This window comes from Punica granatum, chromosome 6 (assembly GCF_007655135.1).
Source record: "Punica granatum isolate Tunisia-2019 chromosome 6, ASM765513v2, whole genome shotgun sequence".
Classification (NCBI taxonomy): Eukaryota; Viridiplantae; Streptophyta; class Magnoliopsida; order Myrtales; family Lythraceae; genus Punica; species Punica granatum.
Window position 1 is genome coordinate 26,683,971 of NC_045132.1, and position 67,219 is coordinate 26,751,189.

The 67,219-nt window shown below is 39.9% G+C and overlaps 6 protein-coding genes, 1 long non-coding RNA gene and 1 pseudogene across 10 annotated transcripts; 4 read left to right on the forward strand and 4 right to left on the reverse strand.

The window, feature by feature from the left end:
• Positions 1-3,008: 3,008 nt before the first annotated feature.
• LOC116212313 lies at positions 3,009-4,304 on the reverse strand. The gene is made up of 2 exons (XM_031546866.1): positions 4,284-4,304; positions 3,009-4,181 (listed from the first exon to the last, which is right to left on the reverse strand). The coding sequence occupies exons 1-2, from the start codon at positions 4,302-4,304 to the stop codon at positions 3,453-3,455; spliced, it is 750 nt and encodes a 249-aa protein (XP_031402726.1). The 3' UTR covers positions 3,009-3,452.
• A 12-nt stretch (positions 4,305-4,316) lies between these two features.
• Positions 4,317-11,703, forward strand: LOC116212314 (annotated as a pseudogene).
• Positions 11,704-19,057: 7,354 nt separating this feature from the next.
• LOC116210121 lies at positions 19,058-20,916 on the forward strand. 2 transcript variants are annotated; one of them, XM_031543933.1, is made up of 5 exons: positions 19,058-19,252; positions 19,715-19,786; positions 19,903-20,031; positions 20,219-20,399; positions 20,541-20,916. In XM_031543933.1, exons 1-5 carry the CDS (start codon positions 19,124-19,126, stop codon positions 20,759-20,761), a joined length of 732 nt encoding a protein of 243 aa, XP_031399793.1. In that variant the 5' UTR covers positions 19,058-19,123; the 3' UTR covers positions 20,762-20,916. The 2 variants fall into 2 exon arrangements, with proteins under 2 accessions (XP_031399793.1, XP_031399794.1); XM_031543934.1 differs by having other exon boundaries at positions 20,219-20,387.
• A 1,587-nt stretch (positions 20,917-22,503) lies between these two features.
• Positions 22,504-24,132, reverse strand: LOC116212315. Its single transcript, XM_031546867.1, has 5 exons — positions 24,013-24,132; positions 23,349-23,417; positions 23,104-23,232; positions 22,741-22,921; positions 22,504-22,598 (listed from the first exon to the last, which is right to left on the reverse strand). Exons 1-5 carry the CDS (start codon positions 24,130-24,132, stop codon positions 22,504-22,506), a joined length of 594 nt encoding a protein of 197 aa, XP_031402727.1.
• A 5,850-nt stretch (positions 24,133-29,982) lies between these two features.
• LOC116211840 lies at positions 29,983-30,442 on the forward strand. Its single transcript, XR_004157758.1, has 3 exons — positions 29,983-29,992; positions 30,124-30,240; positions 30,375-30,442. It is a non-coding gene; the product is annotated as an uncharacterized LOC116211840 (long non-coding RNA).
• A 3,833-nt stretch (positions 30,443-34,275) lies between these two features.
• Positions 34,276-40,215, forward strand: LOC116210773 (DNA ligase 1-like). 3 transcript variants are annotated; one of them, XR_004157560.1, is made up of 18 exons: positions 34,280-35,549; positions 35,727-35,843; positions 36,172-36,273; positions 36,346-36,462; positions 36,572-36,802; positions 36,916-37,010; positions 37,194-37,281; positions 37,515-37,646; positions 37,911-38,023; positions 38,152-38,253; positions 38,332-38,393; positions 38,561-38,632; positions 38,707-38,780; positions 38,863-38,919; positions 39,108-39,185; positions 39,334-39,411; positions 39,581-39,841; positions 39,926-40,055. XR_004157560.1 is itself a non-coding variant. In XM_031544816.1 (17 exons), exons 1-17 carry the CDS (start codon positions 34,755-34,757, stop codon positions 40,103-40,105), a joined length of 2,493 nt encoding a protein of 830 aa, XP_031400676.1. In that variant the 5' UTR covers positions 34,276-34,754; the 3' UTR covers positions 40,106-40,215. The 3 variants fall into 3 exon arrangements, 2 of the variants coding, with proteins under 2 accessions (XP_031400676.1, XP_031400677.1); XM_031544816.1 differs by lacking the exon at positions 39,581-39,841 and having other exon boundaries at positions 34,276-35,549; positions 39,926-40,215; XM_031544817.1 differs by having other exon boundaries at positions 39,581-40,174.
• Positions 40,216-40,435: 220 nt separating this feature from the next.
• LOC116210774 (formin-F-like) lies at positions 40,436-42,168 on the reverse strand. The gene is made up of 2 exons (XM_031544819.1): positions 41,929-42,168; positions 40,436-41,836 (listed from the first exon to the last, which is right to left on the reverse strand). Exons 1-2 carry the CDS (start codon positions 41,980-41,982, stop codon positions 41,081-41,083), a joined length of 810 nt encoding a protein of 269 aa, XP_031400679.1. The 5' UTR covers positions 41,983-42,168; the 3' UTR covers positions 40,436-41,080.
• A 21,906-nt stretch (positions 42,169-64,074) lies between these two features.
• Positions 64,075-66,309, reverse strand: LOC116210153 (shugoshin-1). The gene is made up of 9 exons (XM_031543976.1): positions 65,952-66,309; positions 65,816-65,853; positions 65,553-65,661; positions 65,417-65,440; positions 65,263-65,331; positions 65,090-65,131; positions 64,890-65,001; positions 64,750-64,810; positions 64,075-64,650 (listed from the first exon to the last, which is right to left on the reverse strand). The coding sequence occupies exons 1-9, from the start codon at positions 66,123-66,125 to the stop codon at positions 64,365-64,367; spliced, it is 915 nt and encodes a 304-aa protein (XP_031399836.1). The 5' UTR covers positions 66,126-66,309; the 3' UTR covers positions 64,075-64,364.
• Between the last annotated feature and the right edge of the window lie 910 nt (positions 66,310-67,219).

Sequence of the window (67,219 nt, forward strand, 5' to 3'; positions counted from 1 at the left end):
GTGTTTACAAGAAGGTTAGTGAGAGCGTAGTGATCTTCCTAGTGTTGTATGTAGACGACATACTTCTGATCGGGAATGACATTCCTTCCTTACAGTCTGTGAAGACTTGGTTGGGAAGGTGTTTCTCTATGAAGGACTTAGGCGAAACTACCTACGTGTTAGGTATTAGGATCTATAGAGATAGATCCAGGAGACTGCTTGGTCTAAGTCAGAGTGCATACATAGATAAAGTGCTTCGGCGTTTTAGCATGCAGGATTCTAAGAAAGGGTCGCTGCCCATGTTACATGGCATAAGCCTTTCGAAGGCTCAGAGTCCTTCTACTCGAGAGGAGAGGGACCGCATGAATAGGATTCCATATGCGTCGGCTATTGGATCCATCATGTATGTTATGCTATGCACTCGATCCGATGTCTCGTATGCTTTGAGTATGACGAGTCGATACCAATCAGATCCAGGTGAGAGACACTGGATTGCAGTAAAGAACATCCTTAAGTACTTACGAAGGACTAAGGAGATGTTTTTGGTATATGGAGGCGAAGAAGAGCTCGTTGTAAGAGGTTACACCGATGCTAGCTTCCAGACCGATAAGGACGACAGTAGATCGCAGTCAGGGTATGTGTTCTGCCTGAATGGAGGTGCTGTGAGTTGGAAGAGTTCCAAACAGGAGACAGTAGCCGACTCTACCACAGAGGCCGAGTATATTGCTGCCTCTAACGCTGCAAAAGAGGCTGTTTGGATCAAGAAGTTCGTGACAGAACTTGTTGTGGTTCCTAGCATCGTAGACCCAGTGGATCTCTATTGTGACAACAATGGAGCCATTGCGCAAGCTAAGGAACCCAGGTCTCACCAGCGATCCAAACATATACTCAGGCGCTTCCATCTCATTCGCGAGATTATCGACAGAGGAGATGTGAAGATATGCAGAATACCAACAGATGAGAATCTCGCAGATCCACTTACAAAGCCTCTTGTGCAGCGCAAGCACGAGGCTCACACTAGATCTATTGGCATTAGACAAATGCCAGATTGGCTCTAGTGCAAGTGGGAGATTGTTGGGAATTGGTGTATGCCCTAGAGACAATCTATCATCAGTTCTGTAATATGATATCTATTTCATTATAATACGAGGCATTTCTGTTATTGTGTAGATTGCGCTAAATATGATTTTACACAATAATGTCCTTGGAATAGTATGTTCAATAGGCATCAGGTGTGACTTGATTGTGAGATCCTATAATTACTGAACATTATTCCTAAATGTCCATAGTCAAAGTATTATCGTTAATTAGGACAACGATAATACGGTTAGACTAGTGTGGGTGTTGATTGATGACCAAGTCTCACAGGTCATGGATATAGAGATATCAAATCACACCACATGTATACATTAAGAGTAATGTGTATTGGACTGACCCGCCATGAGATTGCTACATGGTTTGTTACGTGATTGTCATTAGCATATCTCAAAGTGACTATAGTGTAATGGTCCTTTGACTTGAGGTCACCATGGATTCCTACATGTAACGTCATATACTTTGATACTGTCAAACGCTACCGTAACAGGCTGGTTATAAAGACAGTTATTGGGTATATCACAGAGCATGGAGAGGAATGTGAGTAACCAAGATAAGATTTGTCCCTCCTACGAAACGGGAGCGATATCTCACGGCCACTTGGTGGTTAAGTCTAAAAGTGTATGCATACCCAAATGAGTCGATATAGCGATATCGAGCTCATTTGTTCTGATAGACTTACTCAGTAAACCAAGAAAGAGAGATATTGAGCCATACAAGGATGTCATCGACCATGCCTTGGGCTCAATGGAGATATAGAGGACAATGGATTATATTACACGGTAATGTAGGTCACGAGGTTCGTCGAGAAATTGACTTTCCGATTACTTGAGTAACAGTGATGCATTGCTAGATGCCGCTCACTGTTTGTAATATTAAAATAGAGATTTTGATATTACTATCAACGTAATTGGGAACCTACAGAGTCACACACTACGACTAAATTGACGAGATATTTTGAAACAAATAAAATCGTCTAATAGAGATTAGATGATTTAAGGTGCGACCGATTAATCGGATATTTAATGAGATTAAATATGCCGATTAATTAGACTCGATTTATTAACTTCAATAGCCAAATAATAATAATAATAATAATATACATAAATATATATATGCTTGTATGTGTCTGTGCACGCATGCAAATATATATATATATATATATGTGCACATGTATATTGCTATATGTGTGTATATATATAAGATGCTATTTGGGACATTTAATTGATTTGTCCCATATCGGTCAGGGAGTTGAAATTCTCCCCTCCAAGCCATTATATATATGGCTGTGCATTGAGATGCAAAAGTATAAGATGATATGCACGTATATATATGATATACATGTATGTATGTAAATGGGATTATTGAGTTGAATTGTTCAACTCATTAGGACCAATTAAGTTCAGTAATTTTGGGTGTCGCATCAGTATTTCTTTCGAGTGTTGGTCGCTAGCACCGCCGATCTCGAAAACTCGTCGACAAAGTCGGTGTGGATACCGATAGAGGCGTCACGCGTGGGACGCTTGGTCGACAGTTTTAAAATTCCAGGTACGCTTTTATTTACTCTTATTCTTCTAGTAGGTCTTGGAATTAGTTTTACGGGTAGGAAATTTTGAATTTCTGTTCCTTTTACGCTTCCGTAAATCTTGCGAAACTAGCACTCTGTTAGCTTGATTCCCTCATGGGGAGCTCTTCCTTCCACGAGCAAATATATGATATAAATAAATCAAATAAATAAATCAATTATTATATGGTAAGCTTCTTCATCATCATCTATTAATTAATTTAATTAAGTTCAGGCACACCACAGGGTTTCCCGTTGAATTCAGGCTCCTGAAGAACATAAGACAATTCGCAATTATTGTTCGTGATCCTTAACATACAGGACTAATGAACTGCATAGTATTTCCCAACTTGTGGGGGTGATTCAAAGCACCAAATCAAGACTTTAGGCTACCAATTTAATGTCAGTGTGAAAGAGGCGACATTTTATGGCAATTCAGCAGACAAAAGCCTCCAATCTCTTGAAAGGTGAAAGAATATGAGACGTGTCATACCAAAACATAAGTAATATTTAGTATTGACTCCGCTTTTCAGAAGACTTTGCTTCACCTCATGAGGTATGTCACATCGGACAAGGCGAAAAATCAATGGGGCGGAGATCATGAACTTAACATAATAAATCATCCAAGCAGGGAAAGCACTTGATTTATATTACAAAATTGAAAACTTCTACCCTGCACGGCTGAACAGCAGCCTTGTCAAAATGCATGAAAGCAATATTAAGAAATTTGCTCTTTTGTCCTTGTCTTGTGTAGAATGAAATGCATCTAACGTTTAAGTCATACAAAAAATTAAATTGAGAGGATTAATTATGATCATTCTGATAAACAAACATTATTTGTCAGGCCAAAACTGTTGTCTTTCACTGATATTGACCCACATGAGATTAATTGCATCAGCATATTAGTAGCTTTGAGCCTGGCATCGGCCGGCATTCTGACATCTCCCCCTTTGAGAATTCTAAAACTGTTCATCTTGCTAGCATCAGCTCTGATCAATGATTCCAGAGTTTCATTCTTTCCACCAGAAGACGAAGCACTTGAGGATGTTGGTTGTGGTGAAACAGACTCACTCCGAACCTCTGAGTTCTCCTTCACTGCCGAGGCCTTACTTTGACTGGCTTCGCCACCCTCATTGTCTAATGAACCATCATCTGTTGAGACTCCCCTAGTACAAGTTTCTCGAGTTTTACTGCTTCTTACATTATCTTTGGTTTGCGTAGAAGCATCGGCTAATCCGTCATTCTTGTACACTTTGTATTCGGTCAAGCTCAAAGAACCATTCCAGGAAGAATTCCTTCCAGTTCCAGAATCCGGCGACACACCCGAGGAACAGTGGGGATAGAGAGGAGAAGACTGTTCGTCCTCTTGCGAATGCTTAGCTTCCTTTCCATTCATGCTAGAAGATGATGACGAATCATCTTGGCTTCTAGAAGATGTTGGTGCAGGCAATTGTTTCAAGGCCTGTATTTTGATGTTCGATACCGGACCGAAATGATCTGCAAAATCGGTTAAATGCGGATGATAGATGTTAATATGACAACACTAAATGAAAGATTATTATGGCCGGCCCTGATTATTGTCGATGGACGAATAAGATCGTAGATGATTCGACCCAATGAACTGATCTGCGTGCCAACAGATCACATCTGATTCATTAGTGCGCATTTGAATTTGAATATGAACTTCCCAGATTTACCATCGGTATAATGATCCATCATATTAAAATAAGTAAAATTTTATTTTCATATAAATGATCGATGTTATTAGAAATGAATACATGGCATGCTAAGTATTTATTCACTGATGTAGCTAGCACTGATGGGAATGGTCTTGCAAGAATCTAACTAGACCAAATCCATGATAGGCAGGCCAACAAATATGATACTGAGACATCCATGTGCTGCATTATATATCGTCGAGACATGAATATGTGATCCAACTTACAATATCGATTCGTGCTGTCAAGATATACGTGCGCATGGCCCATGAAAACCGCTAGCTTGCTTTTATATATCTGCAAAGCTTTTCACAATTTAGCTGGACCAAAATATGAACTTTGGTCCGTCGGCAGACATTTATCTCTATGTCCAATATACATATTCAATGAATGTGTATACATGTAGTATACATTTTTTGTATGAACTTTTATTATATGTAACGAAGATTGGGGACAGAATTAGAGATCCATACACATACCAACCGGAACTATAATTAGAGATGAAATAGAAAATCGAAATCCTTCCACCCGGGAAAGGAACGCACACGTCATTAGCTAGCCGTTGCTTAATTACATTGAACAGGATATAAGTAATATGTCTATTTAAAGTCGATGGACTTCCGTTTCCACTACATCTTTTCTCATCTCGGGACCAAGCTAACCCCGGAACAGCTACCTTCCTAACTATTAGTTGTCCAGTCAAAGCTCAGCTTCTCCACGTTTAGCATAACTTCCAATTTCCTCCTCCTATGGTTCTACGAGCAAATCATTTCATCGCGGTTATAATCCACAATCCGGGGGCGACAAGGGGCCGAGACACCACGAGGCATCGGAGGGATCTTCTTTGAACCTACAGAGAATTGGAGAAGAAACAAAATTAATGTGTTTGTGCCGGGGGGGGGGGGGGGGGCGGCGGCGGCGGCTGGGGACAACTAGTTTAATCAAGTTAAAACTAAAAGTCAGTGGGGAACTCAATCGACTGAACGTAAAACCTTTGACCCTGCAAAAGTGGCAGAATGAGTCTCTGAATCGAGAACTGAACACACGAGCCTCATACTCTTTAACAGTACCGGTAGCACGATCCAGTGCCTCGAATGTCATATAGTGAAAATAACCAACGCCACAACATTCGCAATTCGACTTCAGAAGTCGGGGCTTGCATATCACCGTGTCCTGAGAGGCAAGAAAGGTCATCAGCTATTATTATTCTCAAGATTGGAGATCCCCGCCTAGGCCCGACTAGAATTAAACAAGCAATCAATACAAAAGAACGGAGTGAACAGATGCCAACGTAGAGTGTATGCAGGGAATAAATATAAATAAAATAAAATAAGATCAGCCAACAAGCCCGAGATAACCTGGTTGGCAGTGTAATTAGCAACAGCAAGCTGAAGAAGATGGTCGTAGAGGGCAGGGTCGAATAGTCCAGGTCCAGCCGGGCGAACTAGGTGGCCGTCAGCATGAGGGAAGTCATCAACATCGAAGCCCTAGGTTTTAAGCCAATCAGAACAATAGGAGGATGAGAAAATCCCTGTAGGAGAAGAGCGAGCCATGAGAAAGAAGTGCCTGCATTCATTCACAGATTAGTTATATATTTATTTACCTGGCTTTTCATCAACTTAGCTTTGTAGGACTGCATCTCTTTAGGCGTCAACCAGCGAAAATTGGGCGGTGGCTGTTGCTTCATTAGAAAGTAATGAATAGATCAGTGCACATCCAACCAAAATTTGACCCTGGCTTACTAATGCGATCGACATGGCAGCTAGCAGAGCGGAATTCTTCTCTAATTTTACAGATCTAGAAAGCTCGAGGAAGGCAGGCAGTGCTAGGTATACACTGATTCGATATTTTGAGGTTATAACCGATGCAAGAGCTGAATTTCGTTTTTCGCTGCAGAAGGAGATATACCTCCTAAGCTACATGAAAAACAGGTCACCGTACCCTACTTTGCCATCGAAAAAGTTTTTTTTTTTTTTTTTTATATTCCACCAGCAAACTACATATTACATATACTTCTAATCGGTAATGGAAGTGAATGAAAATTTGCGGCAGGAAAAGAATGAATCTCAGATTTGAACAGGCACAGGCAGGCAGGCATCCAGGCAGTCAGTCATTCAGTCGAATTAAAACAGAAGCAGCCATAATCAGCCAAACAGATCATTGAATTATTGCTTGTAGAAACACAAAGCACAACTTTTGACCCTATATATATATATATATATATCGTGAATCCCGGAATAGCAAAGGCGGCCCTAACCTCTAAAACGAGAGAAAGTTTATTACTTTATCAGCGAGACAACTGAAGAGATGAAATCCATCAGAATGTAATCAGGTGCCACTACTCTACCTTGAGGTGGCGCTCAGGGATCCAGCGGCGCGCCCAATTCTCGATTCGCATCAAATTCCAAGCAAACCCCTCCATCGCTGATCCTGCATGACGTAAAGGTACTGCCATCTTCATCCCCATCTTCTACCTCAGCATCAGCAGCTCCCTGCAAACCCTAATCTGTTCTTCGAGATGGTCAAACTGTCGGCGGACGAGTTTACTATTTTATTATAGGATGGGATAGGATGGGAAGGATGGGGATGCGTCGATGTCCGTTAGATGCGTCGATCATGGGCTTCAATTGAGTCGATGCATTAGGCCCATTGAATTTGGGCCCGACACCCAACGTGATTCGGCGGGGAATAGGATTACGGAAGTCCGTTAATTTGATTAATAATAACATGTCTAGTCTTCTGTTCATATCGTTCTTTCTGAATTCGTTCGCGGGTTGGACGATTGGTCGACGTGTTCTAATGGGACTTCAACATTAGGTTTTTTACCTGCCATTTTTTTTTGTATGCTCGATTTCCTGACTTGATTAGCTAGGGCCCATTAGATTTCTAGAAATCAAGATACACACTAAATAAATAAATAAATAAATAAATAAATAATTGTATCATCTATTATATCATATGCTATTATTTATGCTAGAATTCGAATCTGTAACCATCATTTTAATATCAATGTCAATGACATATTGACTGTTGCCAAGGTTTTTGATACCTTCCGGCTCATAGCTAAGGTGTGTCAGATAATTAAATTTGCTCTATAGCTCCTATTAAGTTGAATGTACACCTCTTGCTGCGAATCCTCCCTCCAGTTATTGTGATTAACCTCTAGTTCTTCTTTGCCTATTTATAGAGTACCATGGTCATCTATTTCTCTCCCTCTTACGCCCCATCGCAGAAGTCCCACCCCCAGTTGGGCTGTTTGGTCCATGTGGTTTGGAAAATGGTTCTTGATATGAGTTTTTTTGCCCTGCATGCATCCCCTCCTGATGGTATAAGTATTTGTGCTGGATTTGATCAGATTAAGAACGTCTCTTAATCTGTGTGATTGCTCACTGAGTTTTGAATCTCTACAGGAGTCTGGGCAGAATAGCCAGGAAAAGAAAAAGAACCGTATCAAGGGACTTGTTGTTGCAGCTACTGACTGTGAACCTCAATATTTAATCCGGCTACTTCAGGTTATGGTTTGGAAGCTTACGAGTTAATGAGATTGCTGCTCATTCAATGCGCTGAACTTTAGTACGTTGCAGACAAAGCTGAGGATTGGATTGGCTGAACAGACTCTTTTAGCTGCCCTGGGACAGGCGGCTGTGTATGCTGAAAAACATTCTAAGCCACCTTCAGATATTCAGTCTCCTTTGGAAGAGGTAAATTTGACGATATGCCTTCTTCAAAATGATCTTCTCTTTTATCTTTGCACTGGAAATTGGACTGGACGTCTCGTTGAACTCACAGTGATGACTTGATTTGCAACAGGCAGCAAAGATTGCGAAGCAAGTTTACTCTGTTCTTCCTGTTTACGATAAAATAGTTCCTGCTCTTCTGAGTGATGGTGTATGGAATCTTCGAAAAACATTAACTTCACGTTGGGTGTTCCAGTTGGCCCTATGCTGGTGAAGCCAACAAAGAGTGTCTCAGAAATTCTTAGCAAGTTCCAAAATACGGTGTACACTTGTGAATACAAGTATGACGGGGAGAGGGCACAGGTGATGCCTTTGTGTTGAGATATTTTATATTTTTTACTATTATAGCTTTATAGATGTACTGTGATAAGTACAATACCTATTAAAAGAATATAAAATTGCTGATTGACCAGATTCAATACATGGAGAATGGTGCGGTTGAGATCTATAGTAGAAATGCTGAACGGAATACTGCTAAATTCCCGGATGTTGTGGCTGCAATACCGAGGTAGGTCTTTTTAGGTCATGGTATCTGACATAATTTTTAGATGTTATATCTTCGCTTTTGAATATTGAGATAGTAGTGCCTAGTTCGATATCAGTTCATGCGAAAGCTTTGTAGTTATCTCAGGCACTTGAGGGTGACCGGTTCTTTAACCTCTTTATTGGTATATACATATGATCACTGTAGGTTAAATAGATTAGTCTACTAACGTCAACAATCTTTTTCTTCATATACGATATGGGACTGTGTTAAATCATTTGTTCTAGATTGTGAGCTCGTTGCTTATGACCATGATAAAAAGAAGATCGAGCCCTTCCAGGTGATTAGTTTAGATTGTCTAAACATTTCTTCTGGTGAAAGCATCAGTTCTATATTAATCAGGATATAACACGATTTCATACTCAGGCCTAAGTTCTATTATATATAGTAAGATCATTGAGGATAATTTGTGTTCTGTGCTGTAACTGAAAAGATTATCCGGGCCTTAGAAAAATTAGGAACTTGCAATCTGTGCTAAATAGGCATGGTTTTGAACGGTACCTTGTTTTGGCAGACACTTATTACGAGTGCACGAAAAAATGTGGTTATGAGTGAAACCAAGGTGGATGTTTGCATATATGCCTTTGATTATATGCTCTATTTCAATGGAAAGCCACTTATTATGGAAGAACTCAAAGTGCGCAGGGATAGGGGTGGCAATTCATGTCGTGTCGTGTTTATACGTGTCGTGTCTAAACGGGTTCGTGTCATCAAAGTTATAACCCGTACACGACACGATTATTAAACGGGTCAGGTTTCGCATACACGAACATGACACGATTATATCCATGTCAACCCGTACACGACACGTTTATACCCGTTTATTAAATCGTGTCATAACAGGTACACGTATACACGACATGATTATAACCGGTACCTGGACACGTTAACACGACCCGTTTATCCGTTTAATCCGGTTACCCGGACACGTTAACACGACCCGTTTATCCATTTAACCCGGTTACCCGGACACGGGACACGTTAACCCGAGAAGAAAAGGAATGAGAACAATAACCCGTTTATCCATTTATAACCCGTTTATTGAAACAACGATACACCTAAAAAATTGGAAAGTGACTAGAACAAAATCATTTCCATACTAATCTAATCATACAAAATTGAAGCTCCACAAAATAATGAAAAAGGCACATAGCATTTCACTTCTTGTGTCAGATTCCAAGAGTGATAGTCTAGCTTCGCCTTGCCACTTCCAGTTCCAGTAGCCTTTGTCTGAGAGTTGTCCTCATGGTTGTAACCATAACCAGTTGATGAACCTAGGTTCAGTTTACCCATTGTACTATGGAACTAACTTTAAAGTTCAGCAGGAGTCTCCGTCGAGCTTCCAGATCCTGGACCGACCACATTCTGATTCCGTCATTACTGGCACACCAGTCAGAACCTTTACGATGGAGCCTGCTGATATTCGTATCTTGCACAACCCTTTTGCCTCTCAGACGAATGCTGAAAGCATTTCAACCGCTATTGCTTTTGCTGGATCAGATTTCAGGAGAACTAAACCCAAGTCTATTGGGAAGGAGTGTGATTTGACTTTACGATTGGGCATACCATCAGGATCAAGTACAATCATGGAAAGCAATTTAGCTCAGGAAAGAAGAGACCCCAGGTTAGATGGCGCGAGAGAGAGAGAGAAGTGGAAAAGAGTACCTTGAGCTTGAAGTAGAGCTGCAGAGGGGGTCACTGGAGCCGGAATCTCCAGACGGAGGAAAAGCAGAGCAGGGCAGAGCAGTGGAGAAGGAAGATGAAAACCACGGGAGGAACGGTGAAAGGAAGGGAAGAGGCCAGAGGGTCGGGGTCGGGATCGGGGTCAAAGTCGCGCAAAAGGGAAGAGGCCAGAGGGTCGAGGTCGCGCGGACGGCCGAAGGGAAGAGGCCAGAGGGTCGGGGTTGGGACCGTCGGGGTCGAGGTCGAATGAAATTAGGGTCTGGACTCTGGAGGATCTGGAAGTAACGAAGGTCTGAACTCTGAAGGAAATGAAAATAGGTTTGCGAATTGGAAATCGAATGTTAGGGTTAGGGTTACATAAATGATATTTTGGTCAATTCATATACATAAACGTGTCTAAACGGGTTACACGATTATAGTAACACGATTAAACACGTTTATTTAAATGTATTTAATCGGGTTACACGGGGTTCAACCCGGTAAGACACGCTTATTAATCGTGTCTAAACAGGTTGGACCCGTTTAACCCGAATATCAAAAATACCCAACCCGAACCCGTTTAACTCCGTATCGTGTCTGTGTCGTGTAATCGTGTCGTATAAAATATTGCCAGCCCTACGCAGGGAGGTACGACTGTTTTCTTTATGCTTAACTTAATGGCTTCGAGCTTTCTTCCCTCTGATGAATTGAAAGATGAAAATATTATTAAGGAAGGGCCAAGGGGTTACAAACTCAGATACTTGTACAAGAACGAAATCTACTGAAAATTATTGAGTTTGACATCCATTTCACTGCACAATGATTAACAGATCTTTGAACTTGATATATTTAGCAACATTTCATTTCATTATTTATTTATTTATTTATTTTTCAATTGCTTTATGCAGCATCTTTACGAATCATTTGAGGAAGAACCTGGATATTTTCAGTTTGCGACTGCAATTACGTCTAATGACATAGAGTAAATCCAAACATTTCTCGAAGCTGCAGTGAATGCTAGGTAGGAACTACGTTCATCAGTGATTATTCAGTGGACCATGCTGAGCAGATTTCTTTTTAATATATGTGTTCCAAGTTTTATGATGAACCTGTTCTGTTTCCAATGTGGTGTCTCTACTGTAGTGCAGTTGTGAAGGCTTGATCGTCAAAACATTGGACAGAGATGCTACATATGAGCCTTCCAAGCAATCACTAAACTGGCTAAAGTTGAAGAAGGATTACATGGACACGTAATGTTTATTTTCCAGTTGCAAGGTTTCACCCAATGGAGTTTGTATGTTAAAATTATATGCATTATCATTTTGCAGTATTGGTGATTCTGTGGATTTGGTACCGATTGCTGCTTTTCATGGCCGGGGGAACGTACTGGTAAGTACGATCTGAATTACATCTGGAATTGCCTTTCTTTCACCCAAATATCATCAGTTGTTTAAGTTATAGCAGCTCATTAATTCCCTGAGCTGGCATTTTTCCTTCTTTAATCTCTGATGCAAGCTCAAATCAAGCTCTTGATTGGCACTTACACATCTGCAAATTTGTTGAGTGAAAATAGTTTTGCAATCAACGACTATGAAATTGAAACTCAACTTGATAGCTTCTCAATCATTGGCAGGCACTGGTTTCTCTGAAGCAATGCTTGAAGAAAGATCTGCCAGTCTTCGCTCCAAAGTTATCCCAAAGCCAAAGGTGTGACTATTTACAACTCCCCTCTCCCTTCTCTCTATGAGTACATTCACTTCCTAACATGCTAGCTCTTTGTGAATTGCGGCCACACTCAGCCCAGATGTGTGGTTCGACCCCACTGAGGTATAATTGCGATTGTGCTTTTTCTTCCTTTGCCCTTTGTTTTGACCCTCCGACCGGTTAATTATTGTAGTTAGAAAGCAATGGTCAGTGCAGAAAGTTTCCCGTTTTCAAAAAAGTTTATAGTGAAATTATTGTTTCGGATTTTTTTGGTTGAGCCTCATTTGATTTCTCAATTCTCTCACAGCAACGTTTATGCATTTTCTTTACAGGTTTGGGAGGTGAAAGCCGCAGATTTAACTGTCAGCCCTGTTGATCGTGCTGCAGTAGGCATTGGCGATCAATGTTCTTCTTCTTCTTTTTTCTTTTTTCTTTTTCTTTTTCTTTTTCCTTTTTCTCTCTCTTTCGGACGGAATCGTGCTTGATCGAAGATATGCAATATTTTCAGTCAATATTGATCTATTTTGACGTTTGAATTGCTACAAAATTAACCTAATGGTGCGTAATTAATCTTTGCTAATATGTGCCTCTGTTGATTCTAGTCAACTTTTGCCGGTTCTCTCAGCATTCTAAGGGCATAAAATTGTATAAATCTAAATAATCAGATCGATCGTGGGTGCCTAATATTAGATTTACGACAAAGTGTTTGTATAGACTTTTGATTTTAACTGTGACTTCAAAAGAAGTCAATGTATTAATTAGTTCTCAAGTGGGTGATAATTAATTAATTTATCTACGAGAGAATTTAAGAAGTTGTTACGAGCTTACGAAAAATAAAATAAAAAGAATCGATGTGGATTGCAGTGCCTTTGGTCTCAAAGTTCTATATGACTAATTAATTAGAGAATCGGCACTCTGAGAAGATCTATGATTTAGTACGCCGTAGAGTTAAGTCACTCTTTATCTCGACTCGGCCTTGTTTATTGATGGATATTCATTGATTCCCAAGAAAAAAATGAAAAAAAAAAATTATGTTGGGGAAATATGGGTGCCCCAGGCCCCTATGGCAAATATTGGTAATGAGAGAAATTCTAAGAGGAATTCAAGTCACCATGATCCTGCCCCTTCCAGCCGTTGGATGGTGAGTGAGATGCAGGTCTCACATATCATACACGTATGGAATACGGTTATTACGATGACCCCATGGTCATTGAAGAAGTGCCCTGGTAACGGAAGAAGTGATTAAAGGGCACGGAGCCTTGCCATCCGATCCTCACTTAATCAAATACAATAGAACTGCAGCGATAAGTTCCAGTTGCAATCCTATTAATTTTACTAAATAATAGTTTGTACACTACTTATAGCATTTTAAGGACTTCAAATTGTATAAACCTAAATTATCAGAGCAATCACCGGTGCATAATATGGGATTTACTGCAAGGTCATTACAGACTTTTGATTCAACTGTGATCACAAAAGAAGCCAAGGGTACCGAGGGTGAACCACGGTAATAAGTAACAAAAGAATTTGAATCCGACTACAAACCTCATATGAGCGTTAATTAATTTATTTATTTACGAGAGAATATAAGAAGTTGTTACAAGCCTACGAAAATAAAAAAGAATCAATGTGGATTGCAGTGCCTTTGGGATCGAAGTTCTATTTGACTAATTAATTAGAGAATCGGCACTCTGAGAAGATCTATGATCCAGTACGCCGTAGAGTTAAGTCACTCTTTTTCTCGAACCGCCCTTGTTTATTGATGGATATTCATTGATTCCCGAGAAAAAAGAAAAAAAAAGAAAAAAATTATGTTCCGGTAATATGGGTGCCCTAGTACCCTATGGCAAATATTGGTAACGAGAGAAATTCTAAGAGGATTTCAAGTCACCATGATCCTGTCCCTTCCAGCCGTTGGATGGTAAGCGAGATGCAGGTCCCACATGCCATATGCGTATGGAATGCGGTTATTACGATGACCCCATGGTCACTAAAGAAGCACCCTGGTAACGGAGGAAATGATTAAAGGGCACGGAGTCTTGCCATCCGAACCTTACTTAATCAAATACAATAGATCTGCGGCGATAAGTTCCGGTTGCAATCCTAGTAATTTTACTAAAATATAGTTTGTTTCGGTTATATTATATAACCGGTGTTGACCAGATTTATTTTGTACACTGCTTTCAACATTTTAAGGACTTAAAATTATATAAACCTAAATTATCATATCAATCACCGGTGCATAATAGGAGATTTACGGCAAGGTCATTACAGACTTTTGATTCAACTGTGATCACAAAAGAAGCCAAGGGTACCGAGGGTGAACCACGGTAATATGTAACAAAAGAATTTAAATCCAACTACAAACCTCGAGTCCTTTACACGATCAAAACCTATTGAAGATGGGCATAATATGTAACTGGGAATTTCGTCGGTGACCAATTTAGCAAAAACAAAGGGCGCATAAGCTATTTAAACTTCATGACATAACATGAGTCCGATTTTTAATTTGCTCATCAACGCTAATTATTCATTAATAGCATTAATATTATTGTCATAGTTCTTCCCGATGCTACATACTTTTTTGAAAAAAAGAAACAAAATCAGAAATTAAATTTATAGCATACAACTAAAAAAGTTACAGTTATATACGAAAAGACATTTATTTATTTATTTAATGTGTCAAGTAAAAAAAATTAATGTGAATATTTTATTTTTATATGTGTATATATAGTTTGATAAAGAGCATGAAAATATTGTAAGTTATATTATCTTATTGTGGGGCGTAATTGGGCAGGGGCCTAAGGGGATGAGAGAAGATAATGCGTGTGTACTGGGATTACGCTAAATTGCCAACTCCCCAATTCCCCCTTTGCCTGCTTCCTTTGCTTTTCTCCTTATAAATCCACAGGCTATATATGCCTATAAACCCCCATTTGCCATTTAATTAGGGTAGAGCTATTTCCACTTCTCTTGGACTAATCCACACCTTTTATTAATTACAGGACCACATTGTCCCTAACAGCATGTTAATGATTCTAATTAATTTGGGTAAATCGAGCTCCAAATCCATTTTGTATATCGTTTTAGCCGAGAGAAAATAATATAATAGTTTTAGGAGGTTTGGTTTTTGTTTAGGGTTTCTTTCAATCAGCTATATATGTATACGTAGCTAGCATTAATTGAGCAAGGCATCTCTGTTATGATTACTTCTTTTCTTTCTTTTCTTTTTTTTTTCTTTTCTTTTTCTGTGCAGCTGGAGGGAAGGAATGAAGATGCAAATCGATCGTTAATGGTTGTGTGTGACCTCTCACGTGCCTCTTCCATTATGGACATTTGGATATTCTACGTGCATAGTACATATATCGTATATTAATTCTATTCTAAAGTTCATGATAAAAACAAAATATAAAATTTGTTAAACTATTTTGAGTCTGAAATTATCTTGAGTTCTGCCCATGGATGAGGAGATTATCATTATCATACCAGATCTGCAAAAAGAAGTTGTTGCTCTGATTCATACTTTATATGGAGGAGGAAAAAGAAAAGCTTTTATGATGCATTGCTACATGGTTTGTTGATTGTGTCTTTTCGTAATTTCTGGAAATAATACAATTCTCCATCATCCGATTGATACTAATTAAACGGAAAAAGGAAGTTTGAAAAAAAAATAAGTTTTGAAAAATTACCGCACAACATACCACACCGACTTATCTAAGTTGAAAAGATTAGATTTTTTGAGGAATTGATCATTCCAATCGAGAGTGGTGGGATTTCATGTTTTGAAATTTAAAAACCTCCCTGGTAACTGGTTGGATGAGTAATCTCGTTAATTGTCTTCTATTTTTGGATGATAGTTACTGGTAGCAAGTCTTGAGACAGTTACCAGCATGACAACATATATGATATTCTTATTAGAATGGATAAAAGTATCGGTCCAATTTATTTATAGATGTTTTAAATGAATGACATGCATGTGTTGAAACCCTATACTGTATAATTCCAATTGCTACATGACAAAATTTCGATTTAAAGGGGGAGTGAAAAACCAATATTGTTGAGGGATGACGGGGGCAAATATTGTTGGCACGTAATTTTGAGTCCAATTAGTCCCCCATCTGAAAGCAAAAAAAAAAAAAAATATATATATATATATATATAGGCATTCTCGGGTTTCAACTTTAACTAATGCAGGACATACTTCCGACAAAGTCCGACCTTGGATCAGATGTAATCACCATATTTGAGATTTGAGAATACATACAAATTAATTATGTTTTTCTCCTTTTATTTTAAGGGGAGAAAAAGACGAAAACTTCCTAAGACATCTTGCTCGATCAATCGATCAAATACAGTTAGTAAGTATTTGACATCTTAAGTATAAGGTTAAAATATTGGCCGTTTGGACATTCGAAGTTGATGATTTACCAACGATGTCCTTTATAGTGCCCGTATAGAGGTATTCTTGATTTGTTTAATTTTTGTTCGTGTCTAGTTCGTCTTAAATGATATCAGTTCCGATTTGAACCGTTCGGAGGTTTGATATCCAGTCTCTGCGTGACGTTACCGGTTTATTGTTTTGTTAATTTGTATGATGATAAGAAGTGATATTTCTTTTAATTAGCACCCATGCCCGTGTGGTCGAATCTTCCTCAGTCGTCGGCAATCATGTGGCTAAACCCCTTAATGAAATCGGCAGTACATATAGTGATTATGTGGGTCGACGATCTTGTGGATCCTCCTTTATTGTATATATTTTCATTAATGTATAATGTTTGCCTATTAATAAAAATTTTGCACATGCTCAAAAAGAACGAGAAGAAAAAAACACCACCACCCTTTTTATATAATATAATATGATATGATATGATATAACTTTGTATTTGGTGGAAAGGCGATGAACTGGTAATAAAAAAAAAAAAGGCGGGGCATATCAATCTATGCAGAGAGAGAAAGACAATCATTCATTCCTTGGGATTGGAAGGATTAATCATCTCCGTAGGTCAACTCAATTAAAAACTGGAGTTTCACTCTGGCTTTCATCTATAAATTCTATCCCAAGCTCTTACTGCAACCATGGGTTGAATACGGTATGCAATGCAAGTCCCTCTCAGCTTCAACTTCTATTCTCGATGCTTTTTTTTTTCCAAATGTATTTCCGTCCCGGAAATTGATGGATACGAAGCTGCTAATAATTCTGAAACATGCCAACGGCAAACGGCTTCCGCCCCGCCCTGCCCCGTTGAAATGCACCTCCATCAGATCAGAGCAACGGTCTCTGATTCAAGAACTGAAAGACAAAGTCTAATTCGACAGCACCAAAAGACAAGGATATATATATATATATAGGATGGATGGAAGACTATCTATTATATTCTATTCTATGGATGGAAATCTTGAAGAGCTTCCCCAAACTAAAAATATCCCAGCATAAAAAAGGCCATGGGGGACCGGACCAGAGCTCCTCTGTTAGCTCGATTCCCTCATGGGGAGCTCTTCCTTCCACGAGCAAATATATGATATAAATAAATCAAATAAATAAATCAATTATTATATGGTAAGCTTCTTCATCATCATCTATTAATTAATTTAATTAAGTTCAGGCACACCACAGGGTTTCCCGTTGAGTTCAGGCTCCTGAAGAACATAAGACAATTCGCAATTATTGTTCGTGATCCTTAACATACAGGACTAATGAACTGCATAGGATTTCCCAACTTGTGGGGGTGATTCAAAGCACCAAATCAAGACTTTAGGCAACCAAATTATTGTCAGTGTGAAAGAGGCAACATTTTATGGCAATTCAGCCGACAAAAGCCTCCAATCTCTTGACAGGTGAAAGAACATGAGACGTGTCAGACCAAAACATAAGTAATGTTTAGTATTGACTCCGCTTTTCAGAAGACTTTGCTTCACCTCACGAGGTATGTCACACTGGACAAGGCGAAAAATCAATGGGGCGGAGATCATGAACTTAACATAACAAATCATCCAAGCACGAAAGTACGTGGATTAATATTACTAAACATAAGTAATGTATGGTAATGACTCCTCTTTTCATAAGAATTTGCTTCACCTCATGAGGTATATCACATCGGACAAGGCAAAAAATTGATGGGACAGAGATCACGAACTTAACATAACAAATCATCCAGGCAGGGAAAGCACTTGATTTATATTACAAAATTGAAATTATTGATTTGTTAAGTTAAGTTCATGATCTCCGCCCCATCGATTTTTTGCCTTGTCCGCTGTGATATACCTCATGAGGTGAAGCAACCAATAGGCTCTTTCACACTGACATTAAATTGGTTGCCTAATGTCTTGATTTGGTGCTTTGAGTCACCCCCACAAGTTGGGAAATCCTACGTAGTCCATTAGTCCTGCATGTCATGGATCATGAACAATAATTGCGAGTTTGTCTTATGTTATTGTTCTCTCTCTTCTTTGTGACGTAGCAACTTATGCTTCTTTGCCAGTCTTTGAATTTCTTGTACTAAAATACATATGCAAACTGTCAGGACTTGTAAGACATCAAACTCGGCAGATAACGGCGAGTCAATCTCCGGAAGATCGAAGTGCATCCCACTCTCAATCAAGGGTTCGCTAGTCAAACAACCCCGAAGTTCTCTGATAAACCACGAAAGTCCTCAGACAGAGGTGATAGCTTCAGAACAACAACAACAACACCGACCAGCACATCCAACACCAGCAGTAGAAGAATCACTGAACCCTTATCAGGGGACAAGCAATCAAAGAGATTGGGCTCGTTCAGGGATGAAGAGAGAGTGATCAAAATCCAAGAAAGTTAGGTAAAAAGATAAAGGTACCGACGGCCAACATAGCCAACAGCGCCACTCAAACCCGACCCGACCCGACCCAACATTAGCTGTTACTGTTCAAAACAATAAAAAGGCGTAAATTCAATGGGCCTAATACAACGACTCAATGAAAGCCCATCATCTACCCTCAGCCGAGACCTTCTTTTACCACTTGACAAGGACACATCCCTATCCTGTCCTATCCTATCCTATAAATTAATAAACTCGTCCGCCGACAGATTGACCATCTCGAAGAACAGATTAGGGTTTGCAGGGAGCTGCTGATGCTGAGGTAGAAGATGGGGATGAAGATGGCAGTACCTTTACGTCATGCAGGATCAGCGATGGAGGGGTTTGCTTGGAATTGGGCGCACCGTATGCCGATCGAGAATTGGGCGCGCAGCTGGATCCATGGGCCCTACCCCAAGGTAGAGTAGCTGCTTTCGTTTAAATTCGACTGCCCGCATGCCTGCCTGCCTGTGCCTGTGCCTGCTCGAATCTGAGATTCATTCTTTTCTTGCCGCGAATTTTCATTCACTTCCATTACCGATTAGAAGTATATATAATACGTAGTTTGCTGGTGGAATATTAAAAAAAAAAAAAAACTTTTCGATGGCTAACTTTTTCGATGCTCTAAACTTCTAATATGTAGCTTAGTAGGTATATCTCCTTCTGCCGCGAAAAACGAAATTCGGCTCTTGCATCGGTTGGGACCTCAAAATATCGAATCAGTGTATACGTAGCACAGCCTTCCTTCCTCGAGCTTTCTAGATCTGTAAAATTAGAGAAGAATTCCGCTCTGCTAGCTGCCATGTTGATCACATTAGTAAGCCAGGGTCAAATTTTGGTTGGATTTGCACTGATCATCTATTCATTACTTTCTCATCAAGCAACTACCACCGCCCAATTGGTTGACGCCCAAAGAGATGCAGTCCTACAAAGATAAGTTGGTGAAAAGCCAGGTAAATAAATATATAACTAATCCGTGAATGAATGCACGCACTTCTTTCTCGTGGCTCGCTCTTCTTCTACAGGGATTTTCTCATCCTCCCGTTGTTCTGATTGGCTTAAAATCTAGGGCTTCGATGTTGATCACTTCCCTCATGCCAAAGGCCACCTAATTCGACCGGCTCCACCTGGACTATTCGACCCTGCTCACTACGACCATCTTCTTCAGCTTGCTGTTGCTAATTACACTGCCTCCGAGGTTATCTCGGGCTTGTTGGCTGATCTTATTTTATTTTATTTATAATTTTTTTCCCCGCATACGCTCTACGTTGGCATCTGTTCACTCCGTTCTTTTGTATTGATTGCTTGTTTAATTATACTCGGGCCTAGGCGGGGGTCTCCAATCTTGAGAATAATAATAACTGATGATCTTCCTTGCCTCTCAGTGCACGTTGATATGCAATCCCCGACTTGTGAAGTCGAATTACGAGGCGTGCGGCATTGGTGATATTCACTATATTACATTCGAGGCACTGGACTGTGCTGCCGGTTTTGCTAAAGAGTATGAGGCTCGTGTGTTCGATTCTGAATTCGGAGAATCATTCTGCCACTTTTGTAGGGTCAAAGGTTTTATATTCAATCGATTGGATTACCCATTGACTTTTAGTTTTAACTTGATTAAGCTAGTCGCTCTCCCATCCTCCCCCCCCCCCCAAAAAAAAAAAAAGAGACACATATTAATTTTGTTTCTTCTCCAATTATCTGTAGGTTCAAAGAAGATTCCTCCGATGCCTCGTGGTGTCTCTGCCCCTTCTCGCCCCAAGATTGTGGATTATAACCCGACGGACTGGTTTTCCTATAGAACCATAGGAGGAGGATTATATTTATATTTCCGGTTTGCTTACTGGTTCTGTGCATGGGAAGGTAGGAAATTGGAAGTCATGCTAAACGTGAAGAAGCTGAGCTTTGACTGGACAACTAATAGTTAGGAAGGTAGCTGTTCCGGGGTTAGCTTGGTCCCGAGATGAGGAATGATGTAGTAGAAACGGAAGTCCATCGACTTTAAATGGACATATTACTTATATCCTGTTCAATGTAATTAAGCAACAGTTAGCTAATGACGTGTGCGTTCCTTGGGCGGCCATTGCATTCTTTCATAGAGTAGAAATATATATATATATATATATATTTATAGCTGATAGAACGAAACCCTAAACAAAAACCAAACCTCCTAAAATTATTATATTATTTTCTCTTCTCTCGACTAAAAATATATATAGAAAGAATTATGAGCTCGAATTTAGCCAAATTAATTAGAGTCATTAACAAAGTTCATTTTTTACATAATATAAATATAAATATTTATATTTATAATATACAAAGTTCACTTTTTACTCTATATATTAAATTTATTTTATATAAAATAAGAAATTAAATTAAATGATAATTGTTAATTTGAATTTTATAGTTCAATTTCTATATAAATATATATATATATATATATACATGTTAATACCAAGTTTTTCTTTCATTCTTGAAACTTAAGACAACAAATACTATTTGAGCTGCCATTGACCCACGCCTATGTAATGCATATATATATATATATATTAGATTAATTTGTTTAAGTATTTTAATTTCCAAAAAACTTACTTCAGAGATCGAAGGGTTCATTCAGCCCTTTGATCATATCTAATAAAAGTAAAGTATACTATCACATTAAATGTAGTATTTAGTAGGAAATAAAATTGATTTATAAACATATATATTTAGGTTTCCATGCTATTCAAATAAATTAACATTTCAAAGTGAATTAATATCTTTTTAGGAAAGAAAAGTAACATTTCAATCATGATATTAAGAAAAATAGCATTTCAATCATCTTAGTCTAGAAAGCATTTGCTAAATGAAATGATTGATCCGACTCACACTGGCAACCTCAATCGAGAAGCGGGCGGCCAAAGGGGTGCCCCAGCCCCCTTCTCTCCAATCACACCTTGGATTTTATTTTTCTTTTTTCTAAAACTACGTTTTATTTTGTATTTTATTTAATCTGTTTGGACTCGTGGTAGGCATTGGCATTGTAATTAGCAACCGCAATGTGAAGAAAATGAGGATGCGTATCACATTAGATTCCTTCCTCATTCCCAATTTATCTATCATGTGACCGAAACCTGAAGCCAATCATTTCATTTTTCTCTCATGGCTAAAGTTGCAAACCAATAGTTTTTAAGAAAGCAATTTTTCTGGATTTGTTCTTCAATAATTCAAAATCCCCGTCTTGCTTGGTTGAAATTTGTCTGTTTATTTAACAAGTTACGTAAATGATCCGTCATTCTCTCTTTTTGGAACACTTACGCCAAAAAAAATATATATCTGCAGGACTCACTTTCAAGCCGTCTATATATACCAGCGAAACTATAATTAGAGATGAAATAGAAAATCGAAATCCTTCCACCCGGGAGAAGAACGCAATTAGCTAGCCGTTGCTTAATTACACTGAACAGGATATAAGTAATATGTCCATTTAAAGTCGATGGACTTCCGTTTCTACTACATCATTCCTCATCTCGGGACCAAGCTAATCCCGCAACAGCTACCTTCCTAACTATTAGTTGTCCAGTCAAAGCTCAGCTTCTTCACGTTTAGCATAACTTCCAATTTCCTACCTTCCCATGCACAGAACCAGTAAGCAAACCGGAAATATAAATATAATCCCCCTCCTATGGTTCTATATGCAAATATCTTCATCGCGGTTATAATCCACAATCTGGGGGCGAGAAGGGGCTGTGGCACCATGAGGCATCGGAGGGATCTTCTTTGAACCTACAGAGAATTGGAGAAGAAACAAAATTAATGTGTTTTTTTTGGTTTTGGGGGGAGGGGGGGCGGAGTGTTTTGGGGACAACTAGTTTAATCAAGTTAAAACTAAAAGTCAATGGGGAACTCAATCGACTGAATATAAAACCTTTGACCCTGCAAAAGTGGCAGAATGAGTCGCTGAATGGAGAACTGAACACACGAGCCTCATACTCTTTAACAGTGCCGGCAGCACAATCCAGTGCCTCGAATGTCATATAGTGAGCATAACCAGCGCCGCACCATTCGGAATTCGACTTCAGAAGTCGGGGCTTGCATATCAACGAGTGCTGAGAGGCAAGAAAGGTCATCCGTTATTATTCTCAAGATTGGAGATCCCCGCCTAGGCCCCAGCAGAAATAAATAAGCGATCAATACAAAAGAACGGAGTGAACAGATGCCAACGTAGTGTGTATGCGGGGAAAAAATATAAATAAAAGAAAATAAGATCAGCCAACAAGCCCTATATAACCTGGTAGGCAGTGTAATTAGCAACAGCAAGCTGAAGAAGATGGTCGTAGTGGCCAGGGTCGAATTCTCCAGGTTCAGCCGGTCGAACTAGATGGCCTCCGGCATGAGGAAAGTCATCAACATCGAAGCCCTAGATTTTAAGCCAATCAGAACAACGGGAGGATGAGAAAATCCTTGTAGGAGAAGAGCGAGCCACGAGAAAGAAGTGCATGCATTCATTCACAGATTAGTCATATATTTATTTACCTGGCTTTTCATCAACTTAGCTTTGTAGGACTGCATCTCTTTGGGCGTCAACCAATCCGGCGGTGGCCGCTGCTTCATGAGAAAGTAATGAATAGATCAGTGCGCATCCAACAAAAATTTGACCCTGGCTTACTAATGCGATCGACATGGCAGCTAGTAGACCGGAATTCTTCTCTAATTTTAAAGATCTAGAAAGCTCAAGGAAGGCAGGCAGTGGTAGGTATACACTGATTCGATATTTTGAGGTTATAACCGATGCAAGAGCCGAATTTCGTTTCTCGCTGCAGAAGGAGATATACCTCCTAAGCTACATGAAAAACAGGTGACCGTACCCTACTTTGCGGCAGGAAAAGAATGGAAGTGAATGAAAATTTGCGGCAGGAAAAGAATGAATCTCAGATTCGAACAGGCACGGGCAGGCAGGCAGTCAGTCATTCAGTCGAATTAAAACAGAATCAGCCAAACAGATCATTGAATTATTGCTTGTAGAAACACAAAGCACAACTTTTGACCCTATATATATATATATATATATATATATCGTGAATCCCGGAATAGCAAAGGCGGCCCTAAACTCTAAAACGCGAGAAAGTTTATTATTTTATCAGCGAGACAACTGAAGAGATGAAATCCATCAGAATGTAATCAGGTGCCACTACTCTACCTTGGGGGGGCGCTCAGGGATCCAGCGGCGCGCCCAATTCTCGATTCGCATCAAATTCCAAGCAAGCCCCTCCATCGCTGATCCTGCATGACGTAAAGGTACTGCCATCTTCATCCCCATCTTCTACCTCAGCATCAGCACCTCCCTGCAAACCCTAATCTGTTCTTCGAGATGGTCAATCTGTCGGCGGCCGAGTTTACTATTTTATTATAGGAAAGGATAGGATGGGATGGATGGGGATGCGTCGGTGTTAGTCAGGTGGTAAAAAAATGGGCTCGGCTGATGGTCGATCATGGGCTTCAATTGAGTCGATGTATTAGGCCCATTGAATTTGGGCCCGGCACCCAACGTGATTCGGCGGGGAATAGGATTACGGAAGTCCGTTAATTTGATTAATAATAACATGTTTAGTCTTCTGTTCATATCGTTCTTTCTTAATTCCTTTGCGGGTTGGACGATTGGTCGACGTGTTTCAACGTTAGGTTTTTGACCTACCATTTTTTTTTGTATGCTCGATTTCCTTACTTAATTAGTTAGGGCCCATTAGGTTTCTAAAAATCAAGATACACACTACAAAAAATAAATAAATAATTGTATCATTTTTTATATCATATGCTATTATTTATGCTAGAATTCTATTCTGTAACCGTCATTTTATTTGTTAGGTTGTGCTTTAATATTTCCCTTATTTTTAATTTAAACATGATACGATTAAAAATAAAAGTTGGAGTTGAAAGAAAATATTGTCCACGGAACATTATTCTATTCCCTCCTTTTTAACCTTCTTAATCCCATGTTCTATCACAGGAATTTCACTTAATTTTTTCTTCCAAATTTTATCTCACCTACTAAACAATGATGATATATTGTATACTTTAGGTAAATATTATTTGTTTACTGCTAAATGTATACTAAAATCTGCATCTATTGCTCCCTGGGACCCTATCGAAGGACTCCATACCATTAAAAGGAGCACTCGTATTGTAGCTCGGACGTTGCGCGTGCATTTGGCTCTTTTTTTTATGGTTAATATTTTGTAAAATGAGTTTGTGAATACCTAGCTATTGGATGCAAAATTTAACAGCTACAATCGAGTACGGAGATGACTTTTTGGGCGTCGTTTCCACATTACTCTGAGGATCATAGAAACTCAACTTAATCATATAAAAATTTTGATTTACTGCTATTATATTGATAAATTTCGTAATTCATTTTGAGATTTGGAGTCAACTTAACTCGACCTAGAGTCGATCTCTCCTGCATTGCTTATCATGAATTCATAAGAAATTGCAAATTTAATGCTCAAATAAGTGAGCACTGAGATAGCAAGAAGAAAAATAAGTTCTCTCTTTCGGTCAACATTTTGAGGTAATCTTATTTTGAGTCATATGTTGTGTTTGAGAAGTGTTAAAATTTAGAGAGGAACAACAATTCATCATTTTTCAACCCAAAAAATAAAAATGTCATTTATTACGTTAAAGCATATGAAAAAGAGAGAGAGAGAGACGATACACTACGAGCTGAAAAAAAAAGAGGTTGAAAATCCTACTAGAAGGCTATATATTGTTGTACGAACGAAGTTTGTTCACTGTATAAACTCAGAAAGTCTATTTTAATGATCAATATATATATATATATATACACACACAAACACATTATTGCGACTCCCCCGAGGTGTTATTCAACTTAAAACATTCATCGCTGGGCAAAAATGGTCAAATTTGGAGTGCTAGAAGAGAGATTCCCTATTATTGCAAGCAAAAAAATACAACCTCAATAAATACACTTGCGGATGCAAGTATGATTGGGAGGGGGAACATGTGATCCTTTTATGTCGATATATTTCTCTCTTCCTTTTTTTTATATTGTAGATGTTTTATTATTGTAGATGCACTGTGATAAACACCTATATTTAGTTCATACTTGGCATGCATGAATGGAATAAAGTGGGATGAAATCACCCATATAAAATGTTCCATTCCATTCATGCATATCGAATATGCAATTAAACCCATCATTCTCTAATGTGAATATAGGTTCCACGTACCTTATTATATTTGATGACCGATGGATTGTCATTGGTTATCTTTAACTTCGCCAAGCTAAGCAGTAGCTCGTGATGTGAGTGAATGAAGCACAGGGAATGTGGTCACTGGGGGTGGTAAGTTGAGGGAGTGAAGAGGGAACATGACTAGTATTAGATGAGAAGCAGTTGGTACAATAATGTTGACGAGCACGTATAATGGAAAACGAAAGAGAGGGATTTGAACCCTTGGTTCGAAAAAGCTCATACAACGGATTAGCAATCCAATGCTTTCGTCTACTCAGCCATATCAGCCGAGTTTTTTTTTTATTAGGTAAATTAGATATATCATAACTAAATATGAAGCAGTACATCAAGATTCGAATACTCATCGAGCATACAAAATGAATGAAAATTCGACTTTAGGCCATGTTAGCCCAAGTTGCGTGCCCTTCGGTTATCCGAGTGTGGCATCCAGGGATATTTCCATATTGAAAACATCGAAAGAATACTAGTAATATCCGAGACTAAAACTCCTAATGTCCCGAGGTGAGTGGTGGGAGTTGTGAATAGCATCGACGAGCAACAGAGCATCTGATTTAATCCATATATTTCTCCATCCCTGTTCGAGAGCTAAAGAGATTGCAAGTTGGACAACCATTGCTTCCGCCTGGAGGGGGACCTAGTCTCGGTGTGTAAGAACCATGAATGGGTGGTTTGCTAATCTGCAGTGCCTTTTGATCCCTGCGAGACAAGCTCTCTCGGTTGTCCAGGTGGCGTCGGTGTGAAATTGAATGCATCTCCAATCATGCCATTTCTCCAGGTTGGAAAGGGATAATTAGGATATAACATAGAGCCATTGCACATAATGGAACATAAGGGTTGAAAAAAATTCCTTTTTTTAAATCTATTTTATAGATGTATTATTTTACTGTTAAGATAGTATTTTACTATATTGATATATACAACTTTAATATATACAACTTTGACATGTCATGTACTCGATGATCTCGTAAGAAATAATTATGGTATCTACTATCTATGCACGATCGACATTCGATAATTAATTTGATATTCGGTGAGAGATTGGAGGACGTAATAATGAGATAATGAGGAAGTCAGTGATACCTTTTCAAATCATCAGTTGATTTGTACAAACACCAATGATTACGCACAACATCCTCCACTGCAAGAAGAAGTTCTAACTACTTCTTACCTTAGGCCATGGTTGACCGTCGGGTATGAATTGGGATTAGATTTGGGATTCATCGGGACAAAAACAATTAAGGGGACAACCAACGTCTATATCTTGCTTGTGAGCCGCCAAGTACCAGTCCCGCTGCAGTACTGGCGCAAAAGGATCGGTCCTTCACTTGCTAATCGTTCGCGGGGTGGAGTAAGGATGGATTGATATAGTGTTTATCTTGAAAAGATGAAAATGCCCCTGTCCATATTTCAAATTTTAAAAAACTTCCACTTTTTTTCTTTTAACAGTTGAATATGGGAAGGGCAGTGGAGGCCTTGACTACTAGCCACTGCCGCGATCGCCAGGACCCAAAAGTCATCAGCGACCTCGCTTGGGGCGGTGGTGGTCGATGTCGGGTTCCCACCGCCCTTATTTTATCTCTTTCTCTCTCTTTAAAGAGATATAAAGAAGGTAAATCTGAGCTGTGGTGGCCCAAAATCGATGGTGACCTCTGTGATCACTTGCAATCTCAATTGGGACTGTAGTGGTCGGAATTGAGCCACTGTAACCTGGATCTATCTTTTCATTCTCTCTCTTCACGTGAAGAGGGAAAGAGAGGACTTAGGCGGTGGAGGCCAACCTTGGGCCCCACTGCCCATATTCCTTCTTCGACGTTTTGTTTTCATTTTGATTTTTTTGTTAAAATTTTAATTTTAATATTTCGAACTTATTTTGAGGGATATGTTAGTCTTTTTGTTATAAATAAGGGATATTTTAGTCATTTAAATAGAATATTCCAATGTTAAAGCTAAACACATTCCCAACATTTGATTATAATATTGTAATCTAATGAAAATTTAAATCCTAGCTCATCCATCCCTAATTTTCTCCCTAACCCGACAACAAAAGTGGCCTTATTGTATTCAACCATGCCTTTTTCTATTACAAAAAGAAAAAAAATTAAAATGAAAAGGCTCAGAGAAAGCTCATGAATTAGGTGGCCTGCTATTGAATTTATCATTCTCAACTTATTAAACATAACCCGATTATCTTTTTTTTTCCCTTCTTTTTTCCATTACAAGAAAGGTAGGCCCATGGAATAGATGTGTAATGACTTCCTCAATCCCAATAACCGACCATGTGTAAATTGTTAAGTCGGGTTAGTTATCCCGTTTACAGAGAGGTTCGGTTCTATTTTCGGTTCTATTCTATCACATCCAAAAGTTTTGTGCAACTTCGATGGAGAGCAAAGGGAAAGTGCATTGGCTTTGAAAGCCTATGCCTAGTTTGGTCTTGTAGATAAAGCTCACCATTAAATTTATTCATGTTGATAGAAGAGTTTCATAGAACTGACCTCACGGTGGAGCTCTGGTTGGGTCACCCAGCCCATGATCGAAGTTCTTGTGTGAGTTGGGATGTTCGAGCAACCTCAAGATTTCAGCCATAACATGCCTCGTAAGTTGGGATCCTTGAACTTGGAATACCCTCTCTCATTCCCAGGTTAAATGAGAACGGCCAAATACGCAGTCGATAACCTCATAGAGCCAATATTAGGGGTATACATGTGATATCTTCACATTAAAGGACCACACTGTAATTATGTATAGCTGTATCCCTCTCTCTCTATATATATATATAACACGAGTCTGCCCATATTTAGGCAATGCCTCTTTTTCTTTTTCTTTTGCTTAACCAGGTCCTCCTAGCATAGCATTAGGTAATTGGAGGATTTGGGATATATTGTGGCCGATCGAAATCATCTGCTGCATAATGTCGAAGAGTGTGGGAGCTTGCAACCGTAGAGGTTTCCATCATACCGACCGAGGTGAATCTGAGCTTGAGTACCCGATAATGGAAATTGGAAATCTGAGCTTGAGTTCAAGCTCGAGAAATCGACCTTAAGAGTCCAGCATTAGCACTAGAATTTTCTCATTACCGGCATTAGACCGATTCTCCAACAAAATTTAAAGCATGGTAAAACCAGTTCAAATCAGTTGCGACGTGAAAAATGATTGACCCGACCCGACCATACCATACCATATCATCTACTCTATGCCTCTGATGGGCGTGGAGGATGGCCCAAAGTATTCCGGGCTGCAGTCGGACCCGGGAATGACGATAGCTCCGGCAACTTTCGCCTGAGACATTCTCGCCATTTCTTTCCCCCCCGGGAAAGCTGTCCCTCGCACTCTGACACTAAAAACTTGACGTTTGTCCCCCGTCCGATCTCTCTCTCTCTCTCTCTCCCTCTCTTCCATTTTTGATTCATGGTGTTGTTGCAGCTCCGCTCATGCTACGCCCAGTACCACACCATAGTCTTCTCTCCTCGCTTCAAGTCCCTCTCTCGCACCTCTAAGCCCTTCTCCCTCTCCCTCGTCCATCTCTCCCCCTAGCGGATTCCCAACATGTCCTCTAAGCCCTCCGCCTTCGACCGCCTCATGCTGAGCTGAAGTGCAAGATACCGCTGCTGAAGAAGAAGGCGGCGGAGTTCGACTCCAAGAAGGTGGCCAGTTGGGGCGAGGGCGAGAGGGTCCCGTTCATTTTCTTGTGCTTAGCTTTTGACCAGATATCGAATGACACTGGGCGGATCGTGATCACTGATATTGTGTGCAATGCGCTGAGGACCGTGATGACCTTCTTGCAATTGTGTACTCGTTGGCCAATAGGATTGCACCGGCTCACGAGGGACTGGAGCTGGGAATTGGGGATGCCTCGATCATCAAGGCGCTCGCTAAGGCTTGTGGGAGGACCGAGGTGCAAATTAAGAAGCGGTACAAAATCAAAAATTGACGTTTTTGTTCGTTAATTAATTGTCGCTTGGATTCCATCTTCTGGGTTGGCTGCATTTATTTGCTATGGCAAAGAAAAGTTATTTTCTCATCGTGTGTTGTTAGTTTTGTAGGAATTGGGAGATCTTGGTCTTGTTGCAAAAGCGAGTCGATCATCACAATCCACGATGCGCAAGCCTGATCTATTGACTGTTGCCAAGGTTTTTGATACCTTCCGGCTCATAGCTAAGGTGTGTCAGATAATTAAATTTGCTCTATAGCTCCTATTAAGTTGAATGTACACCTCTTGCTGCGAATTCCCAATATTTTCTGCTTGTAAACAGATATTGTGATTAACATCTAGTTCTTCTTTGCCTATTTATAGAGTACCATGGTCATCTATTTCTCTCCCTATTACGCCCCATCGCAGAAGTCCCACCCCCAGTTGGGCTGGTTGGTCCATGTGATTTGGAAAATGGTTCTTGATATGAGTTTTTTTGCCCTGCATGCATCCCCTCCTAATGGTATAAGTATTTGTGCTGGATTTGATCAGATTAAGAACGTCTCTTAATTTGTGTGATTGCTCACTGAGTTTTGAATCTCTACAGGAGTCTGGGCAGAATAGCCAGGAAAAGAAAAAGTACCTTCATACTTGGTATGCATGAATGAAATAAAGTGGAATGAAATCACTTGTATAAAATGTTCCATTCCATTCATGCATATCAAATATGCAATTAAATCCATCATTCTATAATGCGAATATAGGCTCCAAGTACCAATTACTTGTTACCTTATTATATTCGACGACCGATGGACTGTCATTGGTTATCTTTAACTTCGCCCGACTGAGCAGTAGCTCGTGATGCGAGTGAATGAAGCACTGGGAGTGTGGTCACTGGGGATGGTAGTTGAGGGAGTGAAGAGGGAACATGACTAATATTAGATGAGGAGCAGCTGGTACAATAATGTCCATGAGCAAGTACAATGGAAAACGAAAAGAGAGGGATTTGAACCCTCGGTATGAAAAGCTTGTACAATGGATTAGTGATCCAACGCTATCGTCTACTCAGCCATATCTCCGAGCCTTTTTTTTATCAGGTAAGTTGGATATATCATAACTAAATATGAAGTAGTACATCAAGATTCGGATACTCGTTGAGCATACAAAATGAATGAAAATTCGACTTTAGGCCATGTTGACCCAAGTCATGTGCCATTTGGTTATCCCAGCGTGGTATCCAAGTACATTTTTATATTAAAAACATTGAAAGAATACTGGTAATATCCGAGACTAAATTCCTAATGTCTCAGGAGAAGTGGTGGGAGTTGTGAATAGCATCAACGAGCAACAGAGCATCCGATTTAATCCATATGTTTCTCCATCCCAGTTTGAGAGCTAAAGAGATTGCAAGTAGGACAACCTTTGCTTCCGCCTGGAGGGGGGACCTGGTCTCGGTGGGTAAGAACCATGAATGGGTGGTTTGTTGATCTATAGTGCTTCTGATCCCTGCGAGGCAGGCCCTCTCGTATGTTCAAGCAGCGTCGGTCTAAAATTGAACGCAGCTCCAATCATGCCATATCTCCAAGTTAGGAAGGGATAATTAGAATATAACATAGTTCCATTGCACAAAATGGAACGTAACGCTTGAAAATATTCCTTATTTTTTTAATCTAGTTTATAGATATATTATTTTACTATTAAGATAGTATTTTACTATATTGATATATACAACTTTAATACATACAACTTTGACATGTTATGTACTCTCTGATCTCGTAAGAAATAATTATGGTATCTATTCGGTGCAGTGAGATCGACATTCGATAATTTAATTTGATATTCTGTGGGAGGTTGGAAGAGTTATGGATGGGATAATGAGGAAGTCAGTGATACTTTTTAAAATCATCAGTTGATTTGTACAAACACCAATGATTAAGCACAACATCCTCCACTACAAGAAGAAGTTCCGACTACTTCTTACCTTAGGCCATGGTTGACTGTCGGGTATGAATTGGGATTAGGATTTCAAAATCCTTATCCGGTATTTTGTGCCGATATGATAGGGATTGGATTTGGGATTCGTCAGGACAAAACAATTAAGGGGGCAACCAACATCTATATCTTGCTCGTGAGCCACCAAGTACCAGTCCCGCTACAGTACTGGCGCAAAAGGATCGGTCCTTCACTTGCTGATCGTTCGCGGGGTGGGTTAAGGATGGATTGGTATAGTGTTTGTCTTGAAAAGACAACAAAGCCCCTGTCCATATTTCAAAATTTCAAAAACTACCACTTTTTCCTTTTAACAGTTGAATATGGGAAGGGCAATGGAGGTTGACCACTGGCCATTGCCGCGGTCGCTAGGACCCAAAAGTCGTCAGCGACCTCGCCTGGGGCGGTAGTGGACGGTGTCGGGTCCCCACCGCCCTTATTTTCTCTCTGTCTTTCTCTTTAAAAAGATATAGAGAAGGTAAATCCGAGCTGTCGTGGCACAAAATCGACGGTGACCTCTGTGATCACTTGTTATCTCAATGGGGACTGTGATGGTCGGAACTGAGCCACCGTAACCTAGATCTATCTCTTATTTCTCTCTCTTCAAGTGAAGAGGGAAAGAGAGGATTTAGGCGGTGGAGGCCGGCCTCGGGCCCCACCGCCCATATTCTTTTTTCGACGTTTTGTTTTCATTTTGATTTTTTATTAAAATTTTAATTTTAGAATATATTTTAATTTTAATATTTTGAACTTATTTTGAGGGATATGTTAGTCTTTTTGTTATAAATAAGGGATATTTTAGTCATTTAAATAGAATATCCCAATGTTAAATCGAAACGCATTCCCAACATTTGATTATAATATTGTAATCTAATGAAAATTTAAATCCTAACTCATCCATCCCTAATCTTATCCCTAACCCGACGACAAACGTGGCCTTATTATATTCAACCATGCCTTTTTCTATTACAAAAAAAAAAGGCTAAGAGAAAGCTCATGAATTAGGTGGCGTGCTATTGAATTTATCATTCTCAACTTATTAAACATAACCTGGTTATCTATTCTTCTTTTTTTTCCCCTTCTTTTTTTCTATTACAAAAAAGGTATCCCATGGGATAGATGTGCGCTGACTTCCTCAATCCCAATTTATCATGCGGCTGAAAATCTGAACCAAGTATTTCGTTTCCCTCTTCATGGCTAAGTTGCGAACCAATAATTTTAAGCATGCAATTTTTTCTATCCATTTACATGCGTAACTTATTAGAACAAAATCTGCAGGACTAATTTTTAAGCCGGCTATATACTTATGCCCAAGCAGAACTATAATCAGAGAGGAAATAGAAAACTGAAATCCTTCCATCCCGGATCGGAACACATTCATCATTAGCTGACCATTGCTTGATTACATTGAACAGAGATACGTAATATGTCTCTTCAAAGTCGATGGACCTCCGTTTCTATTACATCTTTAATTAGTCAGGCGTAAAAGTTGGAGCTTCAATTTATAGTTTACGGATATGGATGCGTCACTATCGGTGTTAAAATGGGCTGGCTGAGGACGACGACGGGCTGCCTTGGACTCGATCGATTTAAATTAGGCCCATTGTATCTGGGTCCAGCCATAAATCTAAAGAAATGGATTTTCCTTTTCCTGACCCCAATTGTCTGTGGAATTTGCTGTTGACAAACGGAGGCTAAGAAGGTACATATATAAAAGCTTATTTATAAAATGAAGAGGGTATTAGGATTAGGAAGGCCCTTTTTTTTTGTTTTTAATTATTATGATGATATCATTCAATTTTTGTTGAAAATCTTAAGATGACAATAAAATAACCGACCATGTGTAAATTGTTAAGTCGGGTTAGTTATCCCGTTTACAGAGAGGTTCGGTTCTATTTTCGGTTCTATTCTATCACATCCAAAAGTTTTGTGCAACATCGATGGAGAGCAAAGGGAAAGTGCGTTGGCTTTGAAAGCCTATGCCGAGCTTGGTATCGTAGATAAAGCTTACCATTAAATTTATTCATGCCGATGGAAGAGTTCTATGGAACTGACCTCACGGTGGAGCTCTGGTCGGGTCCCCTAGCCCATGATCGAAGTTCTTGTGCGAGTGGGGATGATCGAGGAAGCTCAAGATTTCAGCCATAGCGTGCCTCGTGAGTTGGGATCCTTGAACTTGGAATTCTTTCTTTCTCATTCCCAGGTTAACGGGGAGATGAGGAAAGCAAAATATGCATTCGATATTTTTTTATTTTTATTTTTTGCTTAACCAAGTCCTCCTAGCATAACATTAGGTAATTGGAGGATTTGGGATTTATTGTGGCCGATCAAAATCATCTGCTGCATAATGCCGAAGAGTGTGGGAGCTTGCAAGTGTAGCGGTTTCCATCATACCGACCGAGATGAATCTGAGCTTGAGTGCCCAATAATGGAAAATGGAAATCTAAGCTTGAGTTCAAGCTCGAGAAATCGACCTTAAGGGTCCAGCATAAGTACTAGAATTTTTCTCATTACCGGCCTTCGACAGATACTCCACCATATCGTCTACTCTATGCCTCTGATGGGCGAGGAGGATGGCCCAAAGTCTTCCCGGCTGCAGTCGGACCGCCGGGAATGACGATAGCTCCGGCAACTCTCCCCTGAGACATTCCCGCCAATTTTTGCCCCCCGGGAAAGCTGTCCCTCGCACTCTGTCTCCCCTTGACGTTTGTCCCCCGTCCGATCTCTCTCTCTCTCTCTCTCCCCCTCTCTCCCCCTCTCTTCCGTTTTTGATTCATGGTGTTGTTGCTGCTCCGCTCATGCTACGCCCAGTGCCACACCATACTCTTCTCTCCTCACTTCAAGTCCCTCTCTCGCACCTCTAAGCCCTTCTCCCTCTCCCTCGTCCATTTCTCCCCCAAGCGGATCCCCAACATGTCCTCGAAGCCCTCCGCCTTCGACCGCCTCATGTCTGGCGCACGCGCCGTCGCCGCCGCCAAGAAGAACAAGCCCCCTCCGCCCCCTTCCCCCAAGAAGCGTAAAACCCCTGATTCCACCACCCCACAGAACCCTAATCCCGCTCCATCCCCAAATGACGTGCCGGAACCTCCTGCCCCGGGGACCAAGCAGCAAGAGCTCAATTCTTCGTCGGAGGTTAAGAAATCGAAACTGGTTGAGGACAATGGTGGAATCAAGAAAAGGCCTAGCTCGAGCTCGAGCTCGGCTTCCGAGAGGCTTGCTGAGCTGAAGTGCAAGATACCGCTGCTGAAGAAGAAGGCGGCGGAGTTCGACTCCAAGAAGGTGGCCTGTTGGGGCGAGGGCGAGAGGGTCCCGTTCATTTTCTTGTGCTTAGCTTTCGACCTGATATCGAATGAGACTGGGCGGATCGTGATCACTGATATTGTGTGCAATGCGCTGAGGACCGTCATGAACACTACACCCGATGACCTTCTTGCAATTGTGTACTTGTTGGCCAATAGGATCGGACCGGCTCACGAGGGACTGGAGCTGGGAATTGGGGATGCCTCGATCATCAAGGCGCTCGCTGAGGCTTGTGGGAGGACCGAGGTGCAGATTAAGAAGCAGTACAAGGTCAAAAATTGGTGCTTTTGTTCGTTAATTAATTGCTCATCTTAAGCAACCGAAGTCCTCTATAATTGTCACTTGGATTCCATCGTGTTCTTTATTCTTCTTTCAGCTGGGTTGGATGCATTTATTTGCTATGGCAAAGAAAAGTTCTTTTCTCATCGTGTGTCGTTAATTTTGTAGGAATTGGGAGATTTGGGTCTTGTTGCAAAAGCGAGTCGATCATCACAATCCATGATGCGCAAGCCTGACCCATTGACTGTTGCCAAGGTTTTTGATACCTTCCGGCTCATAGCTAAGGTGTGTCAGATAATTAAATTTGCTCTATAGCTCCTATTAAGTTGAATGTACCTCTTGCTGCGAATCCTCCATCTGCAAATTCCCAATATTTTCTGCTTGTAAACAGATATTGTGATTAACCTCTAGTTCTTCTTTGCTTATTTATAGAGTACATCCCACCCCCAGTTGGGCAGTTTGGTCCATGTGATTTGGGAAATGGTTCTTGATATGAGTTTTTTTGCCCTGCATGCATCCCCTCCTGATAGTATAAGTATTTGCGCTGGATTTGATCAGATTAAGAACCTCTCTTAATTTGTGTGATTGCTCATTGGGTTTTGAATCTCTACAGGAGTCTGGGCAGAATAGCCAGGAAAAGAAAAAGAACCATATCAAGGGACTTCTTGTTGCAGCTACTGACTGTGAACCTCAATATTTAATTCGCCTACTTCAGGTTATGGTTTGGAAGCTTACTCGTTAATGATATTGCTGCTCATTCAATGCGCTGAACTTTCGTATGTTGCAGACAAAGCTGAGGATTGGGTTGGCTGAACAGACTCTTTTAGCTGCCCTGGGACAAGCGGCTGTATATGCTGAAAAACATTCTAAGCCACCTTCAGATATTCAGTCTCCTTTGGAAGAGGTAAATTTGATGATATGCCTTCTTCAAAATGATCTTCTCTTTTATCTTTGCACCGGAAATTGGCCTGGACGTCTCATTGAACTCACAGTGATGACTTGGTTTGCAACAGGCAGCAAAGATTGTGAAGCAAGTTTACTCTGTTCTTCCTGTTTACGATAAAATAGTTCCTGCTCTTCTGAGTGATGGTGTATGGAATCTTCGAAAAACATGTACATTCACGTTGGGTGTTCCCGTTGGCCCTATGCTGGCGAAGCCAACAAAGGGTGTTTCAGAAATTCTTAGCAAGTTCCAAAACACGGTGTACACTTGTGAATACAAGTATGACGGAGAGAGGGCACAGGTGATGCCTTTGTGTTGAGATATTTTATATTTTTTATTATTACAGTTTTATAGATTTACTGTGATAAGTACAATACCTATTAAAAGAAGATTATAAAATCGCTGATTGACCAGATTCATTACATGGAGAATGGCATGGTTGAGATCTATAGTAGAAATGCTGAACGGAATACTGCTAAATTCCCGGACGTTGTGGCTGCAATACCGAGGTAGGTCTTTTCAGGTCATGGTATCTGACATAATTTTTAGGCGTTATATCTTCGCTTTTGAATATTAAGATAATAGTGCTTAATTTGATATCAGTTCATGCGAAGGCTTTGTAGTTATCTTAGGCACTTGAGGGTGACCGGTTCTTTAACCTTTTTATTGGTATATATGTATGATCACTGCAGGTTAAAGAAGGACTGTGTTAAATCATTTGTTCTAGATTGTGAGCTCGTTGCTTATGATCGTGATAGAAAGAAGATCTTGCCCTTCCAGGTGATTAGTTTAGATTTTCTAAACATTTCTTCTGGTGAAAGCAGCAGTTCTATATTAATCAGGATATAACACGTTTTCTTACTCAGGCCTAAGTTCTATTATATATAGTAAGATCATTGAGGATAATTTGTGTTCTGTGCTGTAACTGAAAAGATTATCTGGGCCTTTGGAAATTAGGAACTTGCAATTGGTGCTAAATAGGTATGGCTTTGAACAGTACCTTGTTTTGGCAGACACTTATCACGAGAGCACGAAAAAATGTGGTTATGAGTGAAATCAAGGTGGATGTTTGCATATATGCCTTTGATATGCTCTATCTCAATGGAAAGCCACTTATTCAGGAAGAACTCAAAGTGCGCAGGGAGGTACGACTGTTTTCTTTATGCTTAACTTAATGGCTTCGAGCTTTCTTCTGTCTGATGAATTGAAAGATGGAAATATTATTAAGGAAGGGCCAAGGGGTTACAAACTCAGATTCTTGTACAAGAACAAAATCTACTGAAAATTATTGAGTTTGACGTCCACTTCACTACACAAGAATTAACAGATCTTTGAACTTAGCAACATTTCATTTCATTATTTTATTTTATTTATTTATTTATTTATTTATTTTTCAATTGCTTTTGCAGCATCTTTATGAATCATTTGAGGAAGAACCCGGATATTTTCAGTTTGCAACTGCAATTACGTCTAATGACATAGAGGAAATCCAAACATTTCTTGAAGCTGCGGTGAATGCTAGGTAGGAACTATGTTCATCAGTGATTATTCAGTGGACCATGCTGAACAGAATTTCTTTTTAATAGATGTGTTCCAAGTTTTATGATGAACTTGTTCCGTTTCTAATGCGGTGCGTCTACTATAGTGCAGTTGTGAAGGCTTGATCGTCAAAACATTGGACAGAGATGCTACATATGAGCCTTCCAAGCGGTCACTAAACTGGCTAAAGTTGAAGAAGGATTACATGGACACGTAATTTTTATTTTCCAGTTACAAGATTTCACCCAATGGAGTTTATATGTTCAAATTATTTACATTTTCATTTTGCAGTATTGGTGATTCTGTGGATTTGGTACCGATAGCTGCTTTTCATGGCCGGGGGAAACGTACTGGTAAGTACGATCTGAATTACATCTGGAATTTCCTTTCTTTCACCCAAATATCATCGGCTGTTTAAGTTATAGCAGCTCATTGATTCCCTGAGCTGGCATTTTTCCTTCTTTAATCTCTGATGCAAGTTCAAATCAAGCTCTTGATTGGCACTTACACATATGTGTAGGTGTATATGGTGCATTTCTCCTTGCTTGTTATGATGGAGACAAGGAAGAATTTCAAAGCATCTGCAAAATTGGTGAGTGAAAATAGTTTTGCAATCATTGATGATGAAATTGAAGCTCAACTTGATAGCTTATCAATGATTGGCAGGCACTGGTTTCTCTGAAGCAATGCTTGAAGAAAGATCTGCCAGTCTTCGCTCCAAAGTTATCCCAAAGCCAAAGGTGTGTCTATATACAACTCTCTTCTCCCCTCTCTCTATGAGTATATTCACTTCCTAACACGCTAGCTCTTTGTGAATTGCAGCCATACTTTCGTTATTCAGATACACTCAACCCAGATGTGTGGTTCGAACCCACTGAGGTATAATAGCGATTGTGCTTTTTCTTCCTTTGCACTTTGTTTTGACCCTCCTACCTTTTTATAACAACGTTTCGGACCCACTGAGGTATAATTGCGATAGCGAGAAATTATTGTTTCGGATTTTTTTGGTTGAGCTTCATTTGATTTCTCAATTCTCTTACCACAATGTTTATGCATTTTCTTTACAGGTTTGGGAGGTGAAAGCCGCAGATTTAACTATCAGCCCTGTTCATCGTGCTGCAGTAGGCATTGCAGATGCTGATAAGGTTTGCTCATCTCACCGATGCCCAAGATGCTATTGCTTTTTATAACCAACGTGTATCTGCACCTTTCATGTCTTCTGCAGTCAGATATCAATAACTTGTGGGTTGCTTCCGATACTTAATTGCTTCATTAATTTTTCTTTTGGAAAAGGGTATCTCTCTCCGCTTTCCGCGCCTGCTTCGTGTCCGGGAAGACAAAGCGCCAGAGCAGGCAACATCTTCAGAACAAGTGAGTAAACATTTTTCTTTTCTTGTCATTCAACTGAACAATCTGATGGATTATTCATGTCCTGGAAGTGATAGATTATGGCTGAAGGAGATTGAATTCTGATCCCATACATATAAACTTCATATTCCCTGGCTATGAACATAGATTAATCTTCTTTCTTCACATATAGATTGCAGAATTGTATAATGCTCAAAAGCACAACCACCAGAATAATCAAGATGATAATGAAGAGGAATGAAAGACAAGGCCATCCCTTGTGTAACTGGACATATAATAGTCCAAGGAAGCTCAGTAAAAATGTTGGCTCATGAAGAGTCCATGATTGATCCAAGCTTGTAGCCTCAGGCCACGCATTCAATGTGTCAGTGTACGCATGGCACCTCTTGAGTAATGTTGGAATCGAAGTTGAAGGTTGCCTCTACTTATCGATGTAGGCATGCCTCTGTTTGCCGAATCTGTGCTGTCTAGATTACTACTGAGATATGAACTGATTCATGAGCTCCCTTATTTTCAGGAACTTCAAGCTCATGAAATCTTTTTCTGCTTGGAGGAGACTAGTATTCTGTTGTCTGTGCTTGAAAACAGCTCTCTTTTCAGTGAAAATCTGTGTTTCATAGTGGCCATTTTTGGTCTATTTTCCTTTATGTTGAAGGGACGAGCCAGAAACACTGTTGTGGTTTACATCGGTATGTAGTCTTGGGATGGAAGGCAGATATGGAACCACTAGCTTTTTAATAAATTATGCGACGGTTTCTTGTGTGAAGGTTCTAGAGGTATGAACTATTAACTTTTTCTGCTTGTGAATGAGCTCGAATTCGGGAGGTACTAGAAAACAATTTCAGCTGAGAAGGTGGATAATGGAAGACAAGGTACTATATTATATTCCAAATCATATGTGAGCAAATCTGAAAAATGAGATTGATGGTAGTTAATTTGGTAGACAGGGGACAATATTTTATCTGTAATCATGCTCTCTATATATATCTATTATTATATAAGTAAATTGTATGAAAAGAGGATCATATCACACTATGAACAAATCACACTTCGAAAAGCATAGCAAATGACTCCAACATTAGATACTGATTCTGATTTGTGGGCTCCGCTCGATGAGGCCCGACTGATACTTCACCAGGCGTCTTCTAAACTGCACTCCTGAACGTCATTTTTACTGATTTGCTCTGTTATTCCAACAGAAAACAAGTGAGACTACAAGAAATTTAGCCCGATTTTCCGTATAGCATGGGTCGGGGCATAGATCTTCCTTGAGGTTGTTGGTAATACTCGTCTCCCTTACTCAACAACTCCACACCCTTTCCATAATCTTTTATGCTTTGATGATGATGGGATACGTCCACCAAACTCAGTCATCCACTCAAACTAATTCCTACTTGCAACTTAGTACTAAGACTTACATTTAACACCTAAGGGGTAACAATCATCCTCCCGAAAACATCAATCTTCCTTACTGGTCACATCGAATAAATCCGGAAAAAAGAAAGAACTAACTTAAATTGTGTAAGAACAAGCTAAGGGGTACAAATTTCGATTTGCCTATGAGTTTGTCTTTAGACGGCTCTCATTTTCTCAGATCAAACCTCTGTACAGACAGTCATTTTAAGTGAGTTGTGTTGCTGCTTTATATAAATCGGGGGCATGCATGCACTGGTCAGGGGAGAGCAACTCTCTGGTACTTTGTCGCGGCCGGAAAATCGAACAAGCCCTCCGTGAGTGCCATCTTGCTGCAAACTCTTCCGCAACTCGTAATGGGATTGCTGCTGCTGCTGCTGTTAGTGTTGATGAGCAGGGAGTCTTGGAGGAACAGAGGAGGTGACGGCGGCGGGGGAGGAGATGGGATCTTGACCGGTGGGATCTCCGAGGACTCGAGTGGCGGTGGGGGGTGCCGCCACTGAGGCAGCGGTCCCGCCAAAAGCAGTGTCTTCAGCAATGGGCCCGCCTTCATCACTGTCTGCAGAAGCTTCCCCTTTTCGGGGAGCGGCCTCTCGGGCAATAGCAAAGAGTCCAGTGACCTTGGCAAATGGGATGGCGCTGGCTGAGTCGGGTGAATGACCGGGGACGACACGATGCTGTCCTCGCACTCAGACGAGGAGAATCCTCCGCCGCCGCCATTGGAGGCATTGGAGAAGTCCTTCTCCCTGACTCTGCGAGGCTCAATATCCTCGACGCTCGAGACTCCCGAGATCGGAGGAGCCACGGCCATCTGCTGCTGGAGCAGGAGGTTCTGGAGGAGGGCCTTCTGGTACTTCCCCTGAGCCTCGTCCCGCTCGCGGACCACTCTCTCGAGGAGTCCTCGGAGTTGAGCCAGCTCGTCGTCTCTCCTTCGCAGCTCTTGCTGAGCCGCCGCCTTGGTGCTCTCGAGCTCGAGCGACGTGCACAGGAGGCAATGCCTCAGGTCTTCCATGCTCTGCCATTGGACAATGCCCATCAAATCAGTAAAACAAATGCCAATTCCAAAAAGTATGGAGCAGAGTATTACATATATAGCATTGACATTACCTTATCTTGGGAGCAGTAGGCCCAACTGAGATGGGAGCTTCTTTCAATCTCCATTGATCTGCTTCAACTGACTCCAACAAATTCTGAGAGAGAGAGAGAGAGAGAGAGAGAGAGAGAGGGAGGAAAAGAGATGGCCAGGGAGAGATTTTTCTAGGGGTTTTTGGGAGGTTTCCTTTAGCTTTTTATAAAGGATGGTTGGCTTCACTGTTTGCTTCTTCTCCTGCTTGTCAAATTGCCTTTTTAGAGTATTCCCACCTTATAAACTGATGGATGGATGGGGTCATGATGTGCTTCCAATGAGGTTTAAACGTTTATACGACGAGTGACACTAGCTTGATCATGTGGGGCAATTAATACTCGCTTATTGAACTGGTATTAATTTCTATTCGAATATCGACTTGGCTTTGACAAAAAAGTGTTTTCTTCAATTAATATATGAACTCTCGCACTATCTATCTATCTAACTATCTATATATATATATATATATATACTTGACAATAAAATAATAAATATGTCATAACAGTAAATATTTTAATATCATAAGAATAGGAAGTTCAGTCATTATCTAATTGAAATTTGTATCAATTAAGTATCATCTATCTATATATATATATATATATATATATATCAATTTGAATGCAAGGGCATTAAATAGCGACAAAATTATATAAATATATATACAATTAACTCACATTAATAAAATATATTTATCAAATAAAAAAATATATATATGTTCTGAATATTTACATATATATATATATATATTTGAAAATCAATTTTGGTAAATGTTTTGAATAATAATCGGTAGACAAGTCATAGTAAATATATGAAAATTCTATGTTTCTTAATTTATTTCAATTGTTTATATTATCGAAATGTAATGCTATCTTTTTATATTTTATATAATTCTATACATTTACTATAATTACAATTGGAAGATAAGTAAATCTAGAAAAAAAAAGTTTCATTTTAAGGGTTAATTATCTTTTCTTCTTATAATATAATTCATATAATCATCATAGAATTAGAAAGTATGTATATGGTATATATTTAATAACAGAAACATCCTCACATACTTACAGAGAATATAATTTATGAATACTATGTAAAAGAGAAAATAGTGAAGAATTTTGAACAAACTAAGTATTTTGTTCACTCTTTAAAAATAAATTTTCATTGCCAAAGAACAATTAAAATAAAATAGAATTGTAAATGTAGTGAAAAAAACTTAAATAAATTAGTTATTTCTGTACTATATTAAATTTTATATAGTGTAAAACAAATTTTGTATGTTATATACATTTGTAGTTATAAAATCCACGTTAACAATTATTATAAATTAAATTGAATTTTCTACCTTGAATATTTGCTAAAAAATCCATACAACGCATGCGTTTACAAATCTAATATATGTAAGATTTGGTTACATAGACTCAAAGTATAGTTTGTCAATCGCAACACGCCTCTACTTAACGTACTTCTGAAGTATTTTTTGTTTTTTCCCTTCATTTTGACTGGACTAAAGCGGAAAAGGCCAAAGAATTTATCTCCCGTCTATTCGTCGTCTTCTTCATCTTCCTCATCTCCCTTCCATGGAAGTCTCTCCCTTCTGTGTTTTGTTTGAGTCAGTCAGTCGTATGTGTGAGTGAGTCTCTGTCCGTATGCACAAAACTGGCGCGAGGAATGGATTGACAGAGACCTCAGCGACAAAGGCGGGAATTATATTAGGAAGTATATATATATATATATATATATATATATATATATATATCAGTTGACGCAGTTCTCTTCGTCGTATATATTACCATCGAGAGCACATTTTTATTAGTGTCTTTAATAGCCTTTAGTTACTAATGAGGGAAATATAAAACTTTTCTCCAGTAAATTTTCAAGTGCACGTACTCGGTTACCTCGATTCAAGTAGCTAGGGAGAAAATTGTCATGCTCGGTAGTTCAATTTTGCTATTGTAAAAAGGCATCACATATATCATCAAATCCAATGTAAATTTATTGTTTGTGGTCCACTGTGTGTGAACTGAGAAATGACGTGACAAAGTGAGCGTATCAGTGAAAACTTGACCGGAAATTTATAAAACAACATGTACAGAAAAGCATATAGAGGGGTTTGAGGACCAATATTTCTCAGTAATTATCAAGACAAGTATGTTTATATATATACTCATGAAATTGTCTTTCATTATTTCAATCTTATGTAAATACCAAATTTCCAGAAATATGGAGGACCGGAAGAGTGATTTACATCGTTCTTGCCGCACGTGGGCTGCGCCACTTGGTCAACCCAAGGTCCAAACAACCTGTCCAAGTGTCTATAATTTGTTCAATATGTACCAATTTCACCCTCCCAATTGGTTTATGAGAGCATGCTGCATCGTCTTTAATCTATTTTAATGTTATCTCTGTATTTCTTTTTTCCAATTAATAACGATTCAAAGATTTTATAATTTGACATGGAAAATTCAGAGCTAACAATAATTACCTTGTTGATTGTATCTTTTGTTTATCGGACCACATTACTTGAACCGTACGATAATTATTAACCATCTTCTATTAATTCAAATTAAATACTAATACACATATCATTGTATTTTGTCCATAATACGCATACATTGTTGATTATGAAGATCTTAACATACTTCTTTACGAAAGGTTCTAGAAGAAGATGAATAAATTCTTTGGAAAAATTGATGAATTTTACCAACTAGCTAGGATGATAAAGACATCAGTTTGATTAAGAAAAATGTTTACTCTAGTTAATTCTACACATAATCAACTTCTTTTTTGTATCATTTTTGACAATGACACGTTTTTGACAAATGAGGACTCAAGCATGTGCCCTAGCTAGAAAATTTAGAAATCAAACCCTAAAATAGAGACAACTATATATATAAGAATTTTCAAGATATTCTGTCTACCGATCCGAAAAATTATTCTATATGTGTACATACATACATATATATATATATATATGTCTAGTGTCAAATGAAAAATTTCTTTTAATTGGTCAAAGAAAGGAGCTGTTGTTAACCAAACTTTTCTCCACCAGCATTTTTGGCCCTTAAAAACAGAATGATAATGACCCATTTTGTGCAATTAAAAGTCCTCCTTGGAAGGAAATTAAGAGGGCTCCGTTTGGACTACTTCAAGATCAACATTTTGTGGAAAATTATTCCTCCGCCCATCCAATAAAGATGAGCTGTGACTCTCATATACGTATATACATACAATACATATATATAACTAGATTTCATATAATCTTATTATATCCATACACACACTTATACAACAACTAATCTTTGTATAACAGAGTTTAGTTGGTCAAGCATTTCAAGTTAGAGCTGCCAAGTTTCAGAGAGACTCCGAATATCACTGTTCGATCGGTATATTAAATGGGTATATGTATTTGGGGGAATAAAATGAATGTCTCATAACTTTTGATCGACAAGCATGACCTTACGATTATACAATTGTGCATGTACCTCCTGTATATATAGGAATGAGATTACTTTTGCAAAGAAATGAGGAACTTCTAAAAGTAATTAGAATGAACTAATTACTTTATGGAGGCAATAGTTGAAAGGAGCTGAGAATATTTAATGGACATACTTACCTTAAAAAAAATCAACCAAAAAAAAAAAGGAATCGAATTATTCCTCTCCCAATAACCTTCTTTTGACTCTTTCACTTTTCAACCACCGGAATGTTATCTTTTTACTATATGCATGATTCTTGAATTACAAGGCAGTGGCAGAAAATAAATTAACCTAAAGGCTGTACTTTGATACATACATCGTTGAAAAGCTATATAGAAACGAATATCTGTGTTTTGGTTCTTTTTTTTTTTTTTTGCTTTTTTATATGCTTATCGCACAACCAATAATAGACTGTAGTCAGCAGGGTAGGACGTATTGCATTTATTGGATCAGGAACAACTTCAGTATGCCGATTTTAATGTTGGTCGGCTCGATGACTTTCATAGTAACTATATTTAAAGAGGGTACTACATTCGCATAGAATTAGGGAACCAAGCTATATACATATACATGTCTCTAAAGTGATGGCATATTTTGTAAAGAAACATGGGAATTTCGAAAAGAATTAACGAACTTCTTTATGGTAGTTGGAGGAAGTTACACATAAAAAGGTAGCAGAAATATGCCAACTTATTCTTTCTTCTATTTTCTTTTTATATATTATCATCCGGAAAATAAAAGAAAAGAAAAGATTCCATGCAGATTTCTATATTAATATATACCTTGGACAAACAAAGCATCCATTTGTTTTTTTTTTCATTTTTTTTTTCAAGCTAAGGTAAAAATGAATGTGCTACAATACATGGTACATAATTTCTTTTTTAAATATTTAAGTTGAATTTCTCAGCATAATTAGTTATATTATAAGATATTAAGATCATAAAGAACAAAAAAATTGAAAAGAAAACAAATCCCAAACCAATCTAATAATTGAGTCCTAGACTCGATGGAATTTAACAGATAAAAACACTTCTAGCAACTCGGTGATTAATGCCAGTATTGAACCTGAAGATATGATTTAAACTGATTACGACACTTTAAGGAAATCTCGGGATTAATTATAAGCTGGCAAATAGGCTAGAATAACGAATGAACAGATGCTTGAATAGTAATCGAATTAATGGAACCCGCACGAATCATAGAAATCGATCTATCAAGTGATCATAATGTGGGGTCATATTATAAACTTCGAGTCCCCATCGAAGGAAGTTATAGAAAATACATGAAATGTGGATGCCAACTTTAAGTATATAGAACATCATATTTAATAAGGGGTGGGGACCAATTGAGAAAGATCAAGAATATATCTAGTGGGTCATAATAATCCCATTTAGGTGGATCGTCAGTTTCATAAAATGTTTTAATCAATTGGTTTCAGCATATAAAAATTAGAATCCCAAGCGGTAGGTATACAAAAAAGCTTGATCGCTTGCTATCACATTCGTTGCAAAGTTTATCTCTAATAATCACCATCTCTCTTGTGAGGGCTCTCATTGGCTTCTCATGAACTTTTATCTTAAAGCGCTTGTGTCCCCACCTCACTTGTCTAAATAATTGACTCCCTCCATCGATCGAGCAGCAGAATTTCTAGCTAGCTAGCCAGTAGCCCATAAGAACAACATATGATTCATTTTGTGAATACTTGAAGAGGTATTCTATTAGTAATAATTTGATGATCAATCAACAGCTGATATAATTCTGGACCCAGTCAATAATTTAATTAAGTAATTTGTTGCTCTCTCTCTCTCTGCATATATATGTGTGTGTTTCATACTACACCTGAGAATGTTAATTAAGAACTTTGATCGGTTGCTTAGTTATGATCCATTATTGTGTTTGTTTCTGTTAATTAATATATGGGATGTTATGAGTGTGAACACGAGGGCTCAGCAAAAGAAGCCAAATGAGTACAGATATAGATTACCCTAGCTAGCATGACCTTTCACAAGTTCGTTCAAGACCTAGAAAGCAACACCCAACTACTAGTGCGTGCCGAACGACGGATCCTTGGTAAAACAAACGAACAAATGACATTTACAATGTGTGAATATTGGAAGCCTAGACCCTATTTGGGTTAGTATCTTGCATATATATTCACACATTGATACATGGAGGTGTCCCGATACATAGTGTGTACACATGGTAAGAATATTATCTATGAAAAGAACTGAATGTCGAAATATAATCTAATACACCCCCTCAATCTGTTGGTGGCGTAGACAATGACAGATTGCGACAATGTGATTGAAAAAATGGGACACCGACAAATTCTTGGTCAATATGTCGGTCAGCTAGTTGGACGTCGGGACATACTGCACCAATAGGTCACCACATTGAAGACGCTCTTGCACGGAGTGATAGTCGACAACTATATGCTTGGACCTCTGATGTTGTACCGTATTTGCAGCAAGATACGTAGCGCCGATATTGTCACGGCACACTATAATCGGGCTCGGTGTAGAGTGGCCAATGTCAATGATGAGTTGTTGGATCCATAATGTTTCTGCCATAGTATACGCAAGTGCCCAATACTCCGCCTTCATAGAACTTTTGGACACCATGGGTTGTTTCTTGGATAGCTAGGAGATGAGGTTAAGGCCAACAAAAATAGCATAGCTTGTGGTGGAACGCCTGATGTTGGGACATCCGGCCTAGTCAACATCAGTATATGCAGTTGCTTGGAGGTCAGTAGTGCTAGTTCTACGGGGCGCAACGGAAGCGAAAAAGGAACAGAAATTCAAAATTCCCTACCCGTGAAACTAATTCCAAGACCTACTAGAAGAATAAGAGTAAATAAAAGCGTACCTGGAATATTTAAAATTGTCGACCGAGCGTCCCACGCGTGACGCCTCTACCGGTATCCACACCGACTTTGTCGACGACTCTTCGAGATCGGCGATGCTAGCGGCCAACACTCAAAAGAAACACCGATGCGACACCCGAAATTTTCAGACTAATAGACCTAATTTGAATTGAACAATTCAACCCAAATATATATACTTTATATGCATACACATATATGCACGCACACATATATGTCTCAGCACATATAAATATATACGTGTGTTTTATATCTTTTTACTTTTCTACATCTCACAGCCATATATATCTACATATATATAAGCATATGAATGGTTAAAATTTTCTAATCCCACCGGTGTGGGATTTTGAAAAATTAGCTCTCCATGAGCCATGTGTATAGCTAAGTGTTATCATACAATTGGCCCATGTTTCTTTCTATAATTGGCTCCAAGTGGTTCCATAAAAAATAGCCACTTAGCACACCATTAAATCTAATAAATTGGGTATAATTAATCGACAAATTTAATCTCATTAAATATCCGATTAATTGGTCGCATCTTAAATCATTTAATCTTTATTAGACAATTTTGTTGTTTCAAAATATCTCGTCAATTTAGTCGTAGTGTGTGACCCTTTAAGTTCTCAATTACGTTGACAGTAATATCGAAATCTCTATTTCAATATTACAAACAGTGAGCGGCATCTAGCAATGCATCACTGTTACTCAAGTAATTGAAAAGTCAATTTCTCGACGAACCTCGTGACCTATATTACCGTGTAATATAATCTATTGTCCTCTATATCTCTATTGAGCCCAAGGCATGGTCGATGACATCCTTGTATGGCTCAATATCTCTCTTTCTTGGTTTACCGGGTAAGTCTATCAGAACAAATGAGTTCGATATCGCTATATCGACTCATTTGGGTATGCATACACTTTTAGACTTAACCACCAAGTGGCCATGAGATATCGCTCCCGTTTCGTAGGAGGGACAAATCCTATCTTGGTCACTCACATTCTTTTCCATGCTTTGTGGCATACCCAATAACTATCTTTATAACCAGTCTGTTACGGTGGCGTTTGACAGTATCAAAATATACGACATTACATGTAGGAATCCATGGTGACCTCAAGTCAAAGGACCATTACACTATAGTCACTTTGAGATATGCTAATGACAGTCACGTAACAACCCATGTAGCAATCTCATGGCGGATCAGTCCAATACACATTACTCTTAATGTATACATGTGGTGTGATTTGATATCTCCATATCCATGACCTGTGAGACTTGGTCATCAATTAACACCCACACTAGTCTAACCGTATTATCGTTGTCCTAATTAACGATAATATTTTGACTATGGACATTTAGGAATAATGTTCGGTAATTATAGGATCTCACAATCAAGTCACACTTGATGCCTATTGAACATATTATTCCAAGGACATTATTGTGTAAAATAATATTTAGCGCAATCTACACAATAACAGAAATGCCTCGTTTTATAATGAAATAGATATCATATTACAGAACTGATTATAGATTGCCTCTAGGGCATACACCAATTCCCAACAATCTCCCACTTGCACTAGAGCCAATCTGGCATATGTCTTATGCCAATAGATCTAGTGTGAGCCTCGTGCTTGTGCTGCACAAGAGGCTTCGTAAGTGGATCTGCGAGATTCTCATCTGTTGGTATTCTGCATATCTTCACATCTCCTCTATCGATGATCTCGCGAATGAGATGGAAGCGCATGAGTATATGTTTGGATCGCTGGTGAGACCTGGGTTCCTTAGCTTGCGCAATGGCTCCATTGTTGTCACAATAGAAATCCACTGGGTCTACGATGCTAGGAACCACAGCAAGTTCTGTCAGGAACTTCTTGATCCAAACCGCCTCTTTTGCAGCGTTAGAGGCAGCAATATACTCGGCCTCTGTGGTAGAGTCGGCTACTGTCTCCTGTTTGGAACTCTTCCAACTCACAGCACCTCCATTCAAGCAGAACACATACCCTGACTGCGATCTACTGTCGTCCTTATCGGTCTGGAAGCTAGCATCGGTGTAACCTCTTACAACGAGCTCTTCTTCGCCTCCATATACCAAAAACATCTCCTTAGTCCTTCGTAAGTACTTAAGGATGTTCTTTACTGCGATCCAGTGTCTCTCACCTGGATCTGATTGGTATCGACTCGTCATACTCAAAGCATACGAGACATCGGATCGAGTGCATAACATAGCATACATGATGGATCCAATAGCTGACGCATATGGAATCCTATTCATGCGGTCCCTCTCCTCTCGAGTAGAAGGACTCTGAGCCTTCGAAAGGCTTATGCCATGTAATATAGGCAGCGACCCTTTCTTAGAATCATGCATGCTAAAGCGCCGAAGCACTTTATCTATGTATGCACTCTGACTTAAGCCAAGCAGTCTCCTGGATCTATCTCTATAAATCCTGATACCTAGCACGTAGGTAGCTTCGCCTAAGTCCTTCATAGAGAAACACCTTCCCAACCAAGTCTTCACAGACTGTAAGGAAGGAATGTCATTCCTGATCAGAAGTATGTCGTCTACATACAACACCAGGAAGATCACTACGCTCCCACTAACTTTCTTGTAAACACAGGGTTCATCTTCATTCTTGATGAAACCAAACTCTTTGATTGCATCATCAAAACGAAGATTCCAGCTCCTAGAAGCTTGCTTCAGCCCATAAATAGACCGTTGTAGCTTACAAACCTTTCCGGCACTATGTGGATCGACAAAACCCTCAGGTTGTGTCATATACACATCCTCGAGGAGCTTCCCGTTCAGGAAAGCAGTTTTGACATCCATTTGCCAGATCTCATAATCATAATAAGCTGCAATTGCAAGCAAGATCCTTATGGATTTAAGCATAGCCACCGGGGAAAAAGTTTCGTCATAGTCAACACCATGAACTTGTCTGAAACCTTTTGCCACATGTCGGCCCTTAAAGGTAATCACATTACCGTCCATGTCAGTCTTCTTCTTGAAGACCCACTTACACCCAATGGGTTTTGCCCCTTCAGGTGGATCAACCAAAGTCCATACTTGGTTAGTGTACATGGACTCCATCTCAGATCTCATGGCCACCAGCCATTTCTCAGAGTCAGGGCCTATTACGGCTTCCGCATAGGTTGTAGGCTCATCATCATCTATGAGCAATACGTCATTGTTTTGAGTCACGAGAAATCCATATCTCTCGGGCTCATGACGTATCCTACTAGACCTGCGAGACTCCTGTGTCACATGTGCAGAAGATTGTGCCACAACACCTTGTGGTACTTGTTTTGCAACATTACCCGTCGATTGGTCAATGTCATTTTGTGGTAGAATTTCCCCAAGTTCTAATTTCCTCCCACTAGTTCCTTTGGAGAAAAACTCTTTCTCAAGAAATACCGCAGTTCGAGCGACAAACACTTTGCTCTCGATGGGATTATAGAAATAGTATCCTCGAGTTTCCTTAGGATACCCCACAAAGTAACATTTGTCCGATTTAGGGCCAAGCTTATCCGAAGACAATCTCTTCACATAAGCTTCGCAACCCCATATCTTTAGAAAAGACATCTTGGGACGCTTCCCATACCACATCTCATATGGTGTCTTTTCAACTGATTTCGACGGAGCATTGTTTAATATGAGAGCAGTTGTCTGTAGAGCATATCCCCAGAAGGAGTCAGGTAAGTTTGCATGACTCATCAAAGATCGAACCATATCTAATAAAGTTCGATTCCTCCTCTCTGCTACACCATTCCACTGTGGTGTTCCAGGTGGAGTCAGTTGAGATAAAATCCCACACTGTTTAAGATAGTCAGCGAACTCATAGCTCAAATATTCACCTCCTCGATCTGATCGAAGAACTTTAATATTCTTACCCAACTGATTCTCCACTTCATTCTTAAATTCTTTGAACTTTTCAAAGGATTCAGATTTGTGTTTCATCAAATACACATATCCAAATCTACTGAAATCATCAGTAAATGTAATGAAGTAAAGATACCCACCTCTAGCAAGCTTGTTCACTGGTCCACATACATCGGTATGTATGAGAGCCAGATGATCAGTAGCTCGCTCACCTTTTCTGGTAAAGGGGCCTTAGTCATTTTCCCCATTAAGCAAGGTTCGCATGTCTCGATCGATTCTAAATCAAACGAGTCCAGTAATCCATCCTTATGGAGTCTAGAGATGCGATTCTCGCTAATATGGCCTAAACGACAATGCCATAGGTAAGTCGGGTTCGAATCATTAGATTTGAGCCGTTTGGTTTCCACATTATAAATAGGCGTATCTAGATCAAGAACATACAGACCATTACTTAAATGTGCACTGCCATAATATACATCATTCATGTACATATAACAACACTTGTTCTTGATAGTGAAACAAAATCCCTTCTTGTCCAAACAAGAAACAGATATTATGTTTCTACTAATAGCAGGTACATAATAACAGTCGTTAAGATCTAATACTAGCTCAGTAGGCAAAACTAGGTGATAAGTCCCTACAGTTAATGTAGCAACTCTTGCTCCATTTCCAACTCGTAGGTCCACCTCGCCCTTTGCTAACAATCTACTGTCCCTTAGGTCCTGCATATTTCCACAAATATGAGCACCACACCCGGTATCTAATACCCAAGATGTAGAAGTAGTAGATACATTGATCTCTATAACATGGATACCTGAAGTGGAAGTCTCACTTCCCTTCTTCTTCTTCAACTCCTCTAAGTATACCTTACAATTCCGCTTCCAATGTCCAGTGTTGCCACAATGGAAGCAATAATCATCCTTCGCCACCTTGGCTTTAGGTTTCAACGCACCCAAGTCAAACTTGGATGCACCTTTAGCCTTCTTGCCTTTACTCTTGCCCTTGCCCTTTCTTTTGGTCCCTTGGACCATTAGAACGGACATCCCCTTGCTGATATCATGCTCAGCTGTTCTCAACATGTTAAGTAGTTCAGGCAATGGTTTATTGTAGTCATTCATATTATAGCTCATAATGAACTGACTATAACTGCTGGGCAGCGACTGTAGGACTAAATCTGTGGCCAACTCTTGACCCAGAGGAAATCCCAGTCGTCCTAGAATCTCGACGTACCCAATCATCTTGAGTACATGAAGACCCACCGGGCTACCCTCAGTCAACCTTGCCTGAAAAAGTGCTTTAGAGATCTCGAATCTCTCATGTCGGGCCTGCTCTTGATAGAGCTGCCTGAGATGCACAATCATATCGTACGCCTTCATGTTCTCGTGTTGCTTTTGAAGCTCCGAGTTCATGGTGACTAACATGAGACATCCGACGTTTACGGCATCATCATGATGCTTACTATAAGCATCTTTCTCAGCTTGGGGGGCATCGTCAGGTGGTGGCGCAAGAAGAGGTTGCTCTAAGACATATAGCTTCTTTTCTTGGGTGAGAACAATTCTCAAGTTTCGATACCAACCAAGGAAATTATTCCCTGACAGTTTGTCCTTATCAAGGATGGATCGCAAACAGAAAATACTAGAAGTGCTCCCTGCCATGGTAACTACCACAAAAATATGCAAAATAAGTATTATGACACTACAATATTTAATGAGGACGGGCCAATCAGCTCAACATCTAAAGAAATGTCCGTTACTGGGCCATCTTTGTCCGTTCTCCTTACAGGTTGTTCAGTCTCATCATCAACTACATGAACATCATAAACTACTTGAGCCATAGCCACTGCCGACAACCTGTTCGACGAAATGCCTCACTGAGTACAATCCGAAGTTTCCTTCTCCGGTCGTCTCCAGTCTGGTCGTTCAGTCTCCAGTGTTGTCTTCCTGTCGGTGGTTCCGTCTCTGCTTTAGTCTGGTCGTTCTCTTTCCAGTGTTCGGGAGCTCGATTTTGCTGCTTCTGCGTGCAAGTAAGGTGTTCGATGATATGCTCATGAGAAGTGTGCACTTGTGGAATAGTCGTCCCCTGATTCCTGCTTGCTTGCTTCCTGCCTGCCTGATTCCTGGTTACGCCGCTGAGAGGCCTGTGGGAGGCCAAATCTTCACCAGCAATGGCGGAATCGGCTCCTCAATCAGTAACAAATGGTGTCCAGAGTCTTCCGCAACCCATCTCCGGTGAGAAATTGGCACCGAAAGGGCCATTAAACTGGAGAAAAGTTTTTCCAAAGGTAAACCAAAATCTTGAGTACTTTGAAGGAGTCGACCACTGTAATGTAAAACCTCCATCGGAGATCCTGCAGATGGGACTCGACCAATGGTGCTACACTCTTGTTGGTCGATTCTTGGGCAAGACTCCCGAATTTGGAAAGATTGCTGCTGTTGTAAACGGTTTATGGGGTAAACAAGGGAAGGTTACGGTTAGCACCATGGGCTCCCTATTTATTTTCCAGTTTCCTAATGAGGATGTCATGACATGGGTTCTAGAAGCAGGACCGTGGCATGTAGAGCGCAATTTTCTGATCTTGCAAAAATGGAGTCCGACTTTCACTGAAGAGGAACTGAGTTTGAAGAAGATGCCGATGTGGGCCCAATTGCGGAGAATTCCCCTTCAGTACTTCCATCCTAAAGGCATCAGCTTTTTAGCAAGTGCGATTGGTAAACCACTCTACATGGATAGAGCTACTGCCCTACGCTCGAGACTGGATTATGCTAAAGTATGTATAGAAATTGACTTTGGGAAGAAAATTCCAAGTGTTTTGAATGTTGATTTGGGAAATGAACACACAGTAGAGGTTCTTGTGGACACCCCATGGCTGCCTGAGAAGTGTGACAAATGCAAAGTTTTCGGTCACAGTTGCAGCAACCCATCTGCAGCCACTCCAGCAATACTGACACCAACCCCTGTGGAAGGGAGTTCTCCTCGGGCTGGTGAAAAAGCTGATGCTGAACGTGCTGAACTGTCCCCTCCTGATGCTGGAATGCTCGCTGGACAGGGAGTTTGCGAGTTGGAGGTCCCCAACTCTATTACTCCCACTCCCCCCCTTGCATCAGAGCAAGGAAAAGTGGCTGAATGGAGTGACTTGCACGGGGACAATATCGAAGTCCCTTCCAAAGGAGAGTCCTCACAGGTGAATAGCAAGCAAGTTCTCTTAGAAGATGTGAAGTCTCGTTCTGATGCGATCAGCTCAGATGATGAGCTGGAGGTATCCTCGCGTCGGGGAGTTACAACACAGAATCAGAGCATTACAGTGGAGGAGGTGAAATCAACCCAGAAAGTTCAAGGCAAAAGGAAACCTAGAACGGGCAAGGGAGGTAAACCTCCTAAATTACTATCATGATAATTACCTCTTGGAATGTTAGAGGGATAAATGACCCTCTGAAACAGAAAATGGTCTTTAAGTTTGCGAAGGAACACGATATAGGGATTTTTGCTCTCATTGAGACACGGGTAAAGGAAAACAATTGTCTAAAGATAGTGAATAAATGGAAGGGCTGGTTGTTGATGGAAAATTATCAGCATGCCCATAATGGCAGATTGTGGATTCTGATACGAGAGGACTTGCAGGTGCAATTCCTTAGCAAAACTAGTCAATATATCCATTTATTGGTAAATGTTCCCAAAGGAGTTGGTTGGGTTGCTTTGACTTTTGTTTATGCTTCAAATGACTTGTCGGAAAGAAGGGTGTTATGGCATGATCTGCAGACTTTAACAGTGGGTATGAGGTATAGTTGGATGTTGATGGGTGATTTCAATGCAATTAAAGAATTAGAAGAGGCCAAAGTAGTTGGGAGGGAAATTGTTGTTGATCAAAGTATAAGAGAATTTGCAGACTTCATTAGCACATCGGAGCTTAAGGATCACCCCTATACCGGCTGTTTTTTCACATGGAGCAACAAAAGACAGGAGGGGTTTCAAGCTAGGAAGATTGACAGAGCGTTGGTTAATGACTTATGGTTTCAACGGGATATTGCCTCAACAGTGGAATTTCTTTCTCCCGGAATTTCTGATCATAGTCCTATCATGTTGAGATTTGGTGCCAAAGAGAATGCGGGCCCAAAGCCTTTTAAGTTTTTCCATTTCTGGACTGAGCATCCAGAGTACTTGAAACTTGTGGAACGTGTGTGGATGGAGGTCCAGGAAGGTAATCCTATGGCAGTGCTTTACAAGAAATTGAGGAATCTAAAGAGACATCTGAAAGATTTCAATAGATCTTACTTTGGGGATGTGCATGCTAAAGTTGACGCCTTGCAAACTCAACTCGCTCAGATCCAAACTGAAATTCTTGAAAGTAATTGCATGTCTTCTGAAATTATGGAAAAGGAAATCGCTATAAGGGTTGAGCTATTAGAAGCCATGGATAAAGAGGAGAAGCTACTGAGACAAAAGTCAAGGGTGGCATGGTTAAAAGCGGGGGATCAGAACACTTCTTTCTTTCATAAGGCAGTGAAGATAAGAAATGCAAGAACCTCCATTCGAGTACTCTACACTAACTCAGGTTCCAAGCTGGAAGATATACATCAAATAAAAGCGGAAGCAGTCAACTTTTACCAAAGCCTTCTAGGAGAAAAGGATGCAAGTGTAGCGGGCACCTCTGCGACGCAACTTTCTTCTATTCTCAAAAAGAAGATCTCTCAGGCTCAACAACAACTGCTTGTGTCTCCTATCACAGAAGAGGAAATCAAATCAGCTCTGTTCTCAATGGGAAATGATAAATCACCTGGCCCAGACGGCTTCACGGTGTATTTTTATAAGCATGCTTGGAGAATTGTTCATAAAGACTTCTTTGCTGCTGTACAACATTACTTTTCGACAGGCGAGCTGCGCAGAGAGGTGAATTCTACAATATTAGCACTTGTCCCTAAGAAGGAGAAAGCTGATCGCATGAAGGACTTCCGCCCTATCTCATGCTGCAATGTGGTGTATAAATGCATTACCAAGGTGATCACCAACAGAATGAAAGGGGTCCTTCCTGATGTTATAAGCCTAAACCAGACAGCTTTTGTGCAGGGCAGGAGAATATCTGACAATGTCTTGCTTGCTCATGAGCTTGTAAGAAACTACCATAGACAAGGAATAACCCCCCGTTGCGCTATCAAAATTGACCTAATGAAAGCCTTTGACTCCTTGAACTGGGATTTTATTCTTAACTGTTTGAAGGTCATGGGATTTCCCCTATCATTTCTCAGATGGATCAAGGGATGTATTACCTCTCCTTACTTTTCAGTGGCTGTCAATGGCTCCTTATGTGGTTACTTTGCCGGCCAAAGGGGATTGCGACAAGGTGACCCCCTATCACCCTATTTGTTTGTTATTGCAATGGAGGTCTTCTCAAAGCTTTTGGACACTGCTGCAGACGAAGGCAGAATCGGCTTCCATCCTAGATGTAAGTCTATCAAGCTCACCCATCTCTGCTTTGCTGATGATCTATTCTTGTTCACAAACGGGTCCAAAGAGTCTCTTGTTGCCATTCTGGAAGTGTTGAACACCTTTTACAACTGGTCTGGGCTCAAGCTGAACCCTGAGAAATCTGAAATCTTCACGGGAGGCATCACTGAGGAAGGCATCTCTATATTGGTGAATAGCTCGGGTTTTAAGAAAGGTACTCTTCCTGTGAGATACTTGGGGCTCCCTCTTGTCTCGGGCAAGCTTTCCACGAAGAACTGCGAGGCTCTTACTGAGAGAATCCTAAAACGTATAAGGAGTTGGTCTGTGAAACACTTGTCTTACGCGGGACGAGTACAGTTGATCAATTCAGTACTTTTCAGCATGGCCAGCTACTGGTGTATCCACTTCATTCTTCCCAAGAAAGTCATAAAGTTGGTGCAGCAGAAGTGCAGATCCTTCCTCTGGAAAGGCCTTGAGCAGCATATAGGAGGAGGAAAGCTCGGCTGGGAAACTCTATGTCTTCCAAAGTCTGATGGAGGACTCGGTATCAAGGACCTAACCCTGTGGAATAAGGTATGCGTACTCAAAAACCTTTGGTCTCTCCTCGTGCGTTCAGGGTCTCTTTGGGTGGCCTGGGTTGCTAAATATTTAATCAAAGACCGAAGTATTTGGTCTTTAAGGATACCTGGTGATTGTTCTTGGAACTGGAGAAAACTTCTGCAGCTGAGGACTTTGATGTCTCCCTATATCCGCTATTGTGTTGGCCCTGGTACGAATGTATCTTTCTGGTATGACAAGTGGTTACCGGTCGGTTCTTTAATAAACTATTGCACCAGGGGGCTCCAGTGCTTTCCGTCGATTAGGGAGCACGCAACAGTTAGTTCGATTCTGGTTGATGGATGCTGGCATTGGCCTAGAAGCTCGGATCTGCAAGCTGGCCTGCTCCGTGATCTCGCTAATGCAATTCAACTCTCTGATCGTGATAGGGTCACATGGACGGCTCACAAATCCGAGACATTTTCTGTTGCTAGTGCGTGGAAATGCTTTAGTCCCAGAAGCCAGAAGATGGAATGGAGGAACGCAATCTGGTTTGAGGGGCAGTTTCCTCGATCCTCTTTCATTAGCTGGCTTTGTATTCATAATAGATTGAGTACAAAAGATAGGCTTATGAGTTGGAGAATCTCGATTACTGCACCCGAATGCGAATTCTGTAGTTTGGAATTGGAGACCCGAAATCACCTCTTTTTTGAATGCCCTATCACCCAAGGGATTTGGAGAAGTTTATTAGACCGTGTTGGAATGAACAAACACAATGTCGACTGGAATACGGAACTTTGCTGGGTCTCCTCTCTCCGTGGAAAGAAGCTGGATATTATTTGTCTTAAACTTCTCTGGACTCACTACATTTACTGCATCTGGAGGGAGAGGAACGCCAGGCTCTACCGGAATCAAGTCTCGCCTCCAACAATTATAATACGAAGGATCTTCTCGGATGTGAAAGCAAAGTTGTCTGTTCTCCCTCGATTCTCATGCAAAATTGCACACTCTATCATTGCGAGGCATATGTTTCACCATTTTGATACTGCAACTAGTTGACTTGGGAGTAGCTCTTGGGTGTTTTTTATTTTACTCCGTATAGAGGAAAATGGTATTGGTTTCTGATGTAAATTCATCTGTTATCAATGAAGTTTCATCATTTATCCAAAAAAAATATTTAATGAGGACTTTATTAAATATTGCTCCCACTATTTATATCAAATCAATGACCCTGAACATTGATTCAGAGAATATCATTCTCATAGTAGTTCAAGATCCATATCTCACCAAGCTCTGAGTCAGCGAGGGCTGATTCACCCAAAACTGACTATTTAGATAGGGAACTCACTTTCCCAATTGCATCACATGCAACTCTTGATTAGTTGGGTGAATAACTCCTTTATTCAAATCTATCTTGTAGATCGATGCCCAACTACATGCCTCTAAACTCCTAATCCTATTAGGCTTGCTCAGTTAAGTCCGGCCCACTGGTAAACACCACGTCTTACTAGGATAGATGAGGGCATCCTGCGAGAGTAAGGTCTACACACTCATCGATCTTGGTCTTGACTAGCGTTACACGGTGGAAGGATAAGGACTTAATATTTTGAGGGATTTTATTAACATTTAATCGATCTCACCATACACTATTATGTAACAATTACATAATAGTCCACACGCATAACTATTATACTAACACAACTAGGACATTGTCCATGTCTAACAGTCATGCACCGCAAATATCAAACATAATCACACCAGTACCAAGCATAAAATCATATTTTATGCTATTATCTACTCGGATTCTAACTAGCTAGTCTCTGATACCAATTGCTAGTTCCACGGGGCGCAACGGAAGCGAAAAAGGAACAGAAATTCAAAATTCCCTACTCGTGAAACTAATTCCAAGACCTACTAGAAGAATAAGAGTAAATAAAAGCGTACCTGGAATATTTAAAATTGTCGACCGAGCGTCCCACGCGTGACGCCTCTACCGGTATCCACACCGACTTTGTCGACGACTCTTCGAGATCGGCGATGCTAGCGGCCAACACTCAAAAGAAACACCGATGCGACACCCGAAATTTTCAGACTAATAGACCTAATTTGAATTGAACAATTCAACCCAAATATATATACTTTATATGCATACACATATATGCACGCACACATATATGTCTCAGCACATATAAATATATACGTGTGTTTTATATCTTTTTACTTTTCTACATCTCACAGCCATATATATCTACATATATATAAGCATATGAATGGTTAAAATTTTCTAATCCCACCGGTGTGGGATTTTGAAAAATTAGCTCTCCATGAGCCATGTGTATAGCTAAGTGTTATCATACAATTGGCCCATGTTTCTTTCTATAATTGGCTCCAAGTGGTTCCATAAAAAATAGCCACTTAGCACACCATTAAATCTAATAAATTGGGTATAATTAATCGACAAATTTAATCTCATTAAATATCCGATTAATTGGTCGCATCTTAAATCATCTAATCTTTATTAGACAATTTTGTTGTTTCAAAATATCTCGTCAATTTAGTCGTAGTGTGTGACCCTTTAAGTTCTCAATTACGTTGACAGTAATATCGAAATCTCTATTTCAATATTACAAACAGTGAGCGGCATCTAGCAATGCATCACTGTTACTCAAGTAATTGAAAAGTCAATTTCTCGACGAACCTCGTGACCTATATTACCGTGTAATATAATCTATTGTCCTCTATATCTCTATTGAGCCCAAGGCATGGTCGATGACATCCTTGTATGGCTCAATATCTCTCTTTCTTGGTTTACCGGGTAAGTCTATCAGAACAAATGAGTTCGATATCGCTATATCGACTCATTTGGGTATGCATACACTTTTAGACTTAACCACCAAGTGGCTATGAGATATCGCTCCCGTTTCGTAGGAGGGACAAATCCTATCTTGGTCACTCTCATTCTTTTCCATGCTTTGTGGCATACCCAATAACTATCTTTATAACCAGCCTGTTACGGTGGCGTTTGACAGTATCAAAATATACGACATTACATGTAGGAATCCATGGTGACCTCAAGTCAAAGGACCATTACACTATAGTCACTTTGAGATATGCTAATGACAGTCACGTAACAACCCATGTAGCAATCTCATGGCGGATCGTCCAATACACATTACTCTTAATGTATACATGTGGTGTGATTTGATATCTCCATATCCATGACCTGTGAGACTTGGTCATCAATTAACACCCACACTAGTCTAACCGTATTATCATTGTCCTAATTAACGATAATACTTTGACTATGGACATTTAGGAATAATGTTCGGTAATTATAGGATCTCACAATCAAGTCACACTTGATGCCTATTGAACATACTATTCCAAGGACATTATTGTGTAAAATCATATTTAGCTCAATCTACACAATAACAGAAATGCCTCGTTTTATAATGAAATAGATATCATATTACAGAACTGATTATAGATTGCCTCTAGGGCATACACCAATTCCCAACAAGTAGACTGCCGGAGAATCATCCCATGAGAGGAGGTCCTGCGAAGATACCGCAAAATTCGCTTAGCTGCTTGGAGATGGACCGTCTGGAGTGCATGCATGAATTGGCTGACCAGGTTGACTGCAAAACAGATGTTAGGCCGAGTAATGGTAATGTATTGAAGAGCACTAACCATGCTCTAATACTCAATAGGGTCATTTAATAATTCCCCATCACTCAATGAAAGATTAGTACGGGATGGTAAAGGTGTCTTAACCACAGTCGATCTCTCCATACCAAAACAAGCTAGAATATCAAAAATGTATTTTTGCTGAGAAAGAAAGAGCGTATTATGTGATCGTTTCACCTAGACTCCGAGAAAGTAGTGCAGATGACCAAGATCTTTCATAGCAAATTTAGCATAAAGAATGCTAATGAACCGATCAAGAAAAGAGGAAGAACTCTCAGTTAATATGATATCATCACCATACAATAATAAGAGAATAGTGTGCTGGCCATTACGATAAATGAATAGAGACAAGTCGACTGGAGTGAAGACAAATCCAAGAGAATCTAGAAAAGTACTGAATCGTGTGAACCAAGCCCTGAAAGCCTGTTTTAGACCATAAAGAAATTTATGTAGATGAAATAAATGATTAGGAAACAGTGGACGAACAAAGCCAAGAGGTTGTATCATGTATACTTACTCCTGAAGATTGCCCTGAAGAAAAGCATTTTGACGTCAAGCTGGCGAATACCCCAAGAAGAGGAGGAAGCTAGTGATAATATAAGACGAATGGTAGAGGGTTTTACCACTGAACTCAACGTGTCATGGTAGTGAATACCTAGTTATTAGCGGAAGCCTTGAGCTACCAGCCGAGCCTTGTAACTGTCAATAGACCCATCTTCCCGATATTTTACCTTGAATTTTCATGTGCTCCCAACCATATTAATCCCAGGGTTTTGTGGCACCATGCTCCATATTCCATTCTGAATTAGAGTAATGAATTCTTCTGCCATGGCATTTCGCCAGTTGGGGTCCTTTGCAACCTGCGAGTAGCCAATCAGTTCTATGACCTGTTAAAAGAGGTAGTGACCAGCGAAAATTTGGGATTTGACCAGTCTCTTAAAATTGCCGGAACAAATGAATAGCCGAGATTCGATATTTTTATGCGGTTTGCTCTCGAGGTTCGAAGGAACAAGGGCAACCCCTTTACGTCTTATCGAGTTTCAATTCGCTAGCTTATGTCGACACTTTCCATTCGAGAGGTTGATTTAGTAGGTATAAGGTGGTTGAATTTATGCAACAGAAACATTGTGCAATGCATGCAGCTTGAACTTTATGGATTAAAAGAATATTTGCTTGGTGCAAAAAGTAGATTAGCTCTTTAGAGCTCTCAATGATGATATTACGTGATGATCCCATCCTCAAATACAAGTAATTTTGATCCTCTCTATAGGTCTATAGTTTATATACAAATATTGATTTTTTTCATCATTTCTGAATGACGTTACTGAGACTGTACACGTTCGGTACAAAACCAATGAAGGACAAGAAATTGCCTAACTTTTTTCCTTTTTTTTTTCTTTTTTTTTCCTGTCGACAGCACATGATTGAGATGGGCGTGGTAGGGCGATGGAGATCATGATGATGATGATGGTGGTGGTCATCACTATCATAGAATAGGGTTAGGATCTAGTGCTAATATTTGTCAAGGGCCCACGCGGTTTATACCTAAATGCATCTTAGCTCATATATCTCTCTGTTGAGTAAAATTATAACTGTTTGACTGCTTAATGCTTATATGCTCTTTGAGTCACATCAACACTGCAGACATTCGCACATTTTATATATATTCCCTTAAGAGACAAATAGTTGGCTGCTACTAAAACATGGAACAGACATACGCGGTTTCCACTGATCATGGCGTGTGTTTAATCTAAAGATGTAGAGTTTCCGTCTATTAACAAAGTCTGCTAAATTGTTATTAGTTTTCCAGCATGTGAAGACTATCGGTTGAAAAATGTCATTCTTCCCCTTGACCTTGTCATATGAAAAGTATTCTCGAGATCCGGGTCGGACTCAAAGTGTCTAACGAAACATTATCTCGCAACGAGATGCAACTTTCACGACAACGATAAATTTGCGGGATAGCACGCATCAAAACCGACTATTTCGTAGTAGTTTTAAATTTTCCCATTATTACTGCAATATATAACATTGTGCTCTGCACCATTTTTACGTTCTTTGATGAATAATGATCGGCTGGCAGTATGGATTGCACAGAACCGTGGATTGGACTCTGATTTGGAATCCCAGAACTGAAGTTCGTTCAACTTTGGGTCGAGTGAGCTGATTTTGGGCTTCAAAGTGATGACCTGTGAATTTTCGGCCCAAATCTCATGATTACTTTGAATTCATGCAGTAGAACTGAAAGCTGTCTTCATTAGCCCCATTATAAGTTGGGAAAGGTTGCACGATAAGGCAGGTCTAACCAGACCAGACTCGACCAAAAGTCGGGATGAAGAAGAATGTAGACGAAGATTTTGATGAATATGAAATTGATCGTTAAAATGATAAAACAAGAAGTTAAGTTGCCACAACTTCTGGGAGCAAAAGCACTGCTAGTTGCTACTGATCCACTCACTTAGGTGCTACACGCAATGTCACGCCGGAGTTATCAATAGTTGTCTGCGTGTTGCATTCGTTTTCCGTTCTCATTCCACTCTCCGCATCTTTACATTCAGCGGAGGCTCTTTGTAGGACTGAACTTTCTCAGCTGCTCTCCTCAGAGGTCTTGCTACCGAAGATCTTCTGTCTTCATCGGCCCCGGATGAAGCATCATTTTCTTTATCTTCCTTCATAGATGACTGATCAGAAGAACTTGGACCTGCTTCTGGATGGGTAGTTATCGGGAATTTGGCTTCTTCTATCTCGAACAAGTTCTCTGCAGGCTCCCTCTCCTGTGACATGAACCTCGCTGATTGCCTTCTCAAGCATCGCCTGGCAGTAGCAGAACAAAAAAGAATGATACACAAATCTTGCAAAACATTTCAGAGGATAAAAGCAATTACAAAATAAGAATTCTACTGCGGCCCGAACCTTTTTTTTTCTGCCTTCTCCTTCTCCAAGTCTTGCTTGTTTGTACTGGGAACTCCCATTGCTGCAGAAAATTTTGAGATTAGTCGGTGAATTTAGCAAAGAAGGAGAAATGAAGATGGAGAATTGCATCAGTTGGTTACATTGACTTCTCTGATGGTGCCTTCTGTTCCGGCTTGGAGCTTGTTTTTGTTTATCATTTGGTTTGTGGACAGATTCTCCCGCTTTCTCCTTCCCCTCCACTGCCTCCGCCTCCTTCAAGCAAGAAATTAAAATGTAAGCATCCGAGAAAAGACTTACAGGAAATTTAGGAACTAGCAAATAGTCGAGACCGAAAACTCACAATGTGACCGTTCTCCACTACATTCTTTTCCACCATGTTCCTCTGCAGCAGGGAAAGATTCTAATATCAAATCCCTTGACAAGTATGAGCGGACCGGACCTTATATGATGAGTTCCAAACTTTGCAGTTGGACGGGTGATTCGACATCTCAAACAAGACTATTAGAGCATTACCTCAACCTCCAATTTCTTTGCCTTGAGCAAGGCTTCCTTGCATGCTAGTTCGTGCTGAAATGCCTTAAGCTGAAAGAAGTATTCGACTTTTAAGCAATCGGCCGACTCAATTTTGAGAGAAATTCTCCTGGGAAATGACAGAATTCGAGATTACCTTATCCTTTGCTAGGTTGAGCTCCTGCAAAGTTTAGGGCGATTTTGATGAGACCCAGTGGAAAGTGTAAGTAAGATCAACATCTGGTAAATGGCATTGTTTGCGTAAAGGTAATGATGAGAGAAATTTGACGAACCGCTAACATCTGGCTGTTGGTTTGAGCGAGATTCCAGTTCTGAAGCTGTGTCTTCTGGTAACTGATTCTCAGTCTTTGCAGCTCCGCTCCGCTCAATTCAATGATTTTGCTGTTCAATCGAGTTAAAGAGATAACCGATTTTCCGATTCTTCATTCATTTCTATTTCTAGTCTAATCCACACTCAAAATTGCATTTCTATTTCTTTATACGAATTTATTATTTCTTAGGCAAACATTTTCCGACATTGCATTCAGAAGGATACTTTCTCTCTTCAACAAGCTTCACCAATGCCCCGTTCTCCTGGTCAAATTGAGACAACAATTTTAATTATTCCTTCGGGTAACTCGAAATGATCATGCCCAAGCAAAGAAATCAAAGAGAACAGGCTGGGATCTTACCTGAATGAGTTGGTCTACATTGTCTTTCGTGATCTCCGAGGAAAACGGCACCGGCTTAAGACCTTCGCTTGGGATCTTGTTGTGTACCAATGGAGAATTCGTGATATCAGACAAACGCTTTCTTACTATCTTGCCGAAAGAGGCTCTCTTCGCCGCCCTAACTTCCCCCTTCATGTCGACCGGAAATCGCAAAGAACCCTCTCAAGAATTCACTTCAGGAACTTCAGACCGTGAAGGCGTTGGAAGGGTCGGTAAACTGAATACTGCAACCAGAGAGGGAGAGAGGGAGGGGGAGAGAGAGAGAGAGAGAGGGGTTAGGAATGGGAATGGAGATGAGCAATCTGGAAAAGAAGAGGGAGTAGGTTCGAAATGAGGTTCGGCGATCTAACGGCAATCCGAAGCGAACAGTAGGAAAGGAAGGTTATTGGGAGGAGCCGAGCCTGAGATTCAAATGAGCAACGGTCGGCCACAAAGATCGAATCGAAATTCTAGTTCTTTCCAACTTGGTTGCCGGAATGGGCCTGGGCAGCCCCAAATGGGCCAAAGTTTGGTATGGCCCACCAACCAAGCCTACCAGTATCAGCTGGGTGATACCATTGATTACCATTTGCTTGCTAGTTGCAGCCACTTCCATCCTAAGAGCCCCCATGTCTGGGCCACATCCATCTTATCGAATTATCCGCGACACAAGACATGCCTCACCTCTGGTATGAAATCACTACATAAAATATGCGATTATATTGCATAGCGATCCTTTTCGATTTCTTGTCCACGGTGACATAAAAGGGTGAGTGAAATATGAAAAATGCTAAACTCTCCTAAATTATGCCTCTTAAAAATCTTTCTAATTTAAGATTTCACTCGTATCAATTGAATAGTCATTAGATATTGTGTAAATTATGACTCGTGTCATTGTAAATGGAATTTTAAATTACGAAAATTTTAAAATGATTATTAAGGGAATATAGCAATACTCCGGAAAGATATATCATGCTTATCCCTTACGAAACTACTTCGGATGCATTATCTTTTTTTTTTTTTTTTTTGCTGAGTACAGATGCATTATCAATTGGTTGAGCATTATTGGAACCCATGATGAGGAGATAATTTGTCCAAGTTTAACCACACACTTTGCTGTGTGATTTGGCCCGATTGTTTGCAATAATCAGGCAAAAGAATAAAATCAGTCAAATGCAAGCAGCGGGGCCTGTCTAGTCTGATAAAGTGGCGGTCCCTCCCTCGAACAGAACAGACATCTTTCATATTAT

Bases quoted from the DNA above. Each gene is read 5' to 3' on its own strand.
- LOC116212313 (XM_031546866.1), bottom strand. From the start codon at position 4,304: ATGCGCACTAATGAATCAGAT. The intron at 4,182-4,283 runs GTGATCTGTTGG...TCTTTCATTTAG, and splicing joins TGCGCACTAATGAATCAGAT to TGTTGTCATATTAACATCTA.
- LOC116210121 (XM_031543933.1), top strand. From the start codon at position 19,124: ATGGGGATGAAGATGGCAGTACCTTTACGTCATGCAGGATCAGCGATG. The intron at 19,253-19,714 runs GTAGAGTAGCTG...TTTCTCATCAAG, and splicing joins TCCATGGGCCCTACCCCAAG to CAACTACCACCGCCCAATTG. The intron at 19,787-19,902 runs GTAAATAAATAT...CTTAAAATCTAG, and splicing joins ATAAGTTGGTGAAAAGCCAG to GGCTTCGATGTTGATCACTT.
- LOC116212315 (XM_031546867.1), bottom strand. From the start codon at position 24,132: ATGGGGATGAAGATGGCAGTACCTTTACGTCATGCAGGATCAGCGATG. The intron at 23,418-24,012 runs GTAGAGTAGTGG...CTCATGAAGCAG, and splicing joins TCCCTGAGCGCCCCCCCAAG to CGGCCACCGCCGGATTGGTT. The intron at 23,233-23,348 runs GTAAATAAATAT...CTTAAAATCTAG, and splicing joins CTAAGTTGATGAAAAGCCAG to GGCTTCGATGTTGATGACTT.
- LOC116210773 (XM_031544816.1), top strand. From the start codon at position 34,755: ATGGTGTTGTTGCTGCTCCGCTCATGCTACGCCCAGTGCCACACCATA. The intron at 35,550-35,726 runs GTCAAAAATTGG...TTAATTTTGTAG, and splicing joins AGATTAAGAAGCAGTACAAG to GAATTGGGAGATTTGGGTCT. The intron at 38,394-38,560 runs GTAAGTACGATC...ACATATGTGTAG, and splicing joins TGGCCGGGGGAAACGTACTG to GTGTATATGGTGCATTTCTC.
- LOC116210774 (XM_031544819.1), bottom strand. From the start codon at position 41,982: ATGGAGATTGAAAGAAGCTCCCATCTCAGTTGGGCCTACTGCTCCCAA. The intron at 41,837-41,928 runs GTAATGTCAATG...GTCCAATGGCAG, and splicing joins CCTACTGCTCCCAAGATAAG to AGCATGGAAGACCTGAGGCA.
- LOC116210153 (XM_031543976.1), bottom strand. From the start codon at position 66,125: ATGAAGGGGGAAGTTAGGGCGGCGAAGAGAGCCTCTTTCGGCAAGATA. The intron at 65,854-65,951 runs GTAAGATCCCAG...CAATTTGACCAG, and splicing joins ATGTAGACCAACTCATTCAG to GAGAACGGGGCATTGGTGAA. The intron at 65,441-65,552 runs GTTCGTCAAATT...TAAACTTTGCAG, and splicing joins CCAACAGCCAGATGTTAGCG to GAGCTCAACCTAGCAAAGGA.